Genomic DNA, 65,354 nt, shown 5'->3' on the forward strand with positions numbered 1-65,354 from the left:
CGAAGGAAATGACGCACCAAAGAGTCAAGATATTGACGTTAGGATAGTCAAACGTGTGCCAAGTTTTATTGAAATCGGTTCAGATTTAGATGTGGCTCCCATATATATTTTCGTCCGATTTTTCAGCAAATGATGCACCAAAAAGTCAAATTTAGGCCGATTGGCACAACATTTTGTACAACGTACTGAAATTATGATGGACTAACGTGTGCCAAGTTTTATTGAAATCGGTGCAGATTTAGATATAGCTCCCATATATATATATATATATATATATATATATATAAACGCCCTTAGGAACCCCAAAATCAACAAACCCTGGGTCGATATATTCATTTGCAATACCAATCATCTAAGAACTACTAGCAATGTCTGTGCCAAATTCAGAGCTCTACCTTAAATATTGCGATCTCTATCGTGATTTTAATAGACGAACAGACAGACGGACATGTGTAAACATAGAATTTCATTTTGATCAAGAATATGTATACTTTGTGTTGTCAAATTTAATATACAATCCACCTTATGGTGGAGAGTATTAAGAGGTACAAATGTACACAACAGAACTCCAGGAGTCTATAACACTGTGAAATATTCCTCCTAGACGTACCTTTTATCATATATCGACTAGGTGAATCCATCTATTCATGTGTACCCATCTGTCCATTGTAATTTGTAAACAAAGTACAGCCCGCAGTAATGAACAAATTGTTATGAAAGTTTTTATGTAGGTCCAGTTCCGACCAAATACGATTAATATTTAGAGGATGATCGATCTGTAGGTTTCCGAACGTCACGAAATTGTTCACGGAGAAAGGGATCTGGGCAAGGAATAGGCATGGCTTTTTATAATAATCGGTTAATATTTCGCGGTACAAATGGACCCAACCTGGGCTGAAATGTATAGATGTGTGTACATGGATGGGGGAGTTGTACTTGAATATCGCCACGAAATGTTGTATGTAGATTGTCTTTGACCAAAGATGGCATCTATTTGTTTTAGCAATGATCAGTTAATATTTGTGGAAATGGACAAAAAATAAACATGAACGAAAGGTTTTCCACATTTTTTAGTTAAGTTGTTCTTTATACTTCTTCTGATATTGTTTATGTTTAAACAATTATAAATTAAATCAATTCCGCATAATAATCCTTTTTTTTTTTTTTTTTTTGCTTAGAAATTTTTTAAGAGAAAATATTTCCACCATTGATATGTTCCAACTATTTTTTTATCAATTTTTCTGGCCGATCTAGAGGTCAAAATAATGTCACGAAACTGTACATGGAAAAGGCATATGATAAGGAATGAGCATGGCTCTTTTGGTGAATACCGGCCAATATTTTGCGAATCAAGTGGAAAAATGAACAAGTGAAAAAAGCGTTAAGTTCGGCCGGGCCGAACATTGAATAACCTCCAACATATGAATACTGAAATGAAAATATAGGAAACATACCAATAAGTGGACCTATAACGACAATTCTACCAATCGATTGTTATAAACCAAAATTGTGCAACATATTCAAATTTCAGTAATTTTAAATGGGGAGTTTTCCTAAAATCCCAAATCTGAGACCGATATTGACAACGCATGGTAGGGTGAAACATGTGTATGAAATCCTCAAGATTTAGATGGCAAAGATATATGAGGCATACCTAACGCAGGACCAATATCGACAACGTTGTGTGGGACTTAGCAAATATTTGGTGTTTTGATTATATGAGGGGTTATGCCAAATTAAGGACCGATATATCTCAAGTTCCGAGCTGATATTTTAGTTTTGTATCTCAATACCTTCCTTCGCGTTAAATATTAAATCGGTAAGTGGTTTTATATAGGGGATAGGCCTAAATGACGTTCTAGTTTTTTATGTCGATATCCTCCGAAGTCCTATGTAGGGTATAAACTGACAATTTCGAGTACTGTGGTGCAATACAGCTATATGAGACAACCCCAAAAGACGGAACAAATCATTTAAATATTTTAATATAAAAAGGGGGTTATATGGGGACTACCCCTAAAAGAGGGCGAATATTTTTTTTTTTTTTTTTTTTTTTTTTTCTAAACATTATTTTTTATTTGCAATCTATTTACAATAAACATTCAGCAAATTTGATAAATTCTTAGATATGGACAGAGTAGTTAAATCCCAGTGGATTTAACAATATTATATAATTACAATTTTTAATTAATTTTAACATTCTTTTCAGTCTTCTGATTTCGTCTGAGTCATCCAATAAGCTGATTGCAAGGATGTTTGAGTGGTGGCTTAATCTGTCTAAATATAGAGAACTATAGTTTTTGATTTCATCTTTAATTTTATTAATTTTTAAATCTCTGTGGATGATGTTGTTATTAACGAACCAAGGAGCATCCGTAATCAATCTAAGCGTCTTTGATTGGTATCGCTGCAGAATCTCAATATTTGAATTACTTGTTGTTCCCCAGAGTTGAATACCATATGTCCAAATAGGTTTAAGTATGGTTTTATACAAAATTACTTTGTTCTCCAAACTCAGTTTTGATTTTGGGCGTATAAGCCACATCATCTTTTTAGTTTTCAAATCCAATTGATGTCTCTTAGATGTTATATGTTTCTTCCAGTTAAGTTTTCTATCAAGGTGAAGTCCAAGATATTTAACACAATCCGCAGAAGGAATGTCAGTTCCATTTAGTGTTGGAGAAGGACAGTCTCCTCTTCTTAAGGTGAAGGTAACATGCACGGATTTTTCGGTATTAACTCCAATATTCCAGTTTTTGAACCATTTTTCAACCATGTTAAGATGTGTTTGGAGTATATTTGTAGCTATAAAAGGGTCGTCATGTGTAGCTAGAATGGCCGTGTCGTCTGCATAAGTGGCAGTCGTAGTTGCGTCACATATAGGCATATCTGCTGTGAAAATTGTATATAATACTGGGCCTAATACACTTCCTTGTGGAACACCAGCTTTTATGCCACCAATATTGGATTCTTCACCGTTGACATGTACATAAAATGTTCTACCAGTTAGATACGAATTTAACAGCAAGTAAAATGGAGCAGGTAATAATCTTTTCAGTTTATATAATAAACCCTGATGCCACACTCTATCAAACGCCTGTTTAACATCCAGAAACACACCAGAACAAAATTGTTTGTTTTCCAAACAATCTCTTATAACTTTCACCAAACGATGACACTGTTCAGGTGTTCCATGTTTTTCTCTGAATCCAAACTGGTGATCAGGCATAACATTTAAATGATGAAGAATTGGAAACAGGCGTTTTCTATACAATTTCTCGAACAGTTTAGAGAAAATGGACAGTAAACTTATAGGCCTATATGATGCTAATATATTTTCAGGTTTACCAGGTTTAGGTATCATTATGATTTTAGCACATTTCCATTGTACTGGAAAATGTGATAGTCTCAAAATTGAATTGAAAATTTGAGTGAGAAAGACCACACCCTTTTTGGGAAAAGATTTTATGACTTTGTGATCTATTGAGTCTGAACCCGGTGCTTTTTTCTTTAAAATTTTAATCTCATCACAAACTTCATTATACCTAAAGGGTTTAATAGGGCGACTCATTTGGCATGGAGCATTCAAAAAATCTGTGATCACCATGTTTTGTCCTGGATTACACAAATCAAAAGGTGAAAACGAATTCACTAGATGATCTTTAAAGGCTTCGGCTTTATCCTTATTAGACCTACACCAAGTTCCATTGGAATTTTTAATAGGCACATTTCTTTTTTGTGGTCTTTTAAGATATTTAGTTGCTCTCCATAAATTGTGATCATTATTTTCATTGGGGCTTAGATTGCTTAAGAAATGTTCAATAGATTTGTTATTATAATCACTTAGCAGGATTTTAAGCCGATTTGAAGCTCTGTTTAAATTTGTTTTGTCCATTGGATGTCTTGAATTTTGCCAAATTTTACGCAAACGTCTCTTTTCTCTAACCATTGCTCGAATTTCAGCCGTAACGTAAAAATGTTTATGATTATTACCAACATTTTCTGGGGTGTATAAACTAGCAGCATCATGTATGACTTTTTCCAAATGGTCTACTGCATTTTCCAATTCTTTACCGGTCTTTATCGATATATTTAGATTTAAGTTTTGTCCAATAAAATGTTGGAACATAGGAATGTCTGTTTTCGATGTGATCAACTTTTTTATTTTACGCTTACAAATATTGTTGGTCGTGTAGTTAGCAATAAGTGGACTGTGATCTGAATGTAAGTCATAATTTGAACTGATGCTTAGCGAAGATTGGCATAATCCTGAGATGACGAAGAAATCTATTAAGTCAGGAGTTTTATTTGAGTCTGCTGGCCAATATGTAGGACTGCCAGTTGACAAAACCTTATAATTATTTGAAGAAATACATTTATACAGTTCTCTTCCTTTAGGGTTTGACAAACGAGAACCCCACCAAATATGTTTGGCATTAAAGTCACCACCTACTATAAATTTGTTTCCAATGTTCTTGAAGATATTCTCATATTGATGACATTTTAGATTGTAACGAGGAGGAAAATAAGCGGAGTAAATAGCAATTTTTGAATTGTCGCATACTATATTGACACCAGCAGCCTGTATAAACGTTTCTGTTAAGGGTTCTGCTTCTTCGTAAATAATTTTAGATTTTATAATTAAAGCGGCACCTCCATGAGCTCGATCGTCTGGATGATTTGCTACTATTACATCATAGCCATTTATGCGAAAAAATGACTTGCTGGTAAAATGAGTTTCGGAAATCAGTAAAATATCTATAAAATTTTTATGAAGAAATAATTCTATTTCATTTCTATGGTTTGAAACACCATTGGCATTCCACTCAGCAATTATTAGGTCTACTTGCATAGTTTAGTCATTAATAATGACATCATATTCATTAATGAATTTGTCATTTCTATTTGTTTTGATAGCAAAGCTTCTATTTTATTTAGAATGTTTGCATCTCCAGTATTTTGACTTCTAACGACATGGGCATACGAACCAAGTTATTGGAGGTGTCATTGGGCGCAGTATTTCTGTTATCATAAACAGGTTCAATGCGTTTTGAATACTGATGATTTTTTTTCTTTTGTACTTGTTTTTGGTAAACAGGACATCCTTTGTAGTTAGCTGTATGTCTGTTTAAACAGTGTACGCATTGAGCCGGAACATTCTCTGGTTTTTTACATTCCCATGTTGGATGACCTAAACCGCATTTAGCACAATTGAATGGCTTACGACAATATGCCTTTGTGTGTCCCCAATCTTGGCATCTAAAGCATTGAACTAGATCGTCAAATTTTTTAGGAGGTTCTATAACAACAATGTTATTAAATATACCTCGTATGTTATAGATCTCTTTATTATTGCTTTTAGGATCTAAGTCAACGAAAAACATTGGCAGAGGTTCTTTGGTTACTCTGCTAATAATGTTACGCACACTTCTTACATCATGGCCTTTCGTCATCAAAAAAGCTTTAATATCGGTTACATCGGTGGTGTGATGAAGGTTTTTAATTACTACTCTATATGCCCTTTCGGTTTTGATTTGAAAGGTGTGGTAGCAAATATTGTTTTCGTCGAAATATTTAACAATTTTTCTAAACGAATCAACATTTTTAATCATAAGACGAACCTCCCCTTTAACTAGTGATTTAAAGTTAAAATCTTCAACTGGGATAATCTTGCTTAATTCATCCATCATTTTGTTAATATTTTTAACATCTGGTATAAATATTGGCGGTGGTTTCGGTTCTGCTTGATTGTGTTCATTGTTGTTTTTATTTTCCGTTGATGAGAGAACACTATAGCGATTTGAAGTTGAAGGTTGATTGTCATCAACTTGCTTTCTTTTTGGTGAGTTGCCTATGGGGGATCCAGGTATTTTTCGCTTAGAACGAACAATTTGCCAGTTGTCATCATCATCGTTGCCTTCACTTAAATCACAAGTGCGGTCACTGTTTGGTTTATTTTTTGTTGTATCACTCATAGTGAAGATTCACGTTGGATATTGTTGTTATTTAGTTTATAGGCAATGCAAGTACTGCAAGCAGTGCAAGCACTGGCAAACAGTGCAATGCTGTTGTTACTTTTTTCTATTCTATTCTTTTTTTTTTTGCTTTTTTTTTTCTTAAATGCAGAAAAAAAAAACCGTTGCAATTTTATTAGAAATTGTTGTTGTAGAGAAAAAGAAAAAAAAAAATTATGCAGTTCTACGCTTCAACACGTCTAGTCAGTTTCCGAGTTCAACAACGACTGAGAGGGCGAATATAAATAATTTTTGGGAGGGAGGTTTGTTACCATATACGACTCCAAAAAAAAGAATTACAGCGAATTCGGCTGAAAACGCGGTTAAGAACCCCGAAATACTAAAAATTTGGAGGTAACCTTATATGAGGGCTACCCGAAAAAATTGATCTATATTTATAATTTTTAGTGGAAAGATTTGGTACCCAAATAGTGGTTTGGTACCCAAAATATTAAATTGCAGCAGCATATTTTGGGGGTACCGTTATCAGATGTACGATAGGTACGTTCAGATGTACGATGAGTGGCCGGAGGACTTGTTAAATTCCACATTTCCAACTATTATCCGGAGACTGGTTTGGGAAGCTCCTAAAACTAAAGCACTTCCTTTTTTAATCTTCATAAAAAGTACACCATGCATTTTCATGTATTCCATTAAATTTACAAAATACCACATACACATTTTCTTAATCACTTAATTCATTGCATTTTTACTAGGCTCTAAACGTATGTATCTTGAATATTATTTTTGCGAATTCTGTCATTTGCATTTTATTGGCACAAAATATATTATGACCTTTTAAATGCATTAAGACCAACGGCTATAAAAATTCCATCAAAATCATCTCCAACAACAACACGTCAAAGTATAGCTTACTTTGAATAGTTCATAATAAATTTTACGATAAAATATTTTCCTCCATCTCTATATGAATATAAATATTAACGCACTTAGTGTCTCGTTCGTGTCACTATAAAATCATAAGATAACAATTTTATATTTTTTATAGGCGTTCATTAAAAATTATACACGTTTTTTTGCAAACATCTGTTGTTATTTTTGGGGTACTCAGATTATAAATTTACAGCTTCATCAAGAAGCATTTGTTGATTATGGGATATTTTTATGTTTTTATTAACTCATTTTTAGTTTCACTCTCAAAAATCTTGACTCAGCAAAAGATTGTCAAGATGTTAGCTTGATAATAATGAAGTCTTGATTATATGTGATTAGATAGTTTAATGAGACCCATCATTAAATAGTGTTCATTTTGATTACATTTGATAGTAGGTAATACACGTATGTAAATATATAAAACAAGTAAAGAATATGTTAGGTTCGAACAAGACGTACATTATACACCCTCTATACTAAGGAACACATAAACCGTCAAGTATGTTTGAAATCGAAAATCGAGTTATATGACGATTATTCCAACATGATGACATACGTTAAATATTTATTGCAGGGGCGTTTCTTACGCGCTAAGAACCCGGAAAGCCAAATTACAAACAAATCGGTTAAGCAAAATACCAATAAGGTATATACATTTTTAATTAATTTATAGAAAATATTTCTGCAGTAATAAGGGCTACAGTGTCGGCCAAAACCTCCGGGTGCATAGGTACAGTACATTTTTTAAATTATACTTGGTATGAAAACAAAGTTATATAATTTGTTTTTATTTCTCTTATTATTTATATCTCTAATATTAAAACATACAAAGGTAATGTATTCAGAATTAAAATCAACTTTTTTAAAAGTCAAAACAAAAATACTCCTATTTAAAGTACAGGAACAACTATTAAACTCTATATTTCGTTGTGTATCCTTAATCCTAATTCTTGTGTATCCTTAATCCTAATTCTTGAGGACATTCGTACATCCTTTAGGCATATAGGACATTAAAATATTAATTATCTCAGGCGATATTGCTTCCCATGTTTTTTGTTCCGGCCTCAAATAAAATTTCTTTGATTTTACAATTTTTTCGGTTGATTTTTGAGTTACTGATCACTCCTGCTACTCGTCGATTAGTCTTTGTGTCAGTTTCGTGATTATTGCTTCTTTATTCCAGCTAAGTATATGATTGGTGTGCTGTAGTCTTTCATAAGTGACGGGACTGCCATCTACCGCTGTCTAGAAACAACGCCTCCTTGAATTTTGTTCAATGGTTCAGGCCTTTGCCTATTAAGTGTTGCCATTTTTCTCTAGGTGGCGGATATCTCATACTATTCCTATTTTTGTTTCATCCTTATGTGTTACTGGTTGTGCTATCCATCGGTTTATATTTCTTATCCATCGGTTTATATTTCTAATCGCTGAGTTAGTTTCGTGCTGTAGTCTTTCCTAGGTGTGGAGCTGCCATCTATTGCTGCATGGAATAAGCGCCTTCTTGGATTTTGTGCAGTGGTTGAGGTCCTTACAAGTGCTCCCACATTCCCCTGGGTGGCGCTACCTCCGGTGATCCTTTTTTGTGTTATTCTCATGTGTTGATGCTAATGCCGATATTGGCTAATAAAATTCTAGGATGCATTTCAGCTGGAGGAAAATGTAAGCCTCTTTTTTACAAAAACAATATAAAATGTTCAGTCCCACCGAACTTATCGGCGATTTTACTTGTTTTATTTGCAATTTTCAGTTTTTAGTTTTTTTAATGTGTCTTCTTTAATTATATTTAATCATAACAATTTAATATCATTGATAAACGTATTGAAAATTATTCCTGAAAAAATTAAATTAAATTCCCATTAACATTACCGCATTTCAGTGTATAATTATGATGATTGACTTTAATTTTAAAATAAATTTAATTTAGCATCCTATCCTTTCATTTCAAATAATAACAAATAATAATAACAAACATGTTGGCTTTTTCAATATCATTAGCATCATTGTTTGTCACAGCCACTCTATGCTAATGAAATTTGTATGCATGAGTGTGTGTGTTTTGGAAAATTTGATAAACAAATTAGAAATAAGGTCAGTTAGGTGTCAAAAACAAACAATGACTTACCACATACCTACCATACAGTGGTCAACAAATAAATTGATATCAGCACTACTGGGCTATCTAAATAGAAATGTAATTACACAAATTATTATATAATTAATTTTATGTAAATTACATAAATAATTAATTTATAAAGTATAGGTGAAATACCACATTAATCGAATATGCTATCCTAGGTAATATGATTTTCAAATCAATATTATGAATATATGGAAATAATTTGAAATAAAATTATTGTATTTCCAAATCACTATGAATCTTGCCTCAGGCCATTGATGGATCAGGAAAGTTATAAGGAACTTAAATTCGATTGAAAATGTCAAGGCCTTTAAATCATAATACTACGAACTTTAGAATCGGAACAACCCCCATAAAATTCATTACAATACTTTGAAGTAATCAAAATTATGCAAATAACTTATATACCCATACCTTTCGATATGATCCAACAAAATAAACAATTGAACCCTATTCACATTATTTGCAATTTAAATTCCTTCCTCCAATCACAACATTAATCAACTCTTCTACTGAAATTGCTTCCAAATCTACACCCAGCAATGCTATCTATTACTTACACCAAAATAACTAATCCATTTGGGAACAATTTCTGGTTGTTGTTGTTGTCGTAGCAACAATAACTCAAAATCTGTTTATACGAGCATTGTAATAAAGCTTAAAGTATTACCAAATATCCGTTCCCCAAAAATTTATCAGACACCAACCACAATGCATGCATAGATAACGTGTTGGGGGTGGTGTGGAGGGATACAAGTACAATTGCCTGAATGTTGGTGTGGTAGGATGTTGGTATTGCAGCACCAGTAGCAGCAGCAAATAAATCTGTTTGCATTGTCAATGCATATTTAGGCTGAAAAATTATGATAAACTATTTATGCACTGATGTGTGTAAAATTTTAGTGAGTGGCGGTTGCACAACAAATAGTGCTAAGTAGTATTTTGTTCAAAATTACATTAGATATGTGGAAAAGTTAGTTGGGGTGAAATTTAAATTGGGTTATAGAAAATATAAAATTCGTATTATACATTTTTGAATAATGCAATATGTTGTGCAAATTTCGTGTATATGGAAGAAGAACATCTCTTTGGTTCAACATTTACATAAAATCGGACGAAAATATATAGGGGAGTAATATCGAAATCTCAAAAGATTTTGACATACCTTAACCCATATCATTCTAAACACAATTCAATGCCCTCTTCCAAATTTCGTGTAAATCTAACGCCTATGTTTGCGCTTTGGTGCACCATTTACATAAAATCGGACAAAAATATATGGGAGCTATATCTAAATCTGCACCGATTTCAAGGAAAATTCGCACACATTATTATAGACTGAATATGGTAGATATCGGATAAACATATATATGGAAGCTATATCTGAATCTGAACCGATTTTAACGAAACTTAGCATCATTATAGACTAAATTTTATACTTAATGCTCAATTTCGTGTAAATAGAAAGAAATATAGGACCTTTGTTGTTCCATGTATTAAAATTTGTATCGATTTCAAATAAACTTCGCACACATCATTATAGACTTAATACGGTATGGTATTCCAAAATTCGTCTTAATCGGACTAAGATTGAGAGTTTAGTGCACTATTTACATAAAATCTGATGAACATATATATGGGAGCTATATCTAAACTTGAACCGGTTTGAACAAAATTTTACGGACATCAATATGGACCTAATTCGGTACGCTGTTCAAAATTGTGTCCCAGTTGGACAAACCTTGGGAGTTTGGTGCACCATTCAGATAAAATGGGACGAAAATATTTATGAAAGCTATAACTAAATCCGAACCGACTTTTTCTATTTCAATAGGGTTAGCCCTTGGGCCAAATAAATGCCCTGTGGCATATTTTATTGCATTCAGATCATAAATTCGACCTGTACTGTGTTTAAAATTTAACATGGATCTTTATAGACCAGGTGGAGGGCAAGAAGCCTTCATAGACTCCTGTGAATATTATAAATAGAATGACAAATTTAATACATCCATCCGCAAGCTTTGGCTTGTCTGAATAGACTACCCGCTTTTTAGCTCAACTATAAAAACCATCCAATTTAGATCGTCTGCAGGAAGTATTTATACTCCCTCTATAAATACTCCCTGACATCCACTTGGTCTATAAAGACCATCTCCCAAGACTTACCAAGACTCCCTGGTCTAGCATCTAGTCTATAATCATCCCTAGCCTATAATTTCATCCCATCTCCCTGGTTTACCGCTGAAATCGATCTTGAGCTTGTCAATAAGATGCCCTTCAGCTCGCCTGTAAATTCGCATTTCAGCTTTCACTCTATAAAAAGTTTATTGGTTAACCGAAGTTTTGAACGTCTTTATGGACATGTTGATTGTCAAAAATACTCCTTGGACGATCTGAACGCATTTGCGATTTATAAACAAGGTGTAGGGCAAGAAAACTTCGACTAGATGAAGCTGAAGGGGCAGGGACGTGCTAAGGGGTCAAATTAAAGAGTTTTTATAGCTGACAAGCTGAAGCCGGCGGATATCCTCTCACAATACCCTGAACATATATACATGCATATAGTAGGTATCCTTTTTCAATATATCACCCCACATTTCCTTTCAGCTACTACAAATCAAAACGGAAATCATTAATAATTTTGAATAAATGTCAATTGTGGCAATTGCACAATCTGTCAACACTTTGTAGATGGTTCAAGGTCCCCATTTCAATCCCGCACGTACATAAATCACATTTTATTCCCCCCATTCCATAGAAAAGGATGCCCCAATGGCATCAATTACGTCTAATGGCATTTTTATTTGCACATCGATGATGATGACCTTAAATCAAACTATTTTCCATTTGTCTGTGCGAGTGTGTTCGAGAGCAAATGTAAACAAATAAACTGATTGGTTTAGATTATTTGTAATAAAAAACCCAACTATTTATGATTTACAGCATTATTGCTGTTGCCAAAATTGTTGGCAATCATTTTATTACGTTAATATAACATACAGTGAGTGACAATAATGGGTATGCAGTTATTATAAATCCGTAATAAGTATTAAATCAAAAGTTTGGAAACATTTGAACAATATTTTTTATTTTCATACAGTTGTCTACATTTTACAGATAAATGTGTAGTAGACATTAGTTCATTGTTTTCAAAAGTATGTACCTATTCTGCACTCACTGTATATAACCATATCTGTACATGTAGATTTATGAGCGACATATTGATATCTGCCACGACCAGAAAATTTATTTTTTTTTTTATTTTTCATTCTTTTTCAACTACGTCCCTTATTTTTGCACTCACTGTATAAATAGTATAGTTTTTCTATATACACATGTAATGTTTTTTGTAGTCGACAAATTTTGTTTTTGGTTTTTTTTTTTTTGCAATCATGTTTACATTTGTGCGAGTTTCGTTTGCTTGTTTACATCGCCTTCATACACAATGTTGCAGCTTTGTCGACAGTTTGTACAGAGCAGCTTGTAAATATATTTTCAGATTTGATTTCAAAAGAAAAATAAATAACATATGAACGTGTATGTAGATATGTGGAAATTGTAAAATAATGATATGTAATCAAATCATAGTTTAGGAAAATGAGATTTAAAATATAATTTTATAAAAAAAAAAACAAATAAGCAGAAGTTACGGTCGGCTGAGCAAAATCAATATTCCAGGATACAGATATGAAAATATCAGGCAACATTTTATAATCAAAACATTTTAAAATTACAAAAAATTTTGAGGTTCTCAATTAAAATTTATTTAGGGTCTCCATAGTCGAGCTGAAAGCAGTGAAATATTGATCGCCCACAAAGACTCGATGCCAATTCTAGCTCCATTGAAGAACTGAAAACCTGATGGGTCTTTATAGTCTAAGTGCCCACCTATAAAAACTCCATTCAGCCCACCTATAAGAACTCCCTTCAACTCGTCTAGAAAGACTCGTTTCAGATTGTCTATAAATATTCCATTCAGCTCGTTTATAAAGACTCCCTTCAGTTCGTCTATAAAGGCTCCATTCAGCTCGTCTATAAAGACTCCCTTTAGCTCGTCTATAAATACTCTCTCTCTCTCTCTTTTTGCTTTTGATACATTTTATGATAGACTCACTTCAGCTCGTCTATTATAGACTCACTTCAGCTCGTCTATTATAGACTCACTTCAGCTCGTCTATGAAAGACTCCCTTTCAGCTCGTCTATGAAAGACTTCCTTTCAGCTCGTCTATGAAAGACTCGCTTTCAGCTCGTCTATGAAAGACTCCCTTCAGCTCGTCTATGAAAGACTCGCTTTCATCTCGTCTATGAAAGACTCCCTTTCAGCTCGTCTATGAAAGACTCGCTTTCAGCTCGTCTATGAAAGACTCCCTTCAGCTCGTCTATGAAAGACTCGCTTTCAGCTCGTCTATCAAAGACTCCCTTTCAGCTCGTCTGTGAAAGATTCCCTTCAGCTCGTCTATGAAAGACTCCCTTCAGCTCGTCCTAATTAAGACTCCTTTCAGCTCGTCTATGAAAGACTCCCTTCCGCTCGTCTGTAATAAAGACTCCCTTCAGCTCGTCTCTTGCTTGAGAGAGAGAGAGTTATTGACCCTTTTTATACATTTTATTAGCAATCCTTAAATATTTTATTAAAATAAAATATCTTTTATCTCTTTCAGGTGTTGTTCTCATCTCTCTTTCATTAAACAAAAGGTAAGCATAAAATACAATTCTCATTTTAATTAGTTTCCCCAATTACAAAATAAATTTATTATGACCTTCAGTTGTGGTGGGCCGTCCATATAGTTTACTGTGAATATATATTCTTAATTTTGTTTTCAACATTTTGTGTTTTCAAACTTAATTAATAAACAAAAAAGTTAAGTACTATTACAAATTACTGATGACCACTATGAGAATGAGACACTTCAAAAATTTCGTTGACATGGGGAGCGGGGTGAATCTGATAACTTACCTTTTTTGCGTTGGCCCATGGTCATAATTAACAAATAACAGCAACCACTATGACTGTACTAAAGTTATTTCAATGTATAAGTCTATGTCATTACCATGGTCATTCAATGGAAGACAGCCACATAAAATGGTATTTACAACAAAAATCCTTAGAGTAAATATCCTTTGTATACCCTTTTTGTCCCCTCCTTCTGCTACTTCTCGACCATTTCCCATAGAATTCTAGATGACAATCTCTTCTATAAGGATATTATGTTTGTCACTGTAAGAGATTAAATAAATATGTTAGTCAACATGACATAAAGCTATAATGGAACTTATATGTAAGCAGGACAGCTTTGAAACGGAAGAGTGTCCTTAAATAAGTTTCATTGTTAGTCGAGAGAAAATATGTTCAAAAATTAAATGTGACACATAATTAAATAGACAACTACAAGAAGAAAAAATGAGAGAGGGGCGGAAGCCAATCTGAAAGAAAGGGTTTAAAGACGTGCTGAAGGGAGTCCTTCATAGACGAGCTGAAGGGAGTCCTTCATAGACGAGCTGAAGGGAGCCCCTCACAGACGAGCTGGAGGGAGGGGAGTCCCTCATAGACGAGCTGAAGGGAAGGGAGTCCTTCATAGGCGAGCTAAACAAAGTCTTTCATAGATGAGATGAAAGGAGTCTTTCATAGACGAGTGGTTCATAGAAGTGCTGAAGGGAGACTTTCGAGCTGAAGGGCGTATTTCATTGACTAACTAAAGGAAGTGTTTCATAAACGAGCTAAAGGGAATCTTTCATAGACGAGCTGAAGGGAGTCTTTCATAGACGAATAGAAGGACGGCTTTATAGACGAATTGAAGAACTTCTTAATATACAACCTGAAGGTCGGCTTTAAAGACGTACTAAAGATCGGTTGGTCCTTGAAAACATATTCTTTAAAAATCAACGCTCCTTAATCCGCTGGTCCTTGAAAAATATTCAGTAAAGTCTGTTGATACTGTTGGCCCTTGAAAAAATATTCATTAAAGTCTGATGGTCCTTGAAAACATATTCTTTAAAAATCCACGCTTCTTGATGGTCATTGAAAACATACTTACTTACTTACTTAGCTGGCTTGTTACAGAACGGTTGTTCCATGAGCCGAGCTTAAAAAAGATTTCCAAGTCGTCGGTCTTGTGCGCAAGTCCAACAATTTGGAAGACCACGTCCAAGATGTTGTTTTCTACTTGGTCTTTCCATCTAATTCGTGGCCTTCCCCTTCTACGGGTACCATCAGTAGGCTCGTTTTTATATGCCTTTTGAGCTGGGGCATTTTCATTCATCCGCACAATTGTATATAAATTGTAAAACTCGTGGTTCATTCGACGCCCATATTCACCGTCGACGCAGATCGGCCCGTAGATCTTTCGGATAATTTTTCTCTCAAACACCCCAGGAGCTGCCTCATCTGCTTGCGCAAGTAGCCATGCTTCTGATCCATATAATAGCACGGGTAGTATCAGCGTTTTGTAAAGTGTGAGTTTGGTCTGGCGGGAGGTGGCCTTGTTTCTAAACTGCTTACTTAGACCATAGTAGCATCTGTTGGCCATCACAATCCTTCTCCGAATTTCAAAACTGATGCCATTCGTTTTATTTATGGCGGTACCAAGGTATATAAAGTCTATAACTACCTCGAAGCTGTAGTTCTCAAGTTCCACAGTTGGTCCCAGTCTACTGTACGTCTTGCGCGTTGACACCATCAGCTTGGTCTTCTCGCCGTTTACAGCCAGACCCACTTTGGCAGACTCCTTTTAAATTTGTTCAAAGGTGGCTGTTACCGCTCGAAATGTTCGACCCATTATATCGATGTCATCGGCGTAGGCGAGTAACATGTGTTGTTTGGTGTACAGAGTGCCATTTCTGTTCACCTTTGCGTCTCGTATGACCTTTTCCGGCAGGATGTTAAAAAGATCACACGACAAACTGTCACCTTGTCTGAATACTCGTTCGGTATTGAAGGGCTCCGATAGGTCCTTTCCTACTTTAACTGCTGACCTTGTGCCGCTTGAAGTTAGCCTGCATATCCGTATTAATTTTGCAGGAATGTCGAACGCAGACATGGCGTTCAACACCTCTGAACGGACAGGGCTGTCGAATGCGGCTTTATAGTCGACAAATAGGTGGTATGTGTCGATGTGTTTTTCGTGGGTCTTTTCCAGAATTTGGCGCAGAGTGAAAATTTGGTCAATGGTTTCCAGGTCTGAAGCCGCATTGGTATGGTCCGATGATGTCATTGCCCATTGGCTTCAATCGTTCACACAGCACACTGGATAGCACTTTATATGCGATGGGAAGGAGACTTATTACTCTATAGTTGGAACATATCGTCTTGTCTCCTTTTTTGTGCACGGGACACAGGATGCTGAGGTTCCAATCATTGGGCATGCATTCATGTAGCCAAATTGTGCTAATCAGCTGGTGCATGCTCCTGACCAGCATCTGGCCACCAGTCTTGAATAGTTCGGCTGGTAACCCATCGGCTCCTGCTGCTTTGTTCTTGTGGAGCCGATTAATTGCTTTTATGACCTCATCTTGGCTAGGTGGTATATACTCTATACCATCATCTCTTATTGGTTCTGGGGTATCTTCTTCATCGCCACTATTTGATACTAGTAGTTTTTCGAAATGCTCCTTCCAGATCCTCAACATGCTGTCTGTATCTGTCACCAGGTTTCCTTCTTCATCTCTACAGGAGGATGTGCCTGCACCAAAGCCTTCGGTTTGGTGTTTTACTCATTGGTAAAATTTCCGGACTTCATTCTGACTACTGTACATCTCACGCTCATGTTTTTCTTGTTCTTTCTTCTTTTTTCTGAAAACACGTTTCTCCTCTCTCCTTTTCTCCCGATAATTCTCCATCACGTTACGTGTTGCTACTGTCTGCAGGGTTGCCCTATACGCTGCGTTTTTCGCATCAGTAGCATTACGACACTCCTGATCGTACCATGGGTTTCTTGGTGGTGGTTTTTGGTACCCAATTGTTCCTTTTGTTGCTGATTTCTCGTTACTTGATCAGGAGAGATCCAGGTGGACTTGTGTATATCGAGATGCTTGAATCTGGTGCTGCTAACTACCATGTTTTTGCTGCCGCGAAATCAATCAACATCATGCCGTTTTCGGGTGTTTCTTCATGTAGGCTGAATTTTCCGATGGTGTGGCCAAAGATATTTCCCTTCCGATTTTTGCATTAAAATCTCCTAGCAGAATTTTAATGTCATGGCCAGGGCAACGGTCATATGCTGTTTCTAGGCGCTTGTAAAATATGTCTTTGGTCTGTTCATCTTTATCTTCGGTCATAGCATGGACGCCAATGAGACTGATTTAAAAGAATTTCGCTTTTATACGGATTATAGCAATTCGCTCATCTACTGGAGTGAATCTGGAGACAAGGTATTTTATTCTCCTGTTAACCATAAATCCGCAGCCAAATTCATGTCTCGTTTCATGGCAGCTATAATACAGGGCGTAATCGTCTGACTTACTTACGCCTGTCCCTTTCCATCACATTTCCTGTAAGGCAATAATATCAGCTTTGTACTTTTTGAGTATATCCGCCGAAGCGAACACTGCGCCTGTTCTGTACAACGTGCGCACATTCCGGGTGCAGATTCGCAGATCGTGGTCCTTTATACGTTGGCGGGGGTCGTCAACATTAGGGGGGTTTGGTTTTCTTCTTCATAGATTTTTAATAGTAGGTTGGGTTTTCCGAGAGTGGGCAACCAACCCGACGCCTCAACCCATTTTTTATAGTTCTTATGGGTGAACTCGCGGCACATATTAGCTCACTATTTCATCGTGGGTAATGAGAAAAGCTACCCAGGTGGCGCGGGGAGGTCAGTGTCCTCAATTGAGATGAAAGAGGGACCAAGATAAGCCTGGACTTCGCAAGTTAAAGCCAATCATAGCCGTTGCTTGGTATCTATCATCCCCTGCTTGGTATCTATCATCATTGAAAACATATTTAAAAATCCACGCTTCTTGATGGTCCTTGAAAACATATTCTTTAAAAATCCACGCTTCCTGATCTGTTGGTCCTTAAAAAGCTGTTTTTTAAATCCTTGCTTATTATTTTCTTAGATACAGGAGAATGTCCTTGCAAGTTTTATTGTCCTCTCCTCCATGTATATATGTATGTGAAAACATATTTTATTTATTGTTGTTGTTCCTCATTTTTTTGTCCAACAAATAACTCAATCGCAAAATTTTCAAAACTTTAATCCTTGCCATTTTACATTTTTTATCGCTGCTGTGGAAAATATTTGCTTTTCTCTACTAATTGTTATGCGGGAAATGCGACTTGTGTACTTTTTGTTGTTGTTGGATGTACATTGTTGATATGTGTTAAAAAATAACTTTTTAAATTTTGTTGGTGTTTTATTTAATCCCACATTATAAGTAAAGTTTATTTCTTTTTTCATGCCATCTATCCATACGCTCTGTCACTCTCAAATGGATAAAGTTTTTAAAGTCGTTGGATTGTTTTTTTTTTTTTTTTTTTTGTATTTGCTATTCAAACTAAAATAAAAGCAATTAAAATCATTGAAAACACAATATGTTCGAAAGCAGTTTACATTACGAGAAAAATATATATGTATTGAATTGCAAAAGTGATTGGGAGATTAATGTCGGAAGTAGTTTTTATACTGCTGTGCACTATTCCGTTCGGGGTATTAAAAACGAGTTTAGAGTGAATTATTTTTAGTTTAACAATTACATTGACAATATTTTTTTCAAATCTGAGGATTGACCAAGGGTTTAGTGCTAAATATATTAATTAAAAATGTGAATTCGGTATCGATATCGAAAGGCCCAATATGACAATTTTTAATTTGTTTGCGTGTCATTCACTATAGACACATTTTGTTATTTACAAAAATCCCCAACAAATCTCCAAGGTATTCGTTTAAAATAATTTCAAATCTAATACTCGTATAATTGTTTTCTCATTTCCCTTTTTGGGTGGTATAATATATGACTTTCATTTGTTGTTGTTGTTCTAGATGTGTATAAAATTTAATTTTAAATTCACTTAACGCTAAAAATACGTGCCAAATTTGTTATCCGCTTGAGGGAGAATGAGGACGTTCGAAATTAAAAGGTCAATGCTATGTTTGTTCGTCAAGGAAAGGAACCAACGAACGCAAGTAAAGATAAATCAGTGCCTTCAATCAAAGTCATTTAACGCAATGAGGTAAATGGTTGTTTTATTTTTATTGTTTTTTTGGTAATAAACACTAAGGCCTTGCTTTGCGAGGGACATTTTAATAGACGAGCTGAAGGACGTCTTTCATAGACGTGCAGAAGGGTGTTTTTCGTAGACGGAGTGAAAAAGTCTTTTTGGACGAGATAAATGGTGTCTGAAGGGGGTATTTAATAAAATAAAGTCTTTGAAGGCGACGGAGTTTTTTTAGACGAGCTGATGGAAGTATTTCATAGACGAGCTGAATTGTGACTTTTCGGGCCACCTGAAAGGAGTCTTTCATAGACGAACTGGAGGAAGTCTTTCATAGATAAAGTGGAGAGAGTCTTTCATAAACAAACTGAAGAAAGAAGTCTTTGTAGACGAGATAAATGGTGTCAGAAGGGAGTCTTTAATAAATAATAAATTCTTTTCTGAGCTGAAAGGACTCTTTGTAGACAAGCTGAATGGTGATTTTTAGACGAGCTGAAGGGAGTCTTTCATTGACAACCTGCAGAAAAAACTGAATACATTCAGACGAGCTGAAAACAGTCTTTCATAGATGCGATGAATGAAGTCTGTATGGAAGAGCAGACAAGAGTCTTTCAATGCAAACTGAAGAGTGTATTTATAGACGAGATAATGGGAGTCTTTATTGGGGAGCTGAAGAAAGTGAGTTTTTTTATACTCTCTTAATCGATTAGAGGTCAATAGCTCCTATTTCTTGTCGTTGCATCTATTCCGAATTATGTTTTACTTCATAATATTCAATTTTTTCATTTTACACAAAAAGGTTTTGACCCGCTGAATAGTTACAGATCATTACAAAAGCACATCAAATTATTTGCCCAGATTCATTCTCCAGTGTAATATTCTGCTTATAATTGTGGCATATAGATCGACTTGAAAAAAACAGAATAAAAGTTTCGGGCCACTTTATCCCAAAATTATTATCTGAACATCACCGCAAATTATAGGCGTTGTCCTTGACCACAATCGGAACCTCATGGAAATTTTAAAAGCGATCAGCGATAAAAGCGATATCTGAATACGTAAGCACCTGTAAATATTTAAGTGCAACTCTCATATCCGAGCAAATACGACCATATAGTTGGTATCAATTTAAAGGCCAACAACTTCTCTTGGATATACTACCAATTTCTCGTGTCTATGTCCTTCAGGAGTAAATATATATGCCATCGAATACAAATTTTGTAATTTTTCACACAAAAATATGGGTCCATTTGACCCACTAAATATTGACCGATCTTTATCTTTATGTTTAGATCATAATTGCGGCCTCTAGAGTGACCAGAAAATCAGACAAAAATAAAGTTTTTGGTCCATTTCATCCCCTAAATATTAACAGATTTTTTTGCAAAACAATAGGGGTCTTCATTGGCCAGAACCCATTCTACATGCAAAATTTCGTGAAGATTGGTCCATAACTGTGGCCTGTGCCGTGTTTACAAATTATAATGGACAGACGGACGGACACAGATGTCTAGATCGACTCAGCTAGACGAGATATGACGATCGGTATACTTAAAGGTGGGTCTAAGACCAATATTTCGCTGCGTTACAAACTATTGGGGCTGCACAAAGCTATAATACCCTGATAACATAGTTGTGTAGGGTATAAAAATCTGCATTTATGGACCTCGATGGGCTTTATACTATATTTCTTTTAAAAATCCAAGCTTTTTGGAATGTTGATCCTTAACCAACTTAAAAATCCAAGTTTCTCGGAATTGTCGTCCTTAAAAATATTCTCGAAAAAAATCAACGCTTAATTATTGAATATCCTTTAAAAACTTACGCTTTTTGGTCTGTTAGCCCTTCGTCTATTGGTCCCAGAAAAAATAATCTTAAAAAATCCAGATTTCTTGGTCTGTTGGTCTTTGAAAAATATTCTTTAAATAACAATTCTCAATTCTTAAAAATTCTCGCTTCTTGGAATGATGGCACTCGAAAAATATTCTTAAACAAATCCACGCTCCTTGGTCTGATGGTCCTTGAAAAATATTCTTAAACAAATCCACGCTACTTGGTCTGATGACCCATTAAAAAATCAACGATTTTTGATTTGACCCTTGAAAAATTTGATTTTAAAAAATCCATGCTTCTTGGTCTGAGGGTCCTTGGAAAAATATTGTTTAAAAATCGACGGTACTTGGTCTGATGGACCTTGAAAAAATATTCTTTAAAAAAATCCAAATCCAATTTAAAAATCTAGAATTCTTAGTCTAGTGCTCCTTTAATAGTTATTCTTTAAAAGATCATGGTTCTTGTTTTAATGATCCTAGAAAAATATTCTTTAAAATCCACGCTTCTTCGAATGTTGGTCCTTGAAATATTCTCTTTAAAAATCCACGCTTCTTCGAATGTTGATTCTTGAAAAAACATTATTTAAAAAATCCACGATTCTTGGTCTGCTGGTCTTTGAAAAATATTCTTTCAAAAATCCACGCTTATTTGTCTGTTAGCCTTTGAAAAAATAGTCTTTAAAAAATCCACGTTTCTTGATCTGTTGATCCGTGAAAAATTATTCATTAAACAATCCACGCATCTTGGTCTGAGGACCCTTAAAAAACTATGTTTTTAATAATCAACGATTTTTGGTCTGTTGGTCCTTGGAAAAAATATTCTTTAAAAAAATCTTCTGAAAATCCTGATTTCTTGGAATGTTGGTTCTTGAAAAAATATTCTTTAAAAAATCTACGGTTCCTTGAGAAACTATTCTTTAAAAAATCCACCCTTGTTGGTACGTTGGCCCTCAAAAATACTTTTTTAAACAAATCCATGATTTTTATATCCCACACAACTATATTGTCGGTTATGGTCAAGGACGACGCCTATAATCTTCGGAGAGATTGAGATGATATTTAGGGGTGCAGTGAACCGAAAACTTTGTTATTGTCAGATTTTCTAGTCGCTCTAGAGTTCATTATGTGTACGATGAAGTGGATCTGATCAAATACTTAGAATAACTGTTTAGATGATGATTCCGAGGGTCAAATCAACCAAAACCTAAAATGACAAACATTTTTGTTTTATGGTGTAAATATTCACCTCGGGAAACACGATTTGAAAAATATGGCAGAGTTAGAAAGTTGAATTTTCGTGGTAAATAAAGCCATGCTTATTGACTTCCGGAAACTGAATATAAAAATTGAATTATCATCAAAAATCCTTTTATGTCTAGGAAATGTTTTTCGAGTCCCAAGTGTATCTAATCGTATTTGTTTTTCCCCCAAAATGTTTGAATGTCAATGTTCAATGTTGCACAGGCAGCACACCAAACAACTATTGTCGCCATTCCATGCCGCCATGCCACACCAATCAACCCGACTGCAAACATTTCTAACTAACACCCGCTACGAACATTTCTATATTTTTACACCAATTTTCCTTTGACCTTTTGTCTGTTGGCATTGTCGTATTTTCATGGCTAAATGGAGCATATGAATGGAACAAAATAAATACCCTCCAAACTGCGAGTGGGAAAACAAACTTTCTTCTTTTTCCTTGTCGCAGAAACTTTACATTTCATTTTGAGTTTGTTCGTCGCATTTAACCTTGAATGCCAACACCCACAACCAGTCTGCCCCTACTAAATATTCGAACTCGAAATGTTCATTGTTGACGACGTCGTAATACTGGCAAACAAAAGGTTAGTTGCCATTTAATGAACTTTGATTTTAGTTAATGATGGTGATTACTTTTTGTTGGCGTTTTTTTTGCAAATTACAGTAAACTCAATTAAAAGGATGTCGAATTGGAAATTCAACATAAACTAAAATTAAGACAAATGTCTTTGTGAACAAACAATGCCCAGGAGTGGCGAAAAATTTAATGTTGATTCACATTGCTCCCGCCAGCCGTGTCATTGAATGACTGATGTTTCTTAGATTGGCAATTAACTTTTTTTTTCGTGGCACATACCAAATCCAACCCACGCGCGCTCTAGTGTCATTTAGCCAATTAGTAATAATCAGTTAGCTATCACTGCAACAACTCCTAGCCGGGACAAGCCGAGCCAATCTAGTTTAGTTGCTGATTTTTTTCTATCTGCCTGGCAGTGCATTTTAAATTGGCTCGATTCAAAAGTGAAGTCCAAACTGCAATGTTAAGTGGATGATGCACCGTGGTCACATGTCGATAAGCGGAGATTTTTTCTCTACGACCAACAGACCCAGGACCAACAGTCCACAAGGCGTAGATTTTTAAAGAAGATTTCTTTAAGGACCTACAACCCTCAAGGCTTGGATTTTTAAGAAAATTTTTTCAAGTACCTACTACCCACAAGTCACCGATTTTTTAAAAAAAAATTTTCAAGGACCTACTACCCACAAATCATGGACTTTTCAAGAAAATTTTTTCAGGGACTACAACCCACAAGGCGTGGATTTTTAAAGAAATTTTTTTCAAGGACTTACACACCAAGAATCAGAGATTTTTTAAGAAGATTGTTTGAAGGACCTACAAACCAAGAATCCGCAATTTTTTAAAGAATATTTTTTGAAGGACCTACAGGCCAAGATTGAATGATTTTTTAAATAAGATTTTTTCAAGGACCTATAGACCAAGAATCAATCAGATGATTTTTTCAAGGACCTACAGACCAAAAATCTGCAATTTTTAAAGAATATTTTCTCAAAAACCAATAGATGACAGGCGGGGATTTTTAAGGAAGTTTTTTTTTCAAGGACCGACAGACCAAAAATCGGCAATTTTTTAAAGAAGATTTTTTCAATGAACTACAGACCAAGAATCAGCGATTTTGTAAAGAAGATTTTTTCAAGGACCTACAGACCAAGAATCAGCGATTAAAAAAAATATATTTCCTCAAAAAACCGCCCACAAGGCGGCGATATTTAAAGAAGACTTTTTCAAGGACCTACAGATTAAGAATCGGCGATTTTTTAAAGAATATTTTCTTAAAAACCAACAGCCCACAAAGCGTGGATTTTTAAAGAATATTCTTACCCGCTAACCACTGTCCTCTCCACATCCTTTCCCATATTGTCTACTACAGCCAATTTCATGCTGTGTCATTTTGTTTCCATTTCTAATAGAGTTGGAATGTTGCTGACTTCATTTGCCAACCAAAACCAGCAACAACAACAACCAGAAATTATAAATAATTATTATGATTTATTACACGCCATGATTAAAACTGACAATTGTACTCATATTTACAGATTATAGTGCAAATGACTTCATCCACTCTTCATTTCAGATGATGTTGTTGTTGTTGTTTTTTTTTACTTCTATCCACCACATCTGCCCGGATATTGCCAAGAAGTCGCTAAGAGTTAATGGTCTCTGCATGAAATTGTTTAAATGCAACAAGTATTGCTGGATGGTGGATGCATGGTATCATCATGCCGTATGACTTGTCTTGTCTGCAAACTGTCCAATTTATTTAAAGCAATTTTTGTGTCCAAATGGTAATATGAAGAAAAGTGACATGCCACGCGTTGGTATTTTTTTGATAAAAAGATGAAAATTAACTTAACTCTATGGAGTGAAGTGGAAAAGCTTCTTTGGCAGACAGGCTGCAACAACAGCAAACAGCATCCAACATATTAAGTCCATACAAATTTGTTGGTTAAGATGTTTGAATGACATTTGATATTATTAACACTTCAGTGTGCATGCAATTGGATGGAGGGGGGAATACAGTGGGTAAAGTGAGATATATTTTTTATTGGTCCTAGAAAAATCTTCGTTGGTCCTTAAAAAATCATCTTTGAAAAATCCCAGCTTTTTGGTAAGATGGTCTATTAAAAAAATTTTATTAAAAATCCGCTATTGTTGATCCTCCAAAAATCATCGGTACGTCGATCCTTGGATATTTTTTCCATTAAAATTCCAGTTTTTTTCAAAATTTCAAAATTTATTTTTTAAAATATCCAGGATTTTTGGTTCCTTGGTCCTTAAAAAATGTATATTATAAAAATATACGTTTCATGGTCTGTTGGTCCTTAAAATTTTATTGTTAAAAAATCTACGCTTCTTGGTCAGTTAGTTCTTGAAAATGTATTCTTTAAAAATCCACGCTTCTTGGTCATTTGGTCCTTGAAAATTTATTCTTTCAAAATCCATGCTTCTTGGTCTGTTAGTCCTTCAAAATATATCCTTTAAAAATCCATGATTCTTGGTCTGTTCTTTAAAAATGCGCGCTTCTTGGTCTGTTGGTCCTTGAAAATGAATTCCTTCTTCTTGGTCTGTTGGTCCTAAACAATTTGTTCTTTAAAAATCCACGCTTCTTGGTCCTTGAAAAAATCTTCTTTGAAAATCCACGCTTTTTTGTCTTTGAAAAAATCTTATTTGAAAATCCACGCTTTTTGGCCTGTTGGTCCTTGAAAAAAACTTATCTTTAAAAACCCATTCTTTTTGGTCTATTGGTCCTTGAAATTTTATTCTTTAAAAAACCACGCTTCTTAGTTTGTTGGTCTTGGAAATTTTATTCCTTAAAAATTCACGATTTTGGTCCTTGAAGATAAAACTTCTTTAGAAATCCACACATCTCTGTCTGTCCTTGGAAAACTTGTTTACAAATCCACGATATTTGGCCTGTCGGTCCTTAAAAAAAAAACTTCTTTGAAAATCCATGCATTGTGGCCTGAGTTTCTCGAAAAAATCTTAAAAAACCCACGCTTATTGGTCTTGAAATCCTTGATCCATAAAAAAATCATCTTACAAATTTCTGTAAGCCCTTGAAGTAAAATCCATGCTTGTATGTCAGTTAGTCCTCGAAAACATCTTCTTTAAAAAATTCAAGTTTATTGGTCTGTTGGTCCTTGAAAAAAATTTAAAAAAAAATCTATCCTACCCACTGTCCCACTCCTCCTAAAATTGCCTATAATCCTCCATTTAAAATGATTTGCTTAATTGAACTTCAAATGGAATAAAAATCGCCACTAAATGTCATGACATTACTTCTTTATCTGGCACGAAGGATGGTGCATGGTTGGCTGTTCGACTGGACTGGACGGGTATAGTTGTATGATATCATAAAAAATACGATGATATGTATTTCCATATTGTTTATCTTCATCTACATTCGCTGCAGTTAGTATTGCCCACATATTGCCGACCACAAAAATATTATCGTTCGGTTTTTCCTTTTTTGTTATTTTTTGATATGGACTAGCCAACTGGTCATTTGCCAACCCGGCTAGCTAGCCACATTAAAATAATAGCCCACAATCAACGCTTCCAAATGCCCAGAAACATTGAAAACAAAAAAACATCCTCCAAAAGCCTATCAGAAGATTAATATTATTTTTATGCAGCCATAGCCGAGACGAGAGATGTTGTTTTTTTTCCAATAATGGATCTATCATTAACTATCATTGACGTTTTGTTGTGATAATCAACTGACAGTTGATGATGATGATGATGATGATGATGGTTGGCTATGTGGTGGTCCTTATCTCACCACATACATCATAAAATGGCTAATTACTTTGGATGAATTGGTTAAATTTTTCATTCGGGTTTTCCTATTTATTTTTTGTTGTCCGCTATGCTTTGATTATGATAAATTGCTGAATAGTTTTTTTTCTTTTTTTGGTTTTTATGTCATATAAAAAAAAACTGAAATGAAAAATTAGTTGCGGATTATCATTCTGTTGGCTTTAGACTGTAGAAAATATGAAAATGCCATGATAGGCTTAACATTGTTGCAAGTTTCTAATTAAGATATAACTTTCACCGGGGTGTTTTTAAAGAGAAAGGAAGAAATTAATTGAAGATATTATAACGGATTGTAAATTTTTTATTCAGGATTTTAGATAAAACTGTGGTTCTGATTGGCCCTTTAAAAAGTATTCTTTAAAAATCCAAGGTTCATGGGGTTTTGGTCCTTGCAAAAATCTTCTTTAAAAATCCAAGGTTCCTGGGGTGTTGGCCCTTGCAAAAATCTTGTTTAAAAATCCAAGGTTCATGGGGTGTTGGCCCTTGCAAAAATATTCTTTAAAAATCCACGCCTTGTAGGCTGTTGGTTCTTTGAAAAAAATATTCTTTAAAAATCCACGCCTTGTAGGCTGTTGGTTCTTGAAAAAATATTCTTTAAAAATCCACGCCTTGTGGGCTGTTGGTTCTTTGAAAAAATATTCTTTAAAAGTCCACGCCTTGTGGGCTGTTGGTTCTTTGAAAAAATATTCTTTAAAAAATCCACGCCTTGTGGGTTGGTTCTTTGAAAAAATATTCTTTAAAAAATCCACGCCTTGTGGGCTGTTGGTTCTTTGAAAAAATATTATTTAAAAAATCCACGCCTTGTGAGCTGTTGGTTCTTTGAAAAAATATTCTTTAAAAAATCCACGCCTTGTGGGCTGTTGGTTCTTTGAAAAAATATTCTTTAAAAAATCCACGCCTTGTGGGCTGTTGGTTCTTTGAAAAAATATTCTTTAAAAAATCCACGCCTTGTGGGCTGTTGGTTCTTTGAATAAAATATTCTTTAAAAATCCACGCCTTGTGGGCTGTTGGTTCTTTGAATAAAATATTCTTTAAAAATCCACGCCTTGTGGGCTGTTGGTTCTTTGAATAAAATATTCTTTAAAAATCCACGCCTTGTGGGCTGTTGGTTCTTTGAATAAAATATTCTTTAAAAATCCACGCCTTGTGGGCTGTTGGTTCTTTGAATAAAATATTCTTTAAAAATCCACGCCTTGTGGGCTGTTGGTTCTTTGAATAAAATATTCTTTAAAAATCCACGCCTTGTGGGCTGTTGGTTCTTTGAATAAAATATTCTTTAAAAATCCACGCCTTGTGGGCTGTTGGTTCTTTGAATAAAATATTCTTTAAAAATCCACGCCTTGTGGGCTGTTGGTTCTTTGAATAAAATATTCTTTAAAAATCCACGCCTTGTGGGCTGTTGGTTCTTTGAATAAAATATTCTTTAAAAATCCACGCCTTGTGGGCTGTTGGTTCTTTGAATAAAATATTCTTTAAAAATCCACGCCTTGTGGGCTGTTGGTTCTTTGAATAAAATATTCTTTAAAAATCCACGCCTTGTGGGCTGTTGGTTCTTTGAATAAAATATTCTTTAAAAATCCACGCCTTGTGGGCTGTTGGTTCTTTGAATAAAATATTCTTTAAAAATCCACGCCTTGTGGGCTGTTGGTTCTTTGAATAAAATATTCTTTAAAAATCCACGCCTTGTGGGCTGTTGGTTCTTTGAATAAAATATTCTTTAAAAATCCACGCCTTGTGGGCTGTTGGTTCTTTGAATAAAATATTCTTTAAAAATCCACGCCTTGTGGGCTGTTGGTTCTTTGAATAAAATATTCTTTAAAAATCCACGCCTTGTGGGCTGTTGGTTCTTTGAATAAAATATTCTTTAAAAATCCACGCCTTGTGGGCTGTTGGTTCTTTGAATAAAATATTCTTTAAAAATCCACGCCTTGTGGGCTGTTGGTTCTTTGAATAAAATATTCTTTAAAAATCCACGCCTTGTGGGCTGTTGGTTCTTTGAATAAAATATTCTTTAAAAATCCACGCCTTGTGGGCTGTTGGTTCTTTGAATAAAATATTCTTTAAAAATCCACGCCTTGTGGGCTGTTGGTTCTTTGAATAAAATATTCTTTAAAAATCCACGCCTTGTGGGCTGTTGGTTCTTTGAATAAAATATTCTTTAAAAATCCACGCCTTGTGGGCTGTTGGTTCTTTGAATAAAATATTCTTTAAAAATCCACGCCTTGTGGGCTGTTGGTTCTTTGAATAAAATATTCTTTAAAAATCCACGCCTTGTGGGCTGTTGGTTCTTTGAATAAAATATTCTTTAAAAATCCACGCCTTGTGGGCTGTTGGTTCTTTGAATAAAATATTCTTTAAAAATCCACGCCTTGTGGGCTGTTGGTTCTTTGAATAAAATATTCTTTAAAAATCCACGCCTTGTGGGCTGTTGGTTCTTTGAATAAAATATTCTTTAAAAATCCACGCCTTGTGGGCTGTTGGTTCTTTGAATAAAATATTCTTTAAAAATCCACGCCATGTGGGCTGTTGGTTCTTTGAATAAAATATTCTTTAAAAAATCCAAGTATCTTTGTTTGTTGGTCCTTCAAAATTGTTTAAAAAAATACTGTTCTAATAGCCCTTCTTTAAACATTTTGAATACTTCCCCTTAAATCCCTTAATACCCCAATCAACTCTTAACAATTTATTCCTGTAACGTTTGTTTAAACCAATTTAGCTTTTAAGGATTTCAAATGTCATCCCAAAGTTTTGTCAAATCTACAAAGTATGACAATGACACTTAATGACTTTAAAAATCCTTTGAAGGATATGAACAAAATATGCTTTCCAAATAATTTTCCAACTATTGTTGTATTATTATGTTGTTGTCGTTGTTGTGCTTTTTGGCTAGTTTTATTCATTCACACAATAAACTTTTATTCAGATGGCAGGTCTAAGGGGAATCGCTCTGCTTAACAATGCTAAAATATGTGTGGTAGGTCGATGAAGAGATTCCCAAAAAATTACTAACTAGCAAAAGGCTTAAAAAGTAAAAGTTTTACTATTTGTCTTTCTATTTCTCCCTCCCATAGCATCCCCTCTCTATTTAAAGTTTCTTCAATAGAAGTCCTTAGAAGTGCTGCTGACTCAACACAAATCAAATTAAGGGGCCTTAATAACTAGTTTCTTGTTGTTGTTCGAACAACCATCCGAACCGAACAATGATGAACTGGAAGAAAGAAGTTCATAACCATACTGGCTGATTGCTGTTTTTGGCTAATGAAGAGAAGAATGTTTTCCAGGCTTTTGTTTGATAAATTTTCAATTTACTAGTCGGATAATAAAGGCAAATGCAGTCTTTTAGTTTTCATTGTGAAAATTAAGTCTTTTGTGAATAAGTCGAATTTTAAAATTGCCTATCAAGAATATTATGGGATTAGAAGGACTATTTTTTAAGTGAATGAATAAAAGATACAGATATATAAATACAAAATAATCAAGGAGTACAAGTACGAAAGGGAGAATCATTGATTTTTATGAGAATAGTTTTCCAAGTCAAGGTAGGGGATACGGACATTAAATTTTTTTTAACAGCTAAAGGTATCGCAATTAAAATCAGTAAGGAAATACTATATGATACCCTTTACCACTTTGGGTATATTCAACAGATGGAATCCTAACATACCTCGCATTTTTGAAGGACCATTAACATTAAATTAAACATGTCATTCTGCAGCCTATACAAAATTTTGGTCAGATATAGAGTTGCTTCTTACAATGGGACAAAATTATGTAAATAAATTTAAAGCAAATATCGAAACCTAACCCGATTACATAGAAACTTGTCACATGTTAGGTAACACCTATTTCAGTATGTTTTGTGCATTCGGCCACATTTTCAGTGCTTCATTTACTTATAAATCCCAATTTCGTGCAATCGAAGGATATATAGGGACTTTGGTGTACCATTTACATAAAACCAGACGTAAATATATATGGGAGCTATATCTAAATCTGAACCGATTTTTACGAAATTGAACACATATCTTTCTAGACTTATTTCAGTACGCTGTGCCAAATTCCGTGTAAATCAAAGGATATATAGGGACTTTGGTGTAACATTTACATAAAACCAGACGTAAATATATATGGGCGCTATATCTAAATCTGAACCGATTTTTCCGAAACTCACCACTCATCATTCTAGACTCAATTCAGTACGCTGTGTTAAATTTCGTGCAAATCAAAAGATATATAGCCACTTTGGTGCACCATTTACCTTAAATCAGACGAAAATATATATGGGAGCTATATCTAAATCTGAATCGATTTTTAGCAATTTCAATAGGGTTCGTCCTTGAGCCAAATAAATGAACTGTGCCAAATTTCATTTAATTCGAATCATAAATGCGACCTGTACTTTGTTTACAATTTAACATGGGCAGACGGACATGCATAATTCGACTCAGAATTCTATTCTATGCATATTCTCAAAAGGAACCATGTGTCTATCTCGATTATTTTTGCCTGTTACAAACATATGCACAAAGACATAATACCCTGTACCACAGTGTGGTGAAGGGTATAAAAATATTTTTTAAATCCTAACTGGGAGTGCAGTTTTTACAAATATTTTTTTCAAGGACCCAGCCTACGTTGAGTTTTAAAAATTTTTATTCAAATACCAAAAATTTGTTTTCGAATAATAATGGTTACGGTTATTTTCAAATAAATGTTTCAAATACCTGATTTTATTAAGAATATATTTTCACGGATAATCAGACCACATGACGGTATTTTTTCGAAGACTAGAAAACCATGAAACGTGCGTCTTTAACCCTTTCAGTTTTTTTTGTCGAATATAATCGACATTTAAAAGTACTCTCTTTCTTTGCGTTTTTCGGTTATCCTATGTTTCGATGTTTTTATTTTTGCTGAAATACAGACGAAACAGGCCAAGGGTTAAAATTACAGTTGCTATTTTTTATAAACTATGTCTCTTTATATGATTTTAAATACAAAATTTTAGATTTTTATTCCGACAAAAATTTTTATTTGACACTGAAAGGGTTAAAGAATATTTTCAAGAACTAGAAGCATGGCATTTTATAACTTCCAGAAAATGTTTAACATAGGTCCATGATTTAAGATAGCCCCAACATAAGGGTTCCGACTCATTCTCGTGCAGTAGAACGGAGAAAAATATCGTTGACAACATTTTTCAATACAGGTCCATGTTCTGACATGACCTCTATTTAAGGAAATACCTCATCCACGCCTCCTGGAATTTTTTAATCCACTCCTCTTGGAAATTTTTAATCCATGCCTCTTGGATTTTTTTTAAATCCAAGCCTCCTGGAATTTTCTTAATCCACGCCCCATGGATTTTTTTTAATCCAGGAGGCGCCTCTGTAAGTCCTTGTAAAAATATTTTTAAAAAATCTACGCCTCTGTTAGTCCTTGTAAAAATATTTTAGTAAAATCCAAGCCTCTGTTAGTAAATATTGTTTTCTAGGATTGCCAGAGTCATGGATTTTAACGAATATAGTTTTTACCTAAAACTTCGGAGCCTTAATCTAAATTTTTAAAAGAATATTTTTATATGGTCTCTCATAGCCATAGGGGACTTTCGTTTCTTATTCTTCCGCCAAACGATACCAAAAAGGTAAAAAGAAAATATCCACTAGTATAGTTAATATTTTTCCCCATGGCAACCGCCACTCTAGTCATTTCAACTAGTCATTCCATGGCAATGACTCTATGCCGCCACACCATCATAAAACTTGACCATAAATGTAAGATTGACCATAAAAATTACAATTGGCAAGCGGCGGATAGATGAACAAAAACCTCTTGTGGTCATAACTTTTTAGACAACTACCTAAAATGGTTAAAGCAACTAGAACCACAATTCGTATGTTGAAGAAAAAAAAAACATAAAATGCAATAAAAAAAATATGTTTGGATGCTCTGGCGGGATATTCCTGTTGAAGTGCACCGCACAGCTACCAGACTTGGCCGCTAACAAACTGCAGTGAAAACGACGACACAGCGCTTAACAATCATGAATGAAATCACAAAATCATGTATTTTTGTATGTATTTCGGGTTTCTTGATACTTCCTTGGCCGACCGGCTACTACTTTTTGTCCACATTTCATCCTCATTGTTTACCCAAAAAGGTTTTTGGCTAATTTCCTAAAAACCAAGAACAAAACAAGAATGACAGACAGATTCTCAATGCAGACGCAGTAACATTTTGGCCCGACAGCCAGCCAGTACAAACAAAACATAAAATGATATCCATGGCAGACATTGTATGAAACAAGAAGGAGAAAAAAACAAACGCTCCAGACATAAGACACATGTCTGTCTGCTACAGCTTGAGACTTAGTGATGAAGATAATAACCGGTAGCAATTAAATGAAATACGGGTTTGAGCCAATTTTGACTTTTTGGTAAAAAGTGAAATTTTGCAGGTCGTTCGAAAAGAGAGGTTAACTGTTATTTTTTGAAAACAAAAATTATAATATTAAAAAAATGCAGACTGCAATTTACAAGAAGTCTGCATCTTGGTCTTAAAAAAATTATAAAAATGTCTTTCATTGTCTGTAGTCTCAGGAATATAAAAATCAAGCCACGAAATAATATTTAAACCAGTAAGGAAAATAGTAAAGTCGGACTGGGACGACCATATGATACCCTTCACCACTTTGGGTATATTCTACATATGTATCCTAAAATACGTCGCCTTTTCGAAGGAACATTGACATGCAATTGAACGAACTTAAATATGTGATTTTTATCTAAACCGACTAACATCAATCCCTACACATGTCATTCTGCAACCTATGCTAAATTTTATAAATCGATCTAAAGCAAACTTGACACACGCTATTCGGTATGCTGCACTGTTTAAAATTTAATCTCAACCAGACACCCATGGGTTATTTGGTGTACAATTAACATGAAGAAGACAAAATTATATATGGAAGCTATGCTATTTATATTAATTAATTAATTTATGTTAACTTCAGTACTTTGTGTCTATCGGCCTTGCACCATTTACTTAAAATCGGACGAAAATATAAATTCGTGTAAAATTCGTGCAAATCTAAGGATATATAGGGACTTTGGTGCACCAATTACCTAAAATCGGGAGCTATATCTAAATCTGAACCGATTTTCACGAAACTTAGCACACGTCATTCTAGACTTAATTCAATACGCTAGGCCAAAATTCGTTCAAATCGAATGATTTTCAGGGACTGTGGTGCACCATTTACCTAAAATCGGGCGAAGATATATATGGGAGCTATATCTAAATCGGAACCGATTTTCACGAAACTGAACACACATCATTCTAGGCGCAATACAGTACGCTATGCCAAATTTGGTGCAAATCTAAGGATATATAGGGACTTTGGTGCACCAATTACCTAAAATCGGGCGAATCTATATATGGGAGCTATATTTAAATCGGAACCGATTTTCACGAAACTGAACACACATCATTCAAGGCGCAATAAAGTACGCTATGCCAAATTTCGTGCAAATCGAAAAATATACAGGGACTTTGGTGGACCATTTACATAAAATCGGACGAAATTATATATGGGAGCTATATCTAAATCTGAACCGATTTTCATGAAACTTAGCACACGTCATTCTAGACTCAATTTAGTACATTACGCCAAATTTCGTGCAAATCGAAAGATGTATAGGGACTTTGGTGCACCATTGCTATTAAATCGGACGAAACTATATATGGGAGCTATATTTAAATCTGAACCGATTTTCACGAAACTTAACATACATCATTCTACATCTAATTAAGTACGCTATGCCAAATTTCGTGCAAATCAAATTATATATACGGACTTTGGTGCACTATTTACATAAAATCGGACAAACTATATATGGGAGCTATATCTAAATCTGAACCGATTTTCACAAAACTTAACACACATCATTCTGCACTTGATAAAGTACGCTATGCCAAATTTCGTGCAAATCGAAGGATATATACGGACTTTGGTGCACTATTTACATAAAATCGGACGAAACTATATATGGAAGCTATATCTAAATCTGTACCGATTTTCACGAAACTTAACACACATCATTCTGCACTTGATAAAGTACGCTATGCCAAAATTCGTGCAAATCGAATTATATATACGGACTTTGGTGATTCTATATCTATCTCGTTTCCTTTTGCATGTTACAAACATATGCACAAATACATAATACCCTTCACCACGGGTATAAAAATCCACGTTTATTAGTTCTTGAAAAATATTCTTTACAAAATACACGACTTAGAACTTCTTGAAAAAGATATTGTTTAAAAAATTTAAAAATTATATTTTTAGTCCTCGAAAAAACTCTCTCCTCTTGATTTTTACCACCCTCACCGATAACATAAACAATCAGCCATTTATGTGATCATTTCTTCTTCTTTCTAGCCGGTCTTATGATTTTTATGGTCTTCCTGCGATCTTCGCCTATGAACAACCTCTTCGATCATGTAATCTGAAAAAAAACCCGCCGACTAGTTCCTGTTGCTATTGTTGTATGCGTTACGCCTTCCAATTTTTATTTCGTTATGTTTTATTTGTTTTCCTAAAGTTCCTCATCTCATCCAGTTTGATATGAGTGTCTAGAAGACTGTATATATGTGTTAGTGGCCTGTCTTCCATTCTTGTCGGTCTTGTTTTTTTTTTTTTTTTTTTTGTTTTATTACAGCAAACATGTTTTCAATGCTGCTCCAGGAGTTACAGTATATCTATCCACTTACAACAAAAACAAACCTGGACCTGGAAAAACTAGTTTCGGAAGTTTTTTTCGGGTTTCCTTTACAAGATGATGACGAAGAGGCACAAAAAAAAAAAAACTCACTTACTTTACAATGCAACATGTTGCCACGATGCATGCCTCCAGATGTTGGCAAAAAAGTAGAAGAGAACACTTTAGAATTTTTGTTTTTAAATTTATTTATATGTGTCTGCAAATAATGGCAAAGGCAACAACAACAAGAACAACTAAATAGTTGTTGATGCCACAACAACATCCTTGTCCAAAAAAGGGAAGACTTTCAAATGCAGCACTTAGAATCGTCGTTTTAGGTCTTTCGTGTGTGTGTGTGTTTGTTCTTGTTGTTGTTGTTGCTGCTGCTATCTTTTCAGACAGACTACTTTTACTTGGAGGATGCAAGTTTTACAACTTTTATATACGAGTTATGGTGGGGAAGTTTATATTTTCGAAAAAATATAGAATTTTTAACTGGAGATTTTTGTTTTAATCGAGGCCAACGTTCGTCCTTGAAAAAAATGTTTTTGAAATCCCCGCATCTGTTAGACATCGAAAAACATTTTTGTAATTAACGCCTCTGTTAGTCCTTGAAAAAAATAATTTTGAACTCCACCCCTCTGTTAGTCATTGAAAAAATAATTTGAAAAAATCCACTCCTATTAATATTTTTAAATATTCTCATAAAATTTAAGGCTATTTGCTCTTTTAAAAATATTATATTAAAATGAACGCCTATTAGTCCTTGAAAAATATCAAAAGACACACACCTTTCTTTTTAAATTATTCTGTTAAAAATCAACGCCTATTTGCCATCGAACCTGACCATAAGCTTTAATTAAAAAAATCAAAAAAGCTCTTTTTGAATGAATCTCTGGCTATAAGCGAAGATGTTAAAAAACATTTGAAGGAATAGAGTTTTAAACAGACTGTCCTATTTTTTGGAGTCCCTGTGGTAAAAACCTAGATATTTTTAATCAGTCGTAGATTTCTTCAAGGTCTAATGGTAGCGTCGATTTTTTAAAAATATTTTTTGTGAACTAAGCATGGATTTTTTTAGGATTAAATTGCTCCCTTTTGGGTCATCCATAAATACTAAATAAATACGCTTCTATTGCCCCATAAATACTCCCATCTGCTTATTCGCAATGACCCGCTTCTTCTCCCCTACAAACCCCAGTGTATTTTTATACCCTTCACCACTCTGTGGAACAGGTTATTATGTCTTTGTGCATATGTTTGTAACAGGCAAAAGGAATCGAGATAGACCCATGGTTCCTTTTGAAAGTATGCATAGAATCACTTTCTGAGTCGATTTATGCATGTCCGTCCGTCCGTATGGCCATCTGTTGATGTTAAATTGCAAACAAAGTACAGGTCGCATTTATGATCCGATTTGGATGAAATTTGGCACAGCTCACTTATTTGGCCCAAGGAAGAACCCTATTGAAATTGAAAAATCGGTTCAGATTTAGATATAGCTCCCATATATATTTTCGTCCGATTTAAGGTAAATGGTGTACCTAAGTCCCTATATATCTTTCGATTTGCACGAAATTTGGTATAGCCTACTGAATTAGGTCTAGAATGATGTATGCTAAGTTTCGTGAAAATCGGTTCAGATTTAGATATAGCTCCCATATATAGTTGCGGCCGATTTTAAGTAAATGGAGCTCCAAAGTCCCTGAAAATGATTTTATTTGCACGAATGTTGGCATAGCGTATTGAATTAGGTCTAGAATGACTTGTGCCAAGTTTCGTGAAAATCGGTTCAGATTTAGATATAGCTCCCATATATTGTATCGCCCGATTTTAGGTAAATGGTGTACCAAAGTCTCTATATATCTTTAGATTTGCATTAAATTTCTTATAGCCTACTGAATTAGGTCTAGAATGATGTGTGCCAAGTTTCGTGAAAATCGGTTCAGATTTAGATATAGCTCCCATATATTGTATCGCCCGATTTTAGGTAAATGGTGTACCAAAGTCTCTATCTTTTGATTGCACGAAATTTGTTATAGCCTACTGAATTAGGTCTAGAATGATGTGTGCTTAGTTTTGTGAAAATCGGTCCAGATTTTGATATAGCGCCCATATGTAGTTTCGCCCGATTTAAGGTAAATGGTGTACCAAAGTCCCTATATATCTTTCGATTTGCACGAAATTTGGCATAGCGTAATGAATTAGGTCTAGAATGATATGTGCTAAGTTTCGTGAAAATCGGTTCAGATTTAGATATAATTTCCATATATAGTTTCGCCCGATTTTAGGTAAATGGTGCACCAAAGTCCCTATATATCTTTTGATTTGCACGAAATTTGGCATAGCGTAACAAATTAGGTCTAGAATAATGTGTGTTAAGTTTCCTAAAAATCGGTTCAGATTTAGATATAGCTCCCGTATATATCTTCGTCCAATTTAAGGTAAATGGTGTACCAAAGTCCCTATACATATTTCGATTTGCACAAAATTTGGCATAGTGTACTGAAGAGAGTCTGGAGTGATGTGTGTAAAGGTTCCTGAAAATCGGTTCAGATTTTTATATAGCTCCTATATATTTTTTTCTTCCGATTTTATGTAAATTGTACACTAAAGACCCAAAGTTTGCCCGACTGTCACACAATTTTGTACAATAAACTGTAGATAATATAAGTTAAAGTCATTGAAATCGGTTCAGATTTTGATACAGCTTCTACATATATACATATTGGTAAGTTTGTCCCATTGTAAGAAGCAACCCTATATATGAACAAATGAAAAATTTAGTATAGATTGCAGAATTCGACGTCTATTAGCATTCATCTGTTGAATATACCCAAAGTGGTGAAGGGTATCATATAGTCGACTCCGTCTGACTTTTCCGCAGATATTTAAATCCTCTTTGATTTTATCAAACAAAATGTTGCAAAACTTTTTCTATTTCCCAAAAAAAAACAAATCTCCCCCCACAAAAATTGATTATTCGCTGTTTCATTTCATTGAAATCCCACAAAAAATATTTCAAATTGAAATCAATATTCAGTGAAAAAAGTAAAATAACGAGTTATGCCAACTATTTTCTATCACATTGCTTTTTGCCCCGTAGACGGTAGTTAGTCAGGCTTAAATTTGGTTAAGGGAGTAGGCGGAGGGGTGTTCACAATCATCAAATACTCATCGTTCCGATACCTACAGCAGTTTTACAATTTCCTCTATACAACAAAAGTTCAGAAGTTGAAATGTCAAATACATTGCACGAAGAAAGAAAGTTTCGTATGAATATTAAATTTCGGTGAAATGCAATAAGGGCTAAGTGGTAGAAAATAATAAACAAAAATATTTAAAAAATCATAAGTATACCCCTGAAAAAATATTATTCAGAAAGCCAAGCATATAGCATTGATATTCTTAAAGAAAATTAAAAAAAAAAATATATATCAATATTTGGTAGGGAGATTTTCTACCCACGATGTCAAATAGCAATCAATTCTGTTGAGATCCTTGACAAAATTCTCAAAATATCCACTCTTTTAGCTCTGATAGCCCTTGGAAAAATATTATTTAACCAGTAAGGAAAGTAGTAAAGTCGGACTTCAAATTGGACGAAAATATATATGAACCGATTTCCACGAAATTTGGTACACATCACTACAGGCTCAATTCAGTACGCTATGCCAAATTTCGTGCAAATCAAATGATATATAGGGACTTAGGTGCACCATTTACATTAAATCGGACGAAAATATATATGGGAGCTATATCTAAATCTGAACCGATTTTCACGGAACTTAGCACACATCATACTAGGCTTAATTAATTACGCTATGCCAAATTTCGTGGAAATCGAAAGATATATAGAGACTTTGGTAGACCATTTACATTAAATCGGACGAAAATATATATAAGAGCTGTATCTAAATCTAAACCGATTTTCAAGAAACTTGGCACACATCCCTACAGGCTAAATTCAGTACGCTATGCCAAATTTCGTGCAAAAAGAAAGATATATAGGGACCTTGGTGCACCATTTACCTTAAATCGGATGAAAATATATATGGGAGCTATATCTAAATCGGAACCGATTTTCCCAATAGGGTTCGTCCTTGGGCCAAACAAATGAGCTGTGCCAAATTTCATCCAATTCGAATTATAAATGCGACCTGTACTTTGTTTACAATTTAACACCAACAGACGGACGGACGGACATGCATAAATCGACTCAGAAAGTGATTCTATGCATATTCTCAAAAGGAACTATGGGTCTATCTCGCTTCCTTTTGCCTGTTACAAACATATGCAAAAAGACATAATACCCTGTACCACAGTGTGGAGAAGGGTATAAAAATCCGAGCTTATACCTCTGATAGTTCTTGGAAAAATATTTTTTAAAAACCCGAGCTTATAACTCTGATAGTTCTTGGAAAAATATTTTTTAAAAACCCGAGCTTATAACTCTGACAGTCTTTAGTCATTGGAAAGAAATGTTATTAAAATATCCACGCTTTTAGTCCTTAGAAAAAATATTATTTAAATATCCATGCTTATGGAACTGATAGTCCTTGGAAAAAATACTATTTAAATATCCACGCTTATGGAACTGATAGTCCTTGGAAAAAATATTATTTAAAAATCCACGCTTATGGAAGTGATAGTCCTTGGAAAAAATATTATTTAAAAATCCACACTTATACCTCTGATAGTCCTTGGAAAAAATATTATTTAAAAATCCACACTTATACCTCTGATAGTCCTTGGAAAAAATATTATTTAAAAATCCACGCTTATGGAAGTGATAGTCCTTGGAAACAATTTTGTTTAAAAATCCACGCTTATGGAAGTGATAGTCCTTGGAAAAAATATTATTTAAAAATCCACGCTTATGGAAGTGATAGTCCTTGGAAACAATTTTGTTTAAAAATCCACGCTTATGGAAGTGATAGTCCTTGGAAAAAATATTATTTAAAAATCCACGCTTATGGAACTGATAGTCCTTGGAAAAAATATTATTTAAAAATCCACGCTTATGGAACTGATAGTCCTTGGAAAAAATATTATTTAAAAATCCACGCTTATGGAACTGATTAGTCCTTGGAAAAAGTATTATTTTAAAATCCACGATTATAGTGGTTTATACCTTCGACAGTTCTTCGAAATATTTTATTTAAAAATCCATGCTTATGGCTATCTTGGTCCCCTAAAAATATTATTTAGTCTTATTTACATTCCACCATTTTTTTTTTTTTTTTTTTTTTTTTGTAAATTTGTTTCAAACAAAAAACTTTCCTATTATTTCTTACCTCGCTGGTATGCTCTCCTCCGGTCAACACGAATATTTCACTCCCATGTACAAAGCAAATTGAAAATTGCAGAAACCCCAAATTGGCATTTCACAGCATAGTTGTACACCGAACTGGCAATCGTTTAGATTGCCAAAAAGCCCTGCATGCCACACAAAAGGATATGTGGCAAGGTGAGTGAGTGTCAAATTCGAAAAAAAAAACGAAAATGCCAACATAAAAAGGGCAAACAATAATTCAGAGCCAACGAAAAAATCAGTAAAATTGCACAATGGCTTCATTTTGGCCACACAAGTATTTGGTTTTAACTCCCCACTAGCTTTGCAAAAAGTGGAACCCTTAGCACTTCTCCATTACCATTTGTAAACATGCCCCGCCACCATAATAAATAACAAATGCATTTGCAACAGGTGTCATATGACCTTTTGGGATGTGCTGCGGTAGGCAATGCCTGAGTGGTTGACGGGCTCACTTTTGGCTTCTCCATCTTCTGTCATGGCTGATGATTACACAATGCAGTTTGGTTGCCGCCGCTACGTCGTTTTGCGGTTATTTGGCATCACGTCCATTATATTTTTTTTTCTAAATTATGGTATTATTGCTGCTGTTGTTGGTTGTTGTAATGCTTGTTGTTTTTGTTGTTTGATAGAAGGTAAACAATTTACTTAACACATGTTTGCTTATAACTTTTGTAAATACCAGCATTTTGTTGTTTGTTGTTAACACACGAAAATTTCCATGAAAAATCTTTTAAATCAGCAGATGTAAATAGCAGATGATGTATGTTTGTGTGTAAACGAAAAGCAAACAAACAAATAACAGTCGTCATAAGATTTGGATTGGGTGATTTGGATATAAATACAAGTGCACTTAGCTTTTAATCGAACACTTTCACACATAACTGCAGTGGCTAAAGCAATCAATAGATCAAACAGACGTAATTTTTTAGATGGTCCTAGGCGGATTTTTCAACCGAAGTGACTATCCAAATATCCAAAAATGTTTGGGAAAGTATTTTTAAACAAGTCAAGTTTAGTCCTTAAGAACATATTTTTAAAACCCGTCACGCTCCCTACTCTGACCATCGCGAAATATTTTTTTAAAATGTGTTATGGAGGACAATTGTTTGATAGACCTTTTAAATATAATAGAAATAATAGAACAAGAAGAGAAGATTTTTACAATATTTTCTAAAGGACTAATAGACGAAGAAACGCGTGGAAATATTTGGAAAACTAAACACTTATAGTTTTTTTACATAAAGCGCAGAAAAACTTGTAAAAAGGCATTAAGGGAACCCCCCCCCCATTCTCGATTTTTTATTTTTAAGATTTTAAATGGGCTGGTAAATGAATACCAATGCTTGTTAAGGTTTGTAACTTCGCACATATATATTTGAAGATTTAAAAAAGAAGAAAAATAATTTACAAAAAATTTTTGTTGTTGTTTTGTTGTTGTTTTTTGTGACCAAAGAAAAGTCCTTATTTTTGATGGCGGGCATGATAACTCCTCACTGGAACATCGGAATCCGAAAATTCCAACGGTGTTAGAAAGAGTACATGTCTGGCTCTCGTATGAACTAGGATTATTGACTTCGCTCTAAAATTAACAAAATGGCGGAACTTTGAAAAAAAATTTTTGGAAAATCGCCGATTTTTTACCAAAAACCAAGTTAAAAAATAAGGAAGATCTTCACCGATTGGCTTTATCCTAGTTCATACGATAGCTATACACTCACAGAGAAACGTGTAAAAATTTGAAATCGATTGGGTTATTAGTTTTTGAGTTATCATGCCCGCCATTCGCAAAAAAATGTTTAGAGAAAAACGCGTTTAAAGTTTGAGAAGCCCTTCAGCCGTCACTTGATGCTGCCACAATAAATCGGCTATATCTTCAAGAGTTCTTGAGATTTTTACTTGAAATTTTGCAGGGACATTCTTGAATTAGTGTAGATTGGAATTAAGTCAACGAAAATTTTGACCCCGAGAATGGGGGGAGGGTCCCCTTAAATTCGGCCGGGCCGAACTTTTTATACCCTCCACCACGTGGGATGCATTCAAAATTTCTTAAGTCAAAAAACCAGTAAGGAAAGTAGTAAAGTCGGACGGGGCCGACTATATGATACCCTTCACCACTATGGGTATATTAAACAGGACTATTATAATGAAATTGGATGAAATAAAATATGTGATATTTGTCTAAATATGTATCGACCTAGATCTATCCATTGCAATGGGACAAAAGTATGTAAATCGACTTCAAACAAATATCCGTTGTCATCCGTTGGGCTACATCTGTACTTCTAGAAAACGCAACTACGTTATTCTATACTCAATTTTGTACATTGTGCAAAATTTGATGTTCATCTGACACACATGAGGAGTTTGATGCACAATTTACCTAAAATCGGACGAAAATTTATATAGAAGCTATATCCAAATATGAACCGATTTCAACGAAACTTGCCACAGGTTAGGTTATACTAATTTCAGTACGTTGTGTTCCTATCAGCCATATACTGGTTCCTTGGTGCGTCAATTACTTTAAACCAATCTATAATATAAGGGAGCTCTATCTAAATCTTAATCGATTTTCAGAAAACTTGGCGCACATCATTCTGGATTAAATTCAGTACGCTATGCAGCATAAGAACTTTGGTACATTATTTACATTAAATCGGACGAAAATATGTATATCTAGATATGAACCGATTTTCACGAAACTCAGCACACATCATTCCAGCATCAATTCAGTACACTATCCCAAATTTCGTGCAAATCGAGAGATATATAGGGTCTTTGGTGCACCATTTACATTAAATCGGACGAAAATATATATGGGAGCTATATCAATATTTTAACCGATTTTCACGAAACTTAGCACACATCATTCTATACTCAATTCAGTATGCTGTGCCAAATTTCGTGCAAATCGAAAGATATTTAGGGACTTTCGTGCACCATTTACCTTATATCGGACGAAAATATATATGGGAGCTATATCTAAATCTTAACCGATTTTCACTAAACTTAGCACATATCATTCTAGGTTCAATTCAGTACACTTTGCCAAATTTCGTGCAAATCAAAGGATATATAGGGACATTGGTGCACCATTTACATGAAATCGGACGAAACTATATATGGGAGCTATATCTAAATCTGGACCGATTTTCACGAAACTTGGCAGACATCACTGTAGGCTCTATTCAGTACGTTATACCAAATTTCAAATCGAGATATTTATATAGGGACTTTGTTGCACCATTTACATTAAATCGGACGAAAATATATATGGGAGCTATATCTAAATCGGAACCGATTTTTCCCAATTTCAATAGGGTTCGTCCTTGGGCCAAATAAGTGACATATGCCAAATTTCATCCAATTCGGATTATAAATGCGACCTGTACTCCTAGGCAGATTTGATAGCTAAAGGGAATCCAAAATACCAAATTACAGCTGATTCCCTCGAGAAGCGTGTTTCAAATCCCCAGAATACCAAATAATGGGTGGTACCGTTATATGGGGGATGCCCTAAAATGCCCAATATCGATCATTTTCTGTAGGAAGATATGATACCCAATGAGAATCAAACGTAGCAAGCTACAGCCAATATGTCTTAAAAATCCCCATAATACAAAATATTTGGGAGTACTATTATATGGGGGGCTATACTAAAACGTGAACCGATATACCCCACTTGCAATACCAACCATCCCAGGAGTAATATCAATGTCAACGCAAAATGTCAAAGCTGTATCTCAAATATTGCGATATATCCCAACGGTAATTAGAAAAATTAGATTTTTTACGAATTGTCGGTAATTTGGTATTTTATATTCACATCGGGTAGAATATCTTTCTTCTAAAAAATATCAATATCGGTTCACTTTATTAAGGTAACCTACCGATTATTGGTATTTTGTTTCGTTTTTTAACCGAATTAGCTGTAATTTGGTACTGTGGATTGCCATTGGCCGAACTGGTTGCAATTATGTGTTTTAGATTCTAATCGGGTAGCAAATAATATCATATTTTTTTGAATTTCCACCTCATGTTTTGTTTTTAAATATTTTTTCAGGGACCAAGAAGTGTGTATTTTTTAAAAATATTATTTTTGAGGACTAATGAACAAAAAAGCGTCGATTCTAAGAACAATTTTTAAGATTATTTTCGTTTTAAGATTAAGTTTCTAAATTTCTAAATATTTGTGTATTGCCAGACCTAAAGCATTTTCCTTTTCTACTTCGTCCTTTGCATTCAATTTTATTTCAAATACTTCAAGTATTTCCGTTTAATGTTCATGTACACAGACATACATTCAAAAAACACTCTTTCATGTACATGTGGTATCCTTTATGTTCTGGGTTTCGTGTTAAAAGGGATAAATAGTTTTTAAGATTTTCGTTTTTCTTTATGTTTTGAACACCACATTTCTTAACAAATTTTACATGAAAGAATCTTGTTTTCAGTTTTTTTTTGAAAAGCACCAAATGTGTCAATACTTATATTTAAACGATGATTTTGTTGTTGTATCTTTACATATGTTCATAATAACATCATGTATGTATATAATGACCTTGAACTGGAATATTATTTTGTTTATGAATAAAAAACATTGAAAGTTATGATGTTTACAAGACATTGCGGTAGGAAGGTTGGAGAGGTATGAATTTTTTGTGGCCATATTGTTCACATAAACGACACTTGGTATTTTTTCTGTAATTGGGGTGTTTTTCATTTAATCATTGTATCTTTATTAGGCAAGGACATTAAAAATAAACCATAATATTTGGTAAATGGAAATGTTATGTTAAAAATAGATTCAATAAAAAATGAGATTACATGGTGACCCTAATTAAATTAAAAGCAAGAAAGGAAGAGGAGATTAAGATGGTGACACAATTTTTTTTCTAGTAGAACATATTAGAATATTCCAAAGAAATCTTTTACAAATTTAAATAAGGTGGGCATTCGCCGAATGCGATCCCAAATCATCAAATTAGAGCGTTATCTACATTGGAACAAATTTTCGGCAAGCCTGCATGAAAATCTGGGCCAATATTGATAATTTTTGATAGAAAATTTTGTTACAGAATATACATAAAACGTCAGACGTATTGGTATATTGGTAATTGACAAGACATTTTTTAAACAAATCTACACTGGCAGGTCGGGTATTCTTTGGGAAAGCATTTTTAAAAAAATATCCACGCTTGTAGTTCGGATAGAGCTTAGGAATGTGTTTTTTAACAAGTCACTTTGATAAGTCCATGTGAAGTATTTTTAAAAACGTCAGCCTAGCTCTGTGAGACTATCGGAAGACCATGGGGACAATCCAATATTTTCTTCAAAGAGGTATTGCCTCGGAAACATGGATTTTTTAATATTTCTTCAAATACAAATAGATGTGCTCGTCTATAAAGGCTTCCTGGCTCTCAGCTCTTCTATATAGTTTCGTCTTGTCTAAGTAGACTCCCTGGCCCTTCAGCTCGTTTAAATAGACTCCCTGGTCATTCAGCTCGTCTAAATAGACTCCCTGGCCCTTTAGCTCGTCTATATAGACTCCCTGGCCCTTCGGCACGTCTATATAGACTCACTGGCCGTTTAGCACGTCATATACTCCCTGGCTCTTTAGCTTGTCTATATATACACCCTGGCCGTTTAGTCCATACTGGTCCATTGGTCCATAATAAATTATTTATTACTTACTTAAAAACTAATCACTGTTTTCTCTTTCCTTCATTTCAGATAATTTGTCATTAAATTTGGATAACCACAACTATAAATAAAGATGACATAACCCCCTCAAAAAATACGAAGTGTAAAACTTCAATTCTCTGGCCGTGGAGAATTTAGAATTAAACATAATAAGTATACTGTGATAAAAAAAATAGAAGTCGTGAACAAATAATACTAAAACAAAAATGCAGCTCCATAATATTAATAAATTAGCAATTAGCGTCAGCATTTGTCTGCTGTTTACATTGAATTTATTGTTGTTGTCGACAACAGCGATAGCGGCCAAAGAAAATATACCAACATACTATGAGGAGGAGGAGGCGAATGGTCATCGGCCTAGTTCCAGAGATACCGAACAACATCATAGGCAGCAAAGTCAACAACAGAATCATCATCATCAGCAGCAAAAAAGTGCACATCACTATCAACAAGACCAGCAACAGCAACATCATCAACGCCATCAGCAACAAAGACAACAACATCATTATCAGCCACAGCAGCAGCAACATCATCAACACCAACAACAACATCAAAAACATCATTCACAAACAGCACAACATCACGAGGGCCATCAACGACAGGCTCGACAACGTAACTCCGGTCCGGGTCCACAAACATCAAAACGTTTCTCCCGAGACTCACAGGCTTCGAGCCGTAAACCTAACATCATTCTTATTCTAACCGATGATCAGGATGTGGAATTGGGTTCGTTGAATTTTATGCCACGCACTTTACGCATTCTGAGAGATGGTGGTGCTGAATTCCGCCATGCCTATACAACAACACCAATGTGTTGTCCCGCCCGATCGTCGCTACTCACCGGAATGTATGTTCACAATCATATGGTCTTCACGAATAACGACAACTGTTCCAGTCCTCAGTGGCAGGCCACACATGAAACGCGATCATTTGCTACATATCTATCGAATGCCGGTTATCGAACTGGTTATTTCGGAAAATATCTGAATAAATATAATGGTTCCTATATACCACCGGGTTGGCGGGAATGGGGTGGCCTCATTATGAATTCGAAGTACTATAATTATAGTATAAATATGAATGGTCAAAAGATAAAACATGGATTTGATTATGAGAAGGTAAGTGGGACCATGATAAATTTTAAAACAGCATGTATAAAAACTCCCTGGCCTTTCAACCCGTTTATAAAACCACCCTGGATCATATATGTAGACTCCCTGACCTTTAGATCTTACACTTCTGGCCTAAAGTTGTCCTATAAAGACTTCCTGGTCCTTGTCTTCGCCTACAAGTTTCCCTGGTCCTTCAGCTCGTATATGAAGACTTCCGGACCCGTTAGCTCGTCTTTAAAGGTTACCTGCCCCTTCACGTTATCTATGAATATTCCATGACCCTACAGGTAGTATATACAGACTCCCTAGCCCTTCAGATAATCTATAAAGACTGTCTGGCCCTTCAGCTCGGCTATAAACACTTCCTGACTTTTTAACCCATCAGCTTGGCTATAAACACTTCCAGACTCTCTGACCCGTCAGCTCGTCTAAAAAGGCTACCCTTACCTATGAGTATTCCCTTACCCTTAAGGTAGTCTATACAAACTCCCTGGGCCTTCAACTCGTCTATAAAGACTTCATGGCTCTTCAAACCGTATATAAAGTCTCTCTGACCCATCAGTCTCTGAATACTCCCTGTCCCTAAAGCTTATCTACGAATATTCCCTGACCCTTCAGAAAGACTCCCTGGGCCTGCCCTTTATCTCACTTATCAGGACCCCTTGCCCCTTAGCTCGTTTATAAAGACTTCCCGACCTTCAGCTCGTCTAAAAAGACTCCGTGCCTAAAACACTTCCTGTCCTGCAGCTCATCTATAAATGTTTATAAGACATTCAGTTCGTCTATAGAATCTCATCCAGGCCATAAAGACTTCCAGGCTATTCGTCCCATTTATAAGGACCTCCTGGCGGGTCAATAGGATTCCCCTGACCCTTCAGTTCCCAGGCCCCTGAGATACTCTGTAAGATACCCTGTGGTCCTTCAGTTAAGAAAAAGATTTCCTGGCCTTTTGGCCTATACAGATTATCTGGACATTCAGTTCGATCATGGCTCTAAAGCTTGTCCCCCTGACCTTCATCCCTTTGGTCCGTCTATAAAGACTCCCTGATCTTCAGATCTTATACACAAAACTGCTGGCCGAAAGTAAAGACTCCCTGGTCCGTCAACTATTGGCTTCCTGGCCTTTAGCTCATTTGCAAAAGACAACCTGCCCTTCAGCTCGTTTATAAAGACAGCTCGTCTATTAAGACTCCCTGGTTCTTCAACTCGCCTATGAAATCTTTCTGGCCTGCAGCTCGCCTATAAAGGTTCATAGGACCTTCAGTTCTTCTAAATAGTCTCATCCCGTCCATAAAGACTTCCTGGCCCTTCATATCGTCTATGAAGACTCCCTGCTCCTTCAGCTCATCTATAAAGACTCCCTGAACTTCAGATCTTACACACAGAACTTCTGGCGTAAAGTAGCTCTTTAAAGACTCCTTAGTCCTTCAGCTCGCCTATAAATACATTCTGGCCTGCAGCTCGTTTATAAAGGTTACCTAACCCTTATAAACAATCTCAGGACCTTCAGCTCGTATCTAAAGACTCCCTGGCCACTCAGGTCACCTATAAAGACACTCTGCCCATCAGCTCTTACTTCCTGACCCTACGCCATGTCTATAAATGCTCTCAGTCCCTCCAGTTCGTCAATTAAAAGTCCCAGACCCTTCACGCTTTCTATAAAACATTCCTGTCCTTCAAGTTCCAATTGAAAATATTTCTTCAACAATTTAAATTTTTTTATTTACCCCTCTATTCTTTTTTTCTCCCCCGCCACATATAGGATTACTATCCAAATTTGATAGCCAATGATTCTATAGCATTTTTGAGATCATCAAAACAACAAAACCAAAGAAAGCCTGTGATGTTAACAATGAGTTTTCCGGCACCGCATGGACCCGAAGACTCGGCGCCCCAGTATAGTCATTTATTTTTCAATGTGACCACACACCAGTAAGTCTCCACCTCTACTCCAGCAATACTCAGATATTCAAATATTTAAAAACATCTTCCAATTTTTGCAGCACCCCATCCTATGATTTGGCCCCAAATCCAGATAAACAATGGATTCTGAGAGTTACCCAACCCATGGAACCGGTACATAAACGTTTTACCAATTTGCTAATGACGAAACGTCTACAGACTTTACAGAGTGTAGATGTTGCCGTGGAGAGGGTCTACAATGAACTGAAGTCACTGGGAGAATTGGATAACACCTACATTATCTACACCTCCGATCATGGTTATCATTTGGGTCAATTCGGTTTGATAAAGGGTAAAAGTTTTCCCTTCGAATTTGATGTAAGGGTACCATTTTTGGTGCGTGGTCCTGGTATACAACCCTCGAAGGTGTAAGTAAAAATATGAAATTAATTTTAATTATAAATCCGTTAATCGTATATCCTCTTCTAGGGTTGAAGAAATCGTTTTAAATGTCGACTTGGCGCCCACCTTCTTGGATATGGGTGGTGTTCCCACACCACCACACATGGATGGCCGAAGCATTTTGCCGCTACTCCTGAATAGACAAAAATTCATGAAAGAACCCTGGCCGGATTCGTTCCTTATCGAAAGTTCTGGTCGCCGTGAAACACCAGATCAAATAGCTGAGGCCCGTGCTCGTTTGCAGGCCGAACGTAACAGTATGAAACTGGCCAATAGCACATTACTGGAAGACCTTCTTGAGAATATAACAATATCCACGACAACGGCCCGTATGGATATTGTGGAAATGGAATCACGAGAGGAGGATCTATTCGGAGAACATGGTAAAGATAATTTGTGTTTGTGAAGCGTCTCAACGAGAATCAAGTTCAATAATGATAGATAGGAAAATCTCTATGGAATGACAAAAAAATTAGAGGAGAGAACTGAGGAAAGGCTCTACGAAGAAAAGAAGCAAATCTCTAGAAGAGCTTAAAGAGAATGTCGAATGTTTTAGTCAATCTGAAGTTCAAGTATTCTGTTATATAGAACTGAAGTTCAAGGACTTTTTGTAGATAATATGGAGTTCAGGGGGGTCTTCTTAGACGAGGTGAATGTTAGAAAGCCTTAGTAGGATTTATGAACTAATGGTCAAGATTATTCATATGCGATATGAAGATCGGGAAGACATGTCGAAGGTCAATGGGTCTTGTTAGACGTGGTGGAGTTCAATGAGCACAGATATGCATTTTAAAATTCAAGGGGTCGTTATAATCGAGCATGAAGAGCAGGACGCAAGAGAATTTTTATAGAGCCAGAGATTATTCATTGAGAAACTGTAGGGCCAGGAGCCTTTATAGAGCTGATGGGCCAGAGAGTACTTATATAGATGCGAGAAGTGCAGGGAGTATTTATAGACGGGCCAGAATCTTTATAGAGGATCTGTAGTGCCTATAGAGACTTCCTGGTCTTTTGTCCTCTCTATAAAGTCCCCCTGCGATTCAGTTCATCCACAAATCAGCTTCAGCTTGGCTAAAAAGACCCGTTAGCTCTTAAAAAAAAAAACAAGTGAAAAAGCGTTAAGTTCGGCCGGGCCGAACTTTGGATACCCTCCACCATAGATACACTGACAGGTACAAGTAATGAAAACATAGGGAACATACCAAAAAGGGGACTTATACCGACATTTGTAAAAACGGATTATGTAAACCATAATACAAATTTCAGATTTTTTAATGGATAATTATACCCTCAGCCTTATGGCTAATGAGGGTGTATACACTTTAACACGGTGCATATATGGGGACTACCCCAAAAAGGGGGCGAATATTAATAAATTTTGGTAGGGAGTTTCGCTACTATAAACAACTATAAAATACCAATTTGCAGCGAATTCGATTGAAAAACGCGCTCAAGAACCCCAAATTACCGAAAATTTGGTGTTACTCTTATATGGGGCCTACCCGAACAAATGTACCTATATTCATAATTTTTTGTGGAAATACTTATAACCTATTAAGAACCCAAATACTAAATTACAGCCAATTCGATGGAAAAATACGATCAAAACCCCCAAAATACTGAAAATTAGGAGGTGCCGTTATATGGGGGCTACCAGAAAAAGTGGACCTATATTTATATTTTTTGTGGAGACATTTAGTACCCAATAGGAACCCAATGTACCAAATTGCAGCGAATTCGGTTGATAAACGCGCTCAATAACCCGAAAATACCGAAAATTGGGCGTTACCCTTATATGGGGCCTACCCGAACAAATGGACCTATATTCATAATTTTTTGTGGAGATACTTGGAACCTATTAAGAACTCAAAATACTAAATTACAGCCAATTCGGTGGAAAAATAGATCAACACCCCCAAAATACTGAAAATTAGGTGGTACTGTTATATGGGGACTACCAGAGAAAGTGGACCTGTATTTATAATTGGTTGTGGAGACATTTGGAACCCAAAAAGAACCCAATGTACCAAATTTCAGCGAATTCGGTTGAAAAACGCGCTCAAGAACCCCAAAATACCGAAAATTGGGGGGTACCCTTATATGGGAGCTATGCCTAAACGGGGACCGATAAAGCCCATCTTCGAACTTGTCCTGCCTGCAGGACAAGTTCGAAGTTGGCGATCTATGTCAATTCGTTTAGACGCTAAAGTGATTACAACAGACAGACGGACATGGCTATATCGTCATAGAATTTTACGCTGATTAAGAATATGGGGTCGGAAATGATTATTTCGATAAGTTACAAACGGAAAAACAAAAATGAATATACCCAAAAATTAATAGACAGCATGACCTCCTTCAGCTCATCTATAAAGACCCCCTGGCCCTTCACCCCGTCTATTAAAACTGCTAGGTCATTCATCTAGTCAATGTAGACTCACTGGTCCTTAACTCCGTCTCATAGGACCTTCAGTTAATCTATAGAGAATCATACCGTCCATAAAAACTCCGAAGTCTTTGATTTAAAAACTCCCAGGGCTTCAGCTGGAGGGCCAGGGAATCTTTATGAAGGAACTGGAGAGCCAGTAATTCTTTATTGAGGAACTGTAGCGCCAGGAAGTCTTTATAGCTGGAGGGTCATGGAGTCTTTATAGAGAAACTGGAGTGCCAGGGAGTCTTTATAGAGCTAAAGGACCATAAGGTCCTTATCAAGAAGTTAGAGGGGCAGGGACGATAGAGGGCCAGGGAGTCTTTGTAGAGGAATTGTAGGGCAGAAAGTATTTATAGAGGAGTTAGAGGACGAAGGTGTCTTTATAGTAACTGGAGGGATAGGCATGATTTATATACGAGCTGGAGGGCCAGGGTATCTTTATAGAAGAGCTGGAGGGTCAGAGAGTATTTATAATTGAGCTAGAGAGTCATGAATTCTTTATAGAGGAACTGGAGGGCCACGGAGTCTTTATGAGGAGTTGGTCATGGAGTCTTTATAGAGTGGCTGGAGGGACAGGGAGTATTTTTAGACAAGTTGAAGGGTAATGTGTCCTTTTCGACGTCCAGAACGTCCGTTCAGGAAGTCTTTATAGAAGTTCTGAAGACCACGGAGTCCTTATGGACGCTCTAAAAATCATTCATTTAAAAAGAATCCAATTGAGTCAATTTTTCTCAAAAATTTCTAATCGTATCCCTTTTTCTGATTTACAGATACTGACAATGAAGAAATTACCGATGATGATTTCGAATTTGAAAATGATGAAGATGAGACGGATACCTCAGCTGCTATTAACGAAGAGGAGGAGGATAACGATGCCACAAATGATGAACTCGAACAACAAGATCAATTTGATAATAATCTGCCATTGACCCCGTATAATACAAAAATGATGCGTTTAAATTCGGAATGTTCTGATCCAAGTCTCTTGGAAGATTGTAGAGCTGGGCAAAAATGGAAATGTGTTAATGAGAATGGAAGATGGCGGAAACATAAGTGTAAATTTCATGTAAGGGACTTATATGACCTAGAGAAGGGAAATGAAATTAATTGACTTTCTCTTTAGCTCCAATTGCAGCATCATTTGGCAGAAATATCCAAATACCCAAAGAATCAAAATAAACGTAATTGTGCTTGCTTTACACCAGATGGTGTGGTCTATATTAAACCTGAAGTTCGGAAGAGGTAAGGATTTGAATAGATATTGAAGATTCTGAATAATAAAAATTGTGTTTTTAATTTTAGGAACCAAAACTTTGGTAAAAATTCCCGACGCCACAAACGTGACACTGAGAATTTCGATATCGAGGAACTCTACCATTCTGAGCTGCCCTATGAAATGGAAGAATTATTGGATATCCATAAAAATGTACACAACCTCGAGCAGTATCTTTTGGAGCAACATAAAAAGAACGCTGAAAAGTTATCAAGGCCCAAAAGAGAACTTACGGCACATTTATTCGAAAATCCTGAAAATTTAAATAGTGAAGAGAATAAAAAGAACAACGCTTCCAATGATGCCATCTCCAAAGTTATACAAGAAATTCAGGATACTTTGGAAACATTGGAGCTGAAATTTGTTGAACATGACTGGACGGTGAATAGTACCTCAAAGACATCGGCCACCAAAATGACTTCGGCTGGATTTGTACGAGGCGGAAAATTCCCCAAAGTGGGTGGTCGTGTCGGTACTCGTTGTTATATTGAATCTCAAAGTGGTAAAGTCAATTGTTCCGATGTTATTTATGATGACGAGAAGACATGGCGTAAATCGCGATCACAAATTGATATGCTTATCAAGGTATTGAAGGATAAAATTACCCATTTGAAGGATATCAAGAAGCAATTGAGGGAAAGCAAGCAGCAGCAACAGCAAGGGCGTTATTGGAATAATGAATTCGTCAACAACAACAACAATCGGGGAGATCAATACAATAATGGGGAAGCGAATACCAATGCTTATGGCTCGGGATATCGTCATCAAAAGGGTCGTCATCGTGGCCAACAGCCTCAGTCTCAACATGGTTATAATCGTTATCACAACAATGCGGGAGTTATGGGTAATCCCATGTACTCCTCCGCTGGAAACAGCGCTGGAAGGAGACGAATCATTGTATCGAATGTTGAGAATCCTGAATTCGATATGAACTATTTTACTAGTACTTCACGCAGAACCAATTATGAGGAGATTATGACCTCGACACAGAAAAACAAACATCGCAATAATCAAGTGCCAAATACATATACGACCACAACTCTGCCAGATGGTCCAAATAAAAATACCCCATGGAGAAGTACATCGGATGAAGGTAGGGTTTTTGGCAATATGGAATCAAATGTTAAAATTTCCTTTGATTTTTGTTTCCAGTTTCCCAAGGTAGCTATGAAGAATCCAGCTATCCAAGTTCCACCTCGGAGAGCATAGCATCCAGTTCGGAAATGGGCCACAGAACTAAACCCAAACATCGAGGACAGAAGGAAGAAGTCAAAGAAACATATTACAATTCTAGGCATGATACTGGCAATACTCAATTTTCAGGACCAGCTGAATGTTATTGTGAACCGGATACAGAGTAAGTAATATGCCAGGTAAAGACATCGTCAAGTTCGGGCGAGGCGATCTTTTTAGCGAAATGGAGTCTCTATAGACGAGCAGAAGGGATTCGCTATAGACGAGCCGATGGAAGTCTCTATAGACGAACCAAAGGGAGTCTCTATAGACGAGCCGATGTAAGTGGCTATAGACGAGTCGATGGGAGTCGCTTTAGACGAGCCGATGGGAGTCGCTATAAACGAGCCAAAGGGAGTCTCTATAGACGAGCTGAAGGGAGTCTCTGTAGACGAGCTGAGGGTACTCTCTAAAGACGAGATGAAGGCAGTCTCTAAAGACAAGCTGAAGGCAGTCTCTATAGACGAGCTAAAGGGAGTCTCTATAATGATCTCTATAGAAGATCTGAAGGGACGAAGTGAAGGGAGTCTTTATAGTCGAGCTGAAGGGAGTCTTTATAGTCGAGCTGAAGGTCCATATAGACGAGCCGAACAGAGTCTTTATAGACGTGCCGAAAGAAGTCTTTATAGGCGAAGGGAGTCTTTATAGACAAGCTGAAGGAAGTCTTTATAAGCGAGCTGAACGAAATCTATCTGTTCTCCCATTTTTAAATTGTTCTTACGTGGCGCCCAACAGGGGGCCATTCAAGCCGGATAAATGTGGCCCTAAGGGGCTTTTATATACGAGCTGAATTGAGTCTCTTTAAAAGAGCTGAAGGCAGGGCCATACAAAACTCATTTATACGATCCGTATGTAGTTTTTATAGACGAGCTGAAGGGAGTCGTTATAGACTAGCTAATGGGATTCTGAAGGAATTCTTTTTTATTTGTTCTTACATGGCGCCCAACGTGGGACTTGTGTAGACCAGCTTTAAGTAGTTCGACTTTTTACAGATGCCCCAAAGAGAGAAAGAGAGGGAATTTAATAAACTAGCGTCAAGTTGGACGCCATTATTTTAAATATCGAATATTTCATTCAGTTTTGAATTTTATTCTTATTCTTTTCCTCTTTTTAGTTATCAAGATTCCAAAGAAATTGCGCGAGAGGCCAGACGCAAATTGAAGGAGGAAAGGCAACGCAAAAAGGAAAGGAAACGGATCAAGAAGGCACGCCTGGAAAAGGAATGTCTATCGGAGAAAATGAATTGTTTTTCGCATGACAATACTCATTGGCGTACCGCCCCGTTATGGAATGATAGTCCATTCTGTTTCTGTATGAATGCTAATAATAATACTTATTCCTGCCTAAGGACCATAAATGCCACACACAATTATTTATATTGTGAATTTACGACGGGACTAATAACATTTTATGATTTGAAAATTGGTAAGATGATAACCTCAAAAATTTAAAAACTAATTTCGAATTATAATAAAATCCGCTTTCAGATCCCTTCGAAACTTTAAATCGCGCCTCATCGCTTACACAGGCTGAGAAGTCGTATATGCATGATACATTGGCCAAACTCAAAAGTTGTAAGGGCAAAAGTTGTACCATTAAACGTACAGTGACAGTTGTAAATTCGAACAACTCCACCAGCTCAAATAGTATTATACAAAGAGGCACGAAGCGGAAACATGGTAAGTTTTGTGGAAAATCGTTTTGAATAAAAGGGATATTCATTTTTTCTATTTTATTATATAGTTTCCAGTTTAATAACCTCATCACTGAATGGCAATTCCGATTTTGTTTCCAATCGCATGGATTATGAAGGATCACCGACAAAACGCAGGAAATTGTCAAGGTATGTTGGAATTTAAAGGGAAGATAATGATCGGGTAATCTTCATAAGCGAGCTTGATGATAAAATACTCTTAGTTCTCTTATGGTCCATGAGAAAATATTCTTAAAAACCTCATCTTTATTTTTCTGAAGATCCTTGAGAAAATCCTCTTTAAAAATCTATTCTTTAAAAACCAGTTTTTTGATATTAGAGTTTTTGATATATAGGGGCTGATAAGAAGTCCTTTTCTATGAGCTGCAGAATAACAGAATATTTATGCAGAAGCATTTAAAGACGAGCTGAAGGGTTGGGAGTTTTAATATAAGATACCCTTCACCACTATGGGTATATTAAGCAGGACTATTAACATGAAATTGAATGAAATAAAATATGTGATATTTATGTAAATGTGAATCTACCTAGATATATCCATAAAGTATGTAAATCGACTTCAAACAAATAAAATAGGTCATCCGTTGGGCTATGTCTGTACTTCTAGAAAACGCAACTGCGTAATTCTATGCTCAATTTTGTAAGTTGTGCAAAAATTGATGTCAAACTGACTAACAATTTACTTGAAATCGGGCGAAAATATATATGGAAGCTCTATCCAAATATTAAGCGATTTCAAACAAACTTGTCACATGTTACGTTATACTAATTTCAGAACGTTTCGTTCCTATCAGCCTATTGGTTCCTTGGTGCGTCAATTACTTAAAATAAATCTATATTAAAAGGGAGCTATATCTAAATCTGGACCGATTTTCTCGAAAGTTGGCAGACATTATTCTAGGCTCAATTCAGTACGTTATACTAAATTTCGTGCAAATCGAAAGATATATAGCGACTTTGTTGTACCATTTACATGAAATCGGACGAAACTATATATGGAAGCTATATAGAAATCTGGACCGATTTTCTCAAAACTTGACAGACATCACTCTAGGCTCAATTCAGTACGTTATGCCAAATTTCGTGGAAATCGAAGGATATATAGGGACTTTGGTGCACCATTTATATGAAATCGGACGAAACTATATATGGGAGCTATATCTAAATCTAAACCGATTTTTCCCAATTTCAATAGGGTTCGTCCTTGGGCCGAATAAGTGACCTATGCCAAATTTCATCCAATTCGGATCATAAATGCGACCTGTACTTTGTTTACAATTTAACATGCACAGACAGACATGCACATATTCTCAAAAGGAACCATGTGTCTATCTCGTTTCCTTTTGCCTGTTACAAACATATGCACAAAGACATAATACCCTGTACCACAGTGTGGTGAAGGGTATAAAAATGTTCCTTGTTGAAATATAAGCACATATTTTGGAAAACTTCAGACATTTATTTTTCACTTATTTAAAATATTAATAATTTCTCTTTATTTTAGCCGCTGGCCACCGAGCTCCACCACCGCAAACAACAACAATAATAATATAAGGCGTAAACAATGGAAGCTGCAACATGTAAATCATCAACAACAACAGCATTCCTATTATAATCCCCATCAAAAGAGTCAACATTTAAGACCATCAGCATATAATACTAATCACCACAATAGGATGGTGCCTCATCAACAGCGGCAACAACACCATCATCAACAGCAGCACCAACAACATCAGTCACCACAATCTATGGCCTCTGAACGTGGTAATAGTATTCGAAGAAATCGTTTTCATGAGGAGGACACCCAACGCTATCAACACAATGCTGAAGTTAAAAAATCAATGGCAATAGGATCACCATCACCACCTCAATCATCCGCATCATCTCCAACAGCACCAAATGCCACAGTGACAACAATGCAACAACACAAAGAGGCCAAGGATAATGTGATGGGTGGTGGTGTATTGTATAAAGACATCAACAGCAATAATAGTAGCACAACTTCACATGCAGATTCTGCAGCGGCTGCAGATGCAAACAATTCCAATTGGATGCCATCTTCCTCTTCAACACCAGTGCCATCATCCGATACAGTAGCAGATGCTGGACCATCGGCATCTTCATCATCATCATCATCATCACTTTTGCCACTGGATAGTGATGGTGATGATGCTGAATTTTTGAAAATGCATAAAAAACAACAACAGCAACCAATGACCACATTACCCGAATTAAGTCTGTAGTTAAGTATTTAAATTGTGAATTCCTTAAATTATTTTCGATTAAGCAAAGAAAAAATAACAAATTATCCCAAAAAGAAAAACGAAACTGCAAATTTTGTCATTAGAATATTTAAAAGTTAACAAAAACAACAACAACAAAACTATGCGCATTATTTAGGCAGAAAAAGCAAAGTGAACCAAAAACCTCGATGGATCCTTTAATAATAAAGTACAATGCGGACATTAATGGGTGGCTAGGCAGGTGATTGATTTTTGCCAGGAAGGAAATATTCCAAAGAGAAGGCTGTACCCTAGATTATCAAATATAAATCGGAGCTTTGCTAAGGATTTGAATGTGTATTAAGTATTCGATATTATCAAAACCTTTTATTGCTGGCAATGATGAAATAGAATAATAACACTAGATATTGTCCTACTTTCCCATTGCGGTTAATAAGCCAGAAGCATCCCACAAATATCTGCATTGTCCATCCCAACCAAATTTCATTCCCTTCCTTCCTCCCTCCATCAGAAAAAAGGAAACAAAAAAATCCAACTAAGACGTCCGCTCAAAATGAACATCAAGAACAACAACAAAAATGTTTAAAATGATATTAACCGAAATTCGAAATTATTTATATATACATACATATGTAGTAATACACGAACAATGAATATATTATTATGTATATGCTCATTATTTATTAGAGAATTTAAAAACAAAATAATAATAATTAATATAGAAAAAAAATTAAGCGCTCCTTTCAACAACATATCCGCCAACTGCATATCTATAAATCTCTTCTAGACAAAAACAAATACATTAATTACATTAAATGATTTATTATTATTGTTGTTGTTAGATAACCCAATGAAATCTGCAAAGAAACAAGCAAACAAAACGAACACATAACCTATAATTCATAAAAAAAAACTAATTGGTATTTATAAGATTTTTTGTATGTGAAAAGTTATCATGGTGTGCGTATGAAATATTTTTGAAAAGAACCAGACGAGAGCAATTTTATAAACGAACAGAAGGTCAGGATATCTTATCTGAATGTCGGAGTCCTTCTAGAGATCCTGTGAATCTTTAAAACAGCTCTTAGACCATCTGAAGACCTGGTAAAATAGTTCAGGGAATTTTTTTAGAAAATATAAAAATTATTATATTTTTCCGACCTATGAATAAGTTATTATAGAATTTATTCTTTATGGACGATTAAGGGGACCCCCCATTCTCGGGGTAAAAATGTCCCTACAAAATTTCAAGTGAAAATCTCAAGAACTCTTGAAGATATATATAGATTTATTGTGACAGCATCAAGTGGCGGCTAAAGGGCTTCTCAAACTTTAAACACGTTTTTCTCTTTTGCGAATGGCGGGCACGATAACTCAAAAACTAATAACCCAATCGATACCAAATTTTTACACGTTTCTCTGTGAGTGTATAGCTCTCGTATGAACTAGGATAAAGCCAATCGGCGAAGATCTTCCTTATTTTTTAACTTGGTTTTTGATCAAAAATCGGCGATTTTTCAAAAATATTTTTTCAAAGGTCCGCCATTTTGTTAATTTTAGAGGGAAGTCAATAATCCTAGTTCATACGAGAGCCACACATGTACTCTTTCTAACACCGTTGGAATTTTCGGATTCCGATGTTCCAGTGAGGAGTTGTCATGCCCGCCATCAAAAATAAGGACTTTTCTTTAATTACAAAAAACAACAACAAAACAATAATTTTTTTTTGTAAATAATTGTTCCTCTCTTTTAAATCTTCAAAGCAAAGCAAAGTTACAAACCTTAACAAACTTTGGTATTGATTTACCAGCCCATAGAAAATCTTGAAAAATTAAAATCGAGAATGGGTGGGGTTCCCTTAAAGGTTAGGTAGGTTGTCATGACTTGATTCATTCATTTATATTCATTTACAAAATAAAACAAAGCATGGAGTCCTTATATGTGTTTCCCCTTTAAAGACACGAAGTCTATGTAGAGTTTTTAGGATAGAACTCAATGTCAGGGAGTCTTTATTGTCCAGTTGAAAGGCTCTGATACATAAAGTCTTCATAGTCGAGCTGAAGCCTTACGTGTCTTTATATAATAGTTGAAGGCTATGTTCAATCTATAAACATACTGAAGGTCAAGGTGTATTTGGAGAAGCTGGAGAATAGAAATTCTTTATATCCGAGCTGAAGGTCAAGCAATTTTTATGAGCGATTTAAAGGTTAGACGAGCCGAGAGATAGGGAGTTTTTTAATCCGAGCTGAAGAACAAGGAGTACTTGTTGGCGAGCTAAAGGGCCGGAAGCACTAGAAGAACTGAATACTATTGAGTCTTTAGGGGCGAATAAAATGTCAGGGAGTCTTTATATACCTGAAAGACGGAGAGTTTTTGTGGGCGATCGAAGGGTAGGTTATATACTAAACTGAGTGAAATAAAGTCTTTAAACATCTAAAGGTAGGGGAGTCAGTTTTAAAGATATTCGGGAAATCTTTATAGGCACCCTGAAAATCATGGTATTTTCATAGATAGACTAAGATACATAAAGCCCATATGGTCGAGCTGAAGGCAATGTAGCTTTTATTAACGATCTGGATAGCAGAGCGTCTTTGTAGACGGGCCGAATGACTGGGAGGACATATAGTCGAGCTGAAGGACAGGGAGGACTTTTAGACGATCTAAATGACAGGCTGGACTTTACAGGACAGGTAATCTTTATAGAAAGGTAGGTTGGCATTAAAGTCATAATGAAAACCATAATGACTTTATAGGCAATTGTAAAACAATCACTAGTCAATTTGAGGTCCATTGTACTGAAGAAAGAGCCGTCCCTAAAGTGATTTTCATATCTCGTGACGTTAGAACACAGGTCAGATAGTTTTTTGAAATCCTGCATCCAAGTTCCTCTGGCCTATGCTGCAGGCTTTTTCGGAGTAGCTGTTTTGGATTTCCCCAATGAAATATCCAATTGGAGGTTGTATAGATCCTTCATCGGTACATCGGTAGACTGGACGACTGCAAAACCTTTCGAGCAAGCTCGTGAGCTATTTCATTCCCATCTATGTCACTATGTCTTGGAACCCAACAAAAATTAACTTTCAGTCGTCAATTATCCAGAGCATCTTTACCGTCAAGAGCGCCTTTTGAATTTTCAGTACACGACTTAAGGGCCCCCTGACAATCGACATACGAAGAGAAATTAAAGGTCGGATTGTATTATCGACAGACTGAGAACAAAAAAAAAAATGTTCAAGTCCGGTGTTATTTATAGGCGAGATTAAGGCCAATGTATTTACGATAGGTAACTACGAAGACATGGATTATGTATTTATTTGCATTAGTTTAGGTGGCAACCTCTAGTCGAAGTCTTTCTTCAAGTCAATCCGGTACATAGAAAAAGTGATCAAAAAGTCTATAAGGCATATCTGAATAACATTCATACTAACTATGTCGCCCAGTTACAAGGCAGTACAAGAATACCATCCATAATAGCAGATGAGAAACAAATGCCGAGTAGTGTTAGCAAAGCTATAATCAGGATGGTGCAACCGCATCAATTTATGTTGGGCACGAATTTATGCCTAGGTGTTTCTTTATCCAGCTGAATTCCTTTGCGCTGATCATATTGGGATCGTTATCTACGTATCACTGGCAATAAGAAATTTTCTTTCGAAAGGCCTTTTCATCCATCGATTCTTTTGGCTTGGCACTTTGGGTGCAGGAGCCGTCAGCTAAGGTTCCACAGTTGCTTTGAAGCACTCACTTTTAACTTCAGTCCCTTTAGAAGCCGTTTGCCTCAGAAATAATGGCCTGTAGATGTATTTACGACGGGTTCTGCTTCGGAGGTGTCCATAGCTGACATATTTGACGTCGTCTGTCGATTTGAGGATAGAGTATTGATGACGGTGACATCAGCATTATCCTATGTCGCTTAGGCGGAAGCTGCCATATTCTTCAATGAGACTGGAGATGGATTCACGATGTCGGGTCAAATTTTCATTTATGTCGCCAAGATCGATGCAGAACACTAAACACTTATCCTCGTCGGTCTAGAAGATAATTGCCAATCGGTCATTTCCTCCGAGAACCTCCCTTTGAAACCGCTGACTTTCCACTACTGTTTATTTAATTCACAGCTACGCAGTAAACAGAATTGGTCTTTCCACTATCTGCAACCTGTTGACGCGTCCGATAGCATTCAGATATGCTTCCGATCACAGGTATTAGCTTAAGTAGTTCTGAAATAGCGTTTTTTTAAAATTAATTCCGTGATCGGCGAAGAGAAGATGTGACAACGTTTTCTTCAAGCGTTCCCTAAAGTAAGGTATTTCGGATTTTATTCTACAATACGCATAAAGGAAGTATGGTAAATACGGGTCAAATTACATGTTAGTTGATGTAATGCAACCCTGTGGTCGTTATCACATTTCTGCAACTCAGAAGACATGATTCTTGTCCATGCTACATACACGACCGCGCCATCTGACGGTAATTGTCAGAACTAAAATATAATTTGCTACCATTTTGACAATGTGCCCATATATACCCTACTTATACAGGTAGTATTGCCTCGGCTGGAATAAAATATCCACTTCGGAGTCAGGAGATTGTCACATTACGCAAACGAAGAGATGTTGGTGGATACCCAAATAGCTCAGATCAAATTAGATTTATCAACGTACATGCGGCTGTTTTCTTCTGTAACATTTTATACGAGTTGGCTGAAATATGTTTCGACGTAACATGGATGGATATAGCAAACGTGTACCCTGTGATATCTTTTCATATAATAAAAAATAAATCCCACATACATTTCAATTAGTCCTTATGATTAAAAACAATAATTAAAAACTACTATTCTAAACTATTATTGTTGATCTGCTGTAGAAATTTGTAGTATAATGCTATACTAAAAATGGAAGTCCAAGGCAGGCATCATGCGTGGCATTGACATACAATGGTTGACATTCACAAAAAGGTGAATTGATGGCAATGGCGGTACAGTATAGCAATGCACATAACCTCCAATGGACTTAATCCCTCTATATATGCATACTCTACATATAATATGCTCTATAAAATAAAACTAAACTAAAGTACCTAAATTATGCTTAATAAAAAAATATTTAAAAATATAACAACAAAATAAAATGCAAAACAATGATCAATATTTGTGTTTATACTTCTTTAGATTGGAAATATTGGAAAACTATAACTATACGATATCAGTTTTATAATTTCCTTAATATTCATCGATTTCTCTTTTCAAGCTATTAACTTTAAAAAATAAATGAAACTATATTATACTTCCCCCTTTATGCAATTGGTTTTTAATGTGTGTAGAAAAAAACAAATTACTAAACATAATTATATGTTGTTTAAAACTAAGACTGTTTACATAAATAATTAAATAAATGAAACAATTACATACAATATATATGGAGGCAAGGATAAAACATTATGTTCCAAATAAAACAAAAGAAAAAAAATAGTTTTGCCAGTTGTTAAATTAATTTTACCAACATTAAAAATATAACTAAATGAAACGAATATAAAAAGCATATAAACTACTTTGCTATAATTTTGTTAGTTCTGTAATTATATAAATGTTTAAATAAAAGCAAATATTCCATTGCTTTTAACAAAAAGGGTAATGGTTTATTTTTTAGAATATAAATATTTTAGATATTCGTATTTTCTCCCCCTTTCTCTCTCCCCCTAATCTTCTTGCCATTTTATATTCATATTTATGTATAGAAAGAATTTCATAATGTTTTCTTGGCAATATTTTCTATTAAAACATACATATATATATTTATTTTATTTTTATAATTATGTTAGTTAAAATTGGTAATAATGTATTGTAAAATAAAACAAAAGAAATAGTTTTTTAATAAAATTAAAAATTTAAAAAAAATAAATGATCGTTGTTTTTTAGTACCCTACTGGGAGTATTCTCGCAAACATGTTAACAGATGTAAATACTATATGGTTATCAATACGAGTGCGTCAGCTCTTCATTAAATACTCCCTCACCTTCAATCAACTCTTTTCTGTAAACTCAATAGCATTCATTATTCAATAAATACTCTCTGTCCTTCAGCTCATGTACAAGTGCTCTCAGTCTTTTAGTTATTCTATAATGACTCCCCAGAGGAAATATATATGTGAGCTAACTCTGAACCGATTTCAACGGAACTTAAGACGCGTTATTCTATTCGTTATTCAATTGTTGAAATAATTATATAAATGGACAAAAATATATATGGGTAATTACAAAATTCTTTTAAAATTCCATTAAAAAAAATTGAAATTTTTTTTTGCGAGCACATTAATGATTTTTGGTACATAGGTTAAGAAAAATATGCTGATTTCGTGCAAATTATGCCAAATTTCGTGCAAATCGAAGGATATATAGGGACATTGCTGCACCATTTACATTAAATCAGACGAAACTATATATGAGAGCTATAACAAAATCTGAACCGATTTTCTCGAAACTTGCCAGACATCACTCTAGGCTCAAT

The 65,354-nt window shown here is 35.4% G+C and overlaps 1 protein-coding gene across 1 annotated transcript; it reads left to right on the forward strand.

The window, feature by feature from the left end:
* Positions 1-47,011: 47,011 nt before the first annotated feature.
* On the forward strand, positions 47,012-58,845 carry LOC133324350 (extracellular sulfatase SULF-1 homolog). The gene is made up of 12 exons (XM_061533195.1): positions 47,012-47,593; positions 49,350-49,519; positions 49,591-49,917; positions 49,979-50,349; positions 53,153-53,448; positions 53,506-53,624; positions 53,685-54,748; positions 54,808-55,012; positions 56,003-56,313; positions 56,376-56,571; positions 56,639-56,731; positions 58,107-58,845. The coding sequence occupies exons 1-12, from the start codon at positions 47,216-47,218 to the stop codon at positions 58,843-58,845; spliced, it is 4,269 nt and encodes a 1,422-aa protein (XP_061389179.1). The 5' UTR covers positions 47,012-47,215.
* The last annotated feature ends 6,509 nt before the right edge of the window (positions 58,846-65,354 follow it).

Source organism: Musca vetustissima, unplaced genomic scaffold (genome assembly GCF_032173495.1).
Source record: "Musca vetustissima isolate MV318-11 ecotype Yass unplaced genomic scaffold, APGP_CSIRO_Mvet_v1 utg2199, whole genome shotgun sequence".
Taxonomy (NCBI): Eukaryota; Metazoa; Arthropoda; class Insecta; order Diptera; family Muscidae; genus Musca; species Musca vetustissima.

Excerpts from the sequence above, each read along its gene's own strand:
- LOC133324350 (XM_061533195.1), top strand. The coding sequence starts at position 47,216 with ATGCCACGCACTTTACGCATTCTGAGAGATGGTGGTGCTGAATTCCGC. Across the intron at positions 47,594-49,349 it reads ATGGATTTGATTATGAGAAG|GATTACTATCCAAATTTGAT; the intron begins GTAAGTGGGACC and ends CGCCACATATAG. Across the intron at positions 50,350-53,152 it reads ACATGGTAAAGATAATTTGT|ATACTGACAATGAAGAAATT; the intron begins GTTTGTGAAGCG and ends TCTGATTTACAG.